Source organism: Acipenser ruthenus, chromosome 16, assembly GCF_902713425.1.
Source record: "Acipenser ruthenus chromosome 16, fAciRut3.2 maternal haplotype, whole genome shotgun sequence".
Classification (NCBI taxonomy): Eukaryota; Metazoa; Chordata; class Actinopteri; order Acipenseriformes; family Acipenseridae; genus Acipenser; species Acipenser ruthenus.
This window is the reverse complement of record NC_081204.1, coordinates 22,652,464-22,713,411: the sequence shown is the minus strand read 5'-3', so window position 1 is coordinate 22,713,411 and position 60,948 is coordinate 22,652,464. Positions and strand designations below refer to the sequence as shown.

Here is a 60,948-nt window from a genome sequence, read left to right as displayed (position 1 = left end):
ATCGGCAATTGTATGTATTGATCTCGGTCCACCGCTGCAACCCCCGCGCCAACTTTGTGAAAAGGCGGCAGACACACGCGTCCTCAAAATCGTGCCTATTGTGCCGGAGGACAACACAGAATGTGCGGTGAATGCGCGGTGAACCGAGGATTACCCTGCCGATCTGAACCCTCCCTACCAGGGCAGTGCGCGGCCAATTGTGCGCCGCCCCCTGGGGTCTCCCGGTCACGGTCGGCAAATGACATAGCCTGGATACGAACTAGTGATCTCCAGGCTATAGGGCGCATCCTGTACTCCACGTGGAGCGCCTTTACTGGATGTGCCACTCGGGAGCCCCCCTTGGTTTGCTTATATTTTCCAAAGGTATGCATGTAAAGTCACATCGGAAAGCACTATTGAAGATATTTTGGCTTATGATTTTTAGCCTTCACATCCGCAATTGTCACCAGGTAATGAAAACTACTGTATAACCCATCAGAATACGGCTGTGTTCTCAGCTCAGACAGAGCGCTCACTGCTGGTGTGGTGCAAGTTCATATGTGGAGGTGGAGCACCGTGGTGAGCTTTATGTCATATCCTTGTCTGGTCACTTAGATCACAGGATCTCCTTTCTTCACATACAGAGGCTTCAGTTGAGTAGTATGAAATGTAACCACTATGCTCCTTAATGTAGCTTCATTGACTTTTAACCCTTTGAGGTTTGATGCTTTAACATTGATGCGTCCTTGTGTAAAACTCACTGAAAAACATCATGGATTTTATTTTTGCACAACAGTCAACTTATCAGTTTGATATGGGGATAGGTATTGTGAGCTTTTAATGGTATATGTGTGTGGATAACAGAATATTAAAGTATTTTAATTTTTTTTTTTTTTTAAAGCTGCACATCTTTATAACACATCACTTTTAAATCTGTACCAGTGCTTGACTGAGGAATCACCAGGGCTAAGCACACAATCTTTCCTGACCAGTTTCTCTAAGGCCTCTGTTGCAAGGGGAAGATGGTGTTTTCTTTATATTCAGTGCTCTGTTTTATTTTGCATAATCCGCTTCTATCTACCTACTAATTCATATGCAACTGGCCTAAACAATGTTTCATTTATAATCAATACAATCCCATTGATTCCTTTTTGTAATACTTTTGAAAATGCATTTCCTTGTTATTTTTCACTTGTAGTATGAAATACTGGTCAAAGATCTGAGCTAGCACCAACAAATCCTTCAACTGACCAGCTTGTGGATAACCCAAAAACACTACAAGCATTCTGAATATATGAAGTAATCAAGTGGTGTACCTGCAAACGCTTTGAGCTTGTCTGAGCTATTTATTGTTCATAATATAGTCATTCCTACACGTCGTTCTATTTTTTCCTTTGTAGCGGGTATTTGTTGGAAAGGTTTTGTCAAAGGAATGTTTCCGAGAGACTAAACATTTCTGGGGGTGCAGTGCGACAGACATGTGATCTTCAGGCACAGAAAGGGACAGTGGTGCAGCAAGCTTTAATAAGCAGTAAGGAAAGCCAGTGCTGTAAAATGTTCAGATAAAATCCATCCCACTGAGATTGAGGAAACCGATCCCTGGTCACCCATGCATCTTTGAAACAAATGAAATGTGCATCCTAAGAGACTATTTCTTTTTAGAAAAAAACATTTAATGGCAACAATACATTGACTTTTCATGTTACTGATGGCTCTAATTTTGTATTTAGAGCTGTGGACAGAGTTGAATGTCACTTACATAATTAAAACTGAAATCTCTGATACTGAGTTTAACTATGTCTCAGATTGCAGTACTACTGTCAAAAAAAACATGCGAAAAAAAAGGTTACAACTGCTATATGTGCAGATTGGTTACAAACGTATTTTTGATAGTCACTGAACCTCCTATTGGAATTACTGAGTAGTAAACTGTGCTAAAGCACCTTCAGATTTTGAGAGAAATTGTCATCTCTTTATTCTAACACACCGCACAACATCCCCTCCTCCATTGGTTATTTGATGTAGTGTTTGTGTGTGTTTATTGGTTGATGTGGTAGAAAAAATAAAATGTGATATGCCAAGGAACACCGTGTAGTGGATGGGATTAGTATAATCTCCAGGTCACAGGGTAGGTCGCTAGTAAATTCTGTCACCCACCTGCTATCAGTTTAAAGGATTTCACACGTAACTGCAGGATTAGAATCTGATCGAGTTGCTGTCCAGGGTGCTGAATCTTAACTTTAACGGGTTATCCCACCTCCCCACCTATTTTAATACAATTATAACATTTCTTTATTCTGAAAACACGTTTTTTTTAAACCACTGGTACGTTTGAACGTGAAGTGTACACGTTTTGTATTCTTATTTTTGGGAGTTGTATGAGTTCTTTTGGTAACAGCCTTGATTACATTATGAGATTTTCAGGGATTATTTTCTGAAACCCAACACGTCATTAAAGTAAGGAAGAGAAAGCGAATTGCGAGTCTCTCTCGACGCAATATGGTAAGTAAAACATTATATTCGTTTCTTTAGAAATGCTGAAACAAAAACTTATTGAATCATAATGCTTAAATGTATTCACACATGTGTGCTGTATAGGATATCTTGGTATTTCAACGACTATACAAGGCATATTTTTTGTAATAAATTACCTCACAGCTATGGGGAAAAAAGGAACTGACAGCGCGTATTTAAGATGTTAGATAGTACAGCGTTTTGCAAGTGTTGTTTTTAAACAAACAAACAAACAAACAAATGCAAAATACATTTTAAAAAACACCTATATTAAAATATTATTTGGGATATGAACATTAGCCTATACTCCTAAACTTTTAGTACAGAAAGTGTTTAAAATATTATTACATAATTTCAGTAAATATGGTGCTAAATTAGTTTTAAGCACAGTTCATTGCAGTTAAGCCGTTCACAACAGTGCATTAGTAGTTAATAAGGCATTTATTATTATTATTATTATTATTATTATTATTATTATTATTATTAATCCCTTATTCGTAGTATATGTATCTTGATGAACATGCCAATTTTGAGGTTTTGAAGATCCTGCTCACCTGTCTGTTATTTACGACTACAATTGGAACTGGTACGGACAGGCAAATTATGGTGTCTCCAAATTAAAAAAATAAGAAAGAAAAAGAAAAAAAGACCAAGGTCAAAACAGGTAATAGGACACCAAGGCCTGGGTGTTTCCAGGTAAATTCCAGCGTTAGAATGTAAGGAGTTTTAAAATTCTATCCCGAGGCCCTCTGCATTGGTCACAGTCCAGCTCCTTTCGTTTTCAGCATACCTGCTCTTTAAATGATACCACTACTGGGGTCCCCCCATTCACTCGCCCCGTGGCTCACATACAATAATGTGCATTTTAACATCGATTCACTTAGCCTAACCCGTTTTCTTCTTTTTGCCAGGGACTTGGTACAGCCGGGGTATGATAATTTGAAGAACACTGAATTGTGAATACATACACTGTATTACACTGCTGGGCTGCAATGCTACATCAGCTTTGTCCGTTTCATGGCTTTGCACTGAGATGGACGAAGAGCAACCCGCGATGGAGTAAGTCTAAGCACCAGAGGTTCCCAGTCCCGTCATTAAACTCACTGCTGTGCTGGTCTCTATTCGCTGTTCTGTCGCGTCCTTATTTGGTTCATGCTGCAGTTTATAAAGTGGGGGTGGTGGGACCTTGGACGTGTGATCCACTCTTTTCTAAAGCACGCCCGAGAGAGGCGGCCCAGTTAGCTGTTGATCGCATCAACAAAGATCATTCATTAGACCAAGTGGACACTTTTGATTATGTTATACTCAACGAAGACTGCCAAACATCCAAGGCCTTAACGGGATTCCTTGGGTACCACAGACAGGTATCTGGGTTCATCGGACCCACCAATCCCGGGTACTGCGACGCCGCTGCCCTTCTGGGTAAAAACTGGAACAAGGCTGTTTTCTCTTGGGCCTGTATCAATACTGGGCTGGATAATGTGAGGAGCTACCCAACATTCGCAAGGACCTTGCCCTCGCCAGCAAGAGTTCTCCTCAGCGTCATGAAACACTTCCGGTGGGCGCACGTTGGCATTGTCTCCTCTGAGGAGGATGTTTGGGTGGACACGGCTGGCAAAGTGGCCAGTGCTCTTCGGAACCGTGGGCTCCCTGTCAGCATCGTCATCTCCATTGGCCGAGATGATCCAAGCATCAAGGAAGCACTGCGAAAAGTGAAAAAGGTGGAGAACCTGCGCAGTAAGTGCTCCTTGTATTGTTCAATGCATGATAAGACTGCTGCCAGCTGTTTAATATCACGGCTCAAGAAAGATACATATTTCATTGGCCTTAAGTTCGTTGTTTTCGTTGTTTTCTTCTCGCGTTAGGGTTAAAGCAAGTTTAGAAGATTATATTTCTGAGCAAATAGGATTGGTGGAGTCATGGTTTTTACTCTTAATGCTTTAGTCACCCGAGGCGAGTCCTTATTGATTAGACTGTGTTTGGGGCTTGGCTAAGATATTGGGCATTCTCCCCCGAACAACATTTTCCTATGACGAGACACATTATACAAGTTAAGAAGGAAAAACTATTACGTGTAAAACTCCAAGTGTTTTATAGTTTATTCTAAATTTATTTTACATTCCTCAGAAGACATTTCCTTTAGATGCCAGGGTACGTTCTTGGTTGGGGTTCTAAATAGTTTCCGTCTTATATAGGGGATCTTCTAACTAATGTTCTCATATTTCATGCTCGTAGGGATTTTAAATTGAGATGATGTGAAACAATTCCGAATTGTTAGTTTGCTGTGGGTTTTTCCTATATAAGCAGTAACTTGTAATTTGTGCTACCTCCACAAGGGGTCGTCTTTTGCCTACTTTGATTAGAGATCACTAGCCGGAGAATCCCTGTTCTGTTTGATGTCAGTCTGCCTTTGATTGTTGGGTATAGAAATACCGTCGTTCAAGTCTGCATTTGTTCCAGTGGAGGTGTTACTGTGAGATAGGTATCACCAGACCAAGCGTCTCTCTCAGCATGTGACCTTTCTTTATTAGTTAAAGGAATGTAGAGCTCTTTCTTTATTAGTTAAATGAATGTAGAGATGTTAAGTAAATTCCTGCTAAATAAAGCTGTATGTACAGCTTGTAAGAACTTTATTTTGCAGGGGTCTGAAGTCTTGGTTATGATCAATGAGAACTTTATTTTGCAGGGGTCTGAAGTCTTGGTTATGACCAATGAGGGAATGTTGTGCAAAGAAACATGTGACTTGTCTCATTTGTTCCACTGTGTATTTTTTTTAAGTCTTTGAGCAGTTAGCTTTAGGGATACTATACTTTGGTAATTTGTGTATTAACCTATGTGAGTATAGATAGATAGATAGATAGATAGATAGATTCATAGTTAAATTCGTCCGATTATTAATCATCATGGTTTAATTAGGATTTCAGCACTTATGAATATTGCCATAAAATCTCCAGTAAATATTACCTGTCTGTCAGCAAGCTTCAGAAAGGTGGCATTTCTGTAATTAGGACAGTATAAAAATGACCACTAGAGGTGCACTTCTTCTCTTCTGAGCAAGTCTGAGCAGTGTTTACAGTAGCAACAAACACACTGTTACCGGTGCACAACCCCTAGCGCACCTGGTCATTTATACCTTGCTCATGCTTGAGAGTGCATCAGAGGTAAAATATACTGATGGTATTATACCAAATAGCCACGTGTGCAGAAATAGTAATAAATAATGATCAATAACTCATATCATGGCATATAAAACAATACAAATATCATGCAAATTCAGGGGGTATAAAATATTCTTTAAATTGTTTCCTGAGTAGACACAACATCCGGACACCCTTATAAATGTTTACCATGATTAATACCCTTATAAAAGTTTCCCATAGTAAAAGCATAGCAAAGTGTAATAAAGCATGATAAAGCATAGGTGGGTAAAGCATATTAATAAACATGGAAAACCAAGGTAAACTATGGTAAATGCATAGTATAGCCATGGAGAAAGCATGGTAAAGCTGCAAAAGTACAATGCAAAAATAGCATGGTAAACTTTTATAAGGGTATGCACAGTAAGTTTGCAGTTTTCCCATGCTTTTCATAGTTTACCATGATTATTATTAATATACCTCCCTGGGCTTTTATAATACCTACCTTTGCATTAGCATGCTTTGACTATGCTTTATTTCCCATTGCTCTGGTACACTCTTCCCAGGGCAATGCGCAGTAACGCAGTGTGCTTGTTGTGTTGCCTGTGTTCAGTGGTGATCATGTGCATGCACTCGGTGCTGATCGGGGGACAGGCGCAGGGCAGACTCCTGGAGGCGGCCCACGACCTGCAGATGATAGACGGCTCCTTGGTGTTCGTCCCCTACGACACCCTCCTGTACAGCCTCCCCTATGAGCACGTCCTCTACCCGGCCCTGAGGACCAGCAGCAAACTGCGCGAGGCCTACGACGCAGTGCTCACCATCACAGTGGAGTCCGAGGAGGCCACCTTCCACCAGGCCTACCAGGAGGCTGTGGACAGAGGGGAGCTGGCAGACCCAGCCAAGCCAGAGCAGGTACAATTAGAGCACAACACCAGCATTGGAAAGAGCTTTGACAGAGGTCTGGGAATACAGTTAAAACGTTTAAACCCTGTGTTACACCTTAAGAGTTCTGCCTGAACCTTTCACCATTGTCAGAAATAGGCAAGCCAAATAGGTGGTAGTCTTACAGCGTTTTATTTCAGTATTTCTTATGAGTCTTTTCCATATACTGTTAAATGCTGTAGACACAGTCTATGCAGAGATGAAGTGTAAACAGAAACTAATACCCCTACCTTAAAACAATACCTAGTTTATAAAGACAAATAATAATAAAGTAATAAAGATAAATAATAATGAAATAATACAAAGAGGTGATTTTAAAGAGGGCTACAGTGTGACAATAATAAAAGAGAACTGTGTTTATACAGTTATCACACTTCCATGTTTACATTTATCCAGAGAGGCGCTTATCCAAGTGTGATGAAGCTTGATCTTGGCATACTTTAGCACAGGCTATTGAGGGTATCAGAATCAGGAATTATATAAGGGCATCTGTCTGTATGTCAAACTTACATTTTGACATGGGAATATAGGTCATGATTTTTCTTGTAACTGATAGCTAGAGCGGCACAAAAGCATTATTCGATTATGAAACACCTGAATAAACAGCTGCTTGGATTTGGGATGATCGCTGCCTTTCCTAGACTCTCTGGAGAACAGTACAATATCTCTATCTCTTCATTTGTCTGTCTATCTATCGGTCTGTCTGTGTGTCTGTCTGTCTCTATTAGCTTTTGTTTGATATTTGTATGAACTGGTTGCTTGACAGGTATCCCCCTTATTTGGAACCATATACAATTCTATCTACTTCCTTGCTCATGCCCTGAATATCAACAGAAGGAATGGAGGCTGGGTGTCAGGCACCCACATAGCAGAGTCCTCCCGGAACATGGAGTTCCCCGGCTTCAACCACAAGATAAAGACGAATGGCAGCGGGGCTGGCTTTGTGGACTACGTCATCCTGGACACTGATGGGAGGTCCCGGGAGATCTACCGCACGCACACGGTCAACATGGAAACCGACATGGTGCGTTTCCTGGCCCGAAGCATTCATTTCCCCCGGGGCGTGTCACCAAAGTCAGATTCGAGATGCTGGTTCACTCACGGAAAAATTTGTACCGGAGGTAAAGGCATACTGCAGATATCGTAATATTAGATATTATTTACAGGTAAAGGCATACTACAGATATCGTATTATTAGATATTATTTACAGGTAAATGCATACTACAGATATCGTATTATTAGATATTATTTACAGGTAAAGGCATACTACAGATATCGTATTAGATATTACCTGCAGGTGAAGGCACACAGATATCGTATTATTAGATATTATTTACAGGTAAAGGCATACTACAGATATCGTATTATTAGATATTATTTACAGGTAAAGGCATACTACAGATATCGTATTAGATATTACCTGCAGGTGAAGGCACACAGATATCGTATTATTAGATATTATTTACAGGTAAAGGCATACTACAGATATCGTATTATTAGATATTATTTACAGGTAAAGGCATACTACAGATATCGTATTAGATATTACCTGCAGGTAAAGGCACACAGATATCGTATTATTAGATAGTATTTACAGGGCTCTAACACTGTAATAAACACAACGCTTTGGGAATATCTGTTTTGCTCAGCCTCAGGTTCCCCGTTCCCCTGTGCATTGTCAGGTTTTGACACTTACAGGTGTATCCATGTAAGCAATAGGAAAGTGAATGAGCTGGATGGAAATATCTTATCAATTTTCAAATATAACCCTTGAGTAATAATTCCATTATATATTTATCTTTTACAGAAAATCTAAAAATAAGTTACAAATGTTACAAATACAGAACCGTTTTAATTTTCTTTGGTGTCCCTCACACAATTTTCCAATAAGGAATGGGGAGTGGTTCCTACACGTCTTTCTGATTCGCTGCAAGCCTGAGGGGGCGGGGGACATGATTGACAGTTTCTTCAAAATTCTAAATGTTACAATAACTACCGTAATTTTTACACTATAACCAGCACCCCTTGTAAAACACTCACACCATGTATTGACGCATATTCGTTTAACTTCCTTTTTCCTTGCATCTTGAAGAAAAATAGGTTATTATTCAAGTAGGTTTTGACTTATGATACACATGTAAACTGCACTTAAGTATACTGCACACCTGGTCTATAACCTTTGTCTAGCGCGCCACTGTGCTTCTGAAAAATATAAAATGCTGTGCGTTCTATTAAAAAAATTCCGGTATAAGCCACGCCCAGCCATGTGACCTAATATCTCGATCTAAGCCTCGAATGCGATGTCATTCTGTATGCACACATTTGTTGTTGTGATCATTGTATTGCTTTGTTGTATTTTTCCTTTTTTTTGTTTGTTTTAGGTGTTGATCCCTTCTTTGCTCTAATGGTTTGTCTCTCTGTCTTCTTCGCCATTATCTGCTTTGTGGGGCTTTCTTATTTAATAAGGTATAACAAATGGTACTGCTTCATTGCAAGGTTTCAATAGAAATTGTACTAATAGTGTGATAAATGCAATTAGAAACTAGAGAAAAAGTCACATTCTTTCCTGCATGTGGTAAGGTATCCATAAACGCTTTATTTCTGGCACTTAGATTTGCAGCCACTTTCATATTAATATAAGAGACCGTGGGTTAGGGAGGCAAAACTGGCAGGGACTGTTTCTCCTCATGGCGCTACAGTGAACCCTGCTGGCCAGGCGCTCAGTGAGCTCAAAAGCAGATACCTGCAGGGCTGGCCTTTGTCCTCCAGAGGTCGGTAGCTCGCTGACATCCGCTGTCGAGTTCCTGGGTGTAAAAGAGGAAGCTGGCTTGGTCATGGGATTGGAGGACACCCACTGAACTTTTAGTTCTCCTGAGCTATGTGGGGAATTGCTGTGGTGAGGGGAATTTTTTTTGGACATTCCAAATTGGGGGGAAAATTGGGGGTAAAATAATTGGGCACACTAAATTATTTAAAAAATGTGCATGCAGGGAGGGCGGTCATTGGAACAGCACTCTGCTTTACTACCCATTCTCCACACTGGGACCTGAATAAACCTGCTTGCAGAGAGAGGGGAGGGAAGTCATTAGAACAGCACAGGACTTTACTACACATTCTCCACACTGAGACCTGAATGAACCTGCTTGCAGAGGGAGGAGAGGACAGTCATTGGAACAGCACAGGGTTTTACTACACATTCTCCACACTGAGACCTGAATGAACCTGCTTGCAGAGGGAGGAGAGGACAGTCATTGGAACAGCACAGGGTTTTACTACACATTCTCCACACTGAGACCTGAATAAACCTGCTTGCAGAGGGAGGAGAGGGCAGTCATTGGAACAGCACAGGGCTTTACTACACATTCTCCACACTAAGACCTAAATGAACCTGCTTGCAGAGGGAGGGGAGGGCAGTCATTTGTTTTTTAAAAGGAAAAAAAACGTACACTGAAACCTTAAAATGAAGTATGGAAACCATAAAATAAAGTGGAGATGTATTTATTTCTCACTTTATTTTTCTTTTTGTTCATGTCTTCCTTCTTTTTTTTTTTTTACCAGTCCTTGCTTCCTTTTTAAAGAGCAAGTGACACAAACATGACATTTGCTTGTTTTTTAAACAGTATTCTCTCTGTTTTCACAATTTCGCTTGTGTTTGCTTTACAAACATTCCAACCCCCAGTCATCTCAATAACTCCTTAAATCAGGATGGCAAGAAAAATATTAATTTGGAATTACACAACTCAAAACACCCTGACCAACATCACTAAAAAGGAATGATGGTTAAAAAAAAAGTTACTTTCTTTTAAATTAAAACAATGCTTACTTCTCTTTAGCAAGAATTCTTAGAAATCACTTTTCGGGTTGTTGATAATCGTTTTTGTTCTTTTCTGGTATCACAAGCAATGGGACCCCCTACCTCAGTCTTACACTTGAGGTCCATGTTTCACAGAGTGTCCTATTGCCTGTAACACAGGACATGAATGGGAAGAGGACTTCCACCAAACTTGTATAGTTGCGGCAGGATATAGTAAATAGGTTTCACCTGAGTGACAAACAGTCTGGAAAACCAAAAGGTGAACAGCACAGCAACCAGGGAATGACGTTACTCTGAAAGGCAAGAAGCATTTTCTTAGTTATTCCATCTTTGGAATCAATGGCAGCCATGGATTTGCTTTAAAAACTTTTGAGTGTGTCGACAACTGCCTATATACACATGCCTAACATTCTCATCTTTTGTTGAACTAAAAACAGTTTACAATCCAAACTATTCCTACAGGCCCTAACTGGGCCTTGCAGCTTTTTATATCCACCCGGATTAATTTGCCAAAATTAATATTTGATTGGCTGATTAGCCAACCAATCATGGTTTCCAGTTTCCCCCATTCCAGCTACATTCTCACGTTGCCAGAATGGAGGGAGCCAGCAACCATTTTTAACCCTCTCCTGGCCAAACAATAAAATAAAACAACAAATCAATAAAACTGCCACAGCAGGCCCCTCGCCTTGTCACGGCGTCTATGAGCAGCAGTCCACATACACACTGGGTAATATAACTTTTGTTTTCTTTTTTTCCATTCAAGGCGTCGAATAAACCTAATTAAACTACTTAGAGGGCCTAACAAAATTCTGCTTACCTTGGCTGATGTGACATTTATCAATCCCCAGCTAAGCATGAAGGTAAGAATCATAAATCCCCTTCCTGAAGTATGAGATTATAAATTTAATATAGCAATATAATTAATGTGACCCACACAAAACAAAATCCTACACTAAAGCCAGTGAATCGTTTATTGGTGAACAAGCCAACCAAAACTGCCACTGATATCTGAAACTGGTAGGCTGGATATTTTTGATGCTTTTTCTATGTTAAAAACACTATTCATTTTTGAACAAGAGATGTTCCAGTGATAGGAATTGGAACTTTTCAGTCTTCTAACGAGTGTCCAAAATGCCATAAAACGTCATTTCCCTTTTAGAGGAATGTATTTGAGTTGGTTTTTCATTGAAACATCATGATATGCCTACATTGCATCACAATTTTCACTGACTTTGCCACCTAATGTGAGATCTTAAAATGTCTGCTTGTTTTCCAATCCTCTGCATTGAACACCGTGGCTGACTGAGTGGTCAGAGGAAATGAGCCCCCGATGTCATTATTGGAGAATTGTGCGGGCATTCGTAGCATATGATCTCAGCTTGGTTAACCCCTGCCCTCGCAGTCAGGCACAATGTTTTATGCAGCTGATCTTTAAGTGGGAAAGCTTCTGAAACTCGTTGCACGGTTTCATAATGTTTCAACGAAGAGTCAGCTTAAAACAAATATGTTTCTTTAAAACATTTTATTACGGTATGTTGAGCATCAAAAATGAACCAGATTTCAAACCCTAGTTATAATTGTCATCTGGTGACAGGTACCCTATCCACACTGCCTAAAAGATTCTTGATTAACACATGTTAAAACCAAGTGAATACCATTCATTCGTTTCCAAAAAGTGATGATCACACATTATGAATAGGGTAAAAATTATAAAGCATGTCGGCTCCACTGCTGAGAACCTTGTAATTCACTATCTAGATACGTATTTGAAATACAAATAAGATGTTTCTCTGTTAACCATTTTGCAGAAACTGAGTACTGATACTAGTGATGGTGCAAAGAGCCTCTCGGAGACATATCAAAGCCAGAAGTCCCACGTGAGGTCCAACGCATCCAGCATGACTCCCGCCACTTACGAGAACTCAAACGTGGCCATTTACGAGGTGAGAGACGGGAGACCACAGCCACCCACCTACTTATCAGAAGGACTGAAGATCAACGCATGAGCTCCATTCCTGCTGTCAAGCCAATCGCTTTTTCACCTGCAGAACCAAAGCAATGGATGTTCCCTAGCTTCAGAACCCTTGAGGCAAGGACCCAGCCTGGAAAGTCTCTTCCTGGACTCTTGGGGTTTCTGACCAGTTGGGGTTGTTGAAGCACAATGAGGTGAACTATCCCCAGACAAGTCCCACAAAGGCCAATGCAGTGCTCCTTGTGGGCCCCCAGCCAAGATCGGCAACTCCACTCAACCTGGATTTGAGCCGCTGGTCATGTGACTCACACTGCACTCCATCTATTCAAGATTGAGGGGCCTTGTCTTGATGGTGTGAATTGGAACTACTAGAAATGATTCTGTATTCAACTCGTGAAGTGCAAGATAAACTATGCTGGGAGTACTTTCATACACTGGTGTTCTTTGATATAATCTGTTGTGATATGATGCAGTAATATACCGTGTTTTCATTTGAATTTCTCAGGGAGATTGGGTTTGGATGAAGAAATTACCCAGTGGAGATTTTGGAAAAATATCACCGGGCACCAGTGTTGTTTTTCAGATGGTAAGTGTGTCTTCTACAATTTATAGTCTACATATAACTGGCCGAGTCATCCCCAGGTTACAGATCTGAGCTGGAACCCACATCAATTGATGCAGTAGCACAGGGCATCGGGCGGGGCACTACAGTTGTCTGGCACCAAAGACTATTCAGACATGAACTGACAAAGCCATTAGCCTAAAGGTTTGCCTTCCTGACTTACGGGTTGAGTTTGTCGACCTCTGTCCCCACAGGATAAGCCAGAGCTGGATTTTTAGAGCATATTACAGTCCCAGAGAATCTACTTGGATTACATCAGCCACTTATCTTTATGGTTAATCTCAGGATGACCACTGAAAAGTATTTGATGCAATCCAGGATGATGTCCAGTGCTGTAAAATGCTCTGGTAAAATCCAGCTGTGGTTTATACCTGTGGGGTATCGCTAAATCAAATCACCTCCTCAATCTTAGTTTTGCTGGTATTTTTATAATTCCAATTTATATTATATTTTATAATTCCAACTTTTGTTTTATAAATCATCATTAGCCAGTGTCATTGTGCAAGCTTTATCTCAACATTGTACAAAACCACACAGGTCCTCCAGATTGAAATTTGTTTTTTAGTTTCAACTCAAAATTCCAAAACAACATCAACATAAACCTAAATTTAGATGCAGATTTATTTTAGCTTTCCACATGCTTTTTCAAAAACTATATTTTGCATTGTTGCAGTTCTGCCAGGTTTCAGTTGCTGAAGCCAGAGGTATAAACTTCTATTTTGAAGTGCTTGATAAGGCTGTCTGAGTTGAAGATGTTGTTTTCATTGCTGTTGTCATCAGATGAAGGACATGCGCCATGAGAATGTGAATCTTTTCCTGGGTTTTTTCCTCGACTGTGGAGTGTTTGCCATCGTGACGGAGTTCTGTTCCCGAGGGAGCCTAGAAGACCTTCTCCGGAACGATGATGTAAAGCTGGACTGGATGTTTAAGTCTTCCCTGCTTCTCGACCTCATCAAGGTAGGGTCACCTGGTAAAAGCTCCACCTTCTGGATGTCCAGGGCCAGCTTTGTGAATGCGATTCCAATCCTCATTTTGCCAGGTGGATTATCTTGTCTGCGGAACCACAGGTAGTGCTGCTTTGGTCTTTTGAGCTTGTGCTTGGTTACATTGAAAAATCAGCTGGGAATAGTTTTCTTGTGTGCCTCCTGCTTGTCAGACTACCAACAAGGCCAGGTTCAGCAGCTTGGTAGCATTCACTGCTTAGGTGTAAGAGATTAAATTGAAAGCTGATTGATCTCCAGTTCTACTGATTGGAAAGTGGGTGGCAGCGGTGAGGAAATTCCAATTTGGGTAGAAAAACAAGGGGAAAAATTCAAGGTAGGGGGAGTCCGCGATACAATAATATGCAGTTTAGACTGGTACAACATTTAGATGTTTTTTAGTTTGGAGTTGTGGGGTCTCAAGACGTAACTGTAAAATGATTTAAATGTACCGTATATTTTAGCCAATCAATAAAAAAAAAAACATTGATAGACACTAGCAGGGAATCTAGTGGGATTCCTCTGAGTATTGCTGTTGTTCCAATTCAGTGAAGGTGGAAATGTGAGCAGATAAAACACATACGCTGACAGAAATATAGAAGTGGCAAACATGTAGATTATCCTCAATAACACGTGTGTTTGGGCAAAGCCACACATGTAAACCGGGGGAGTATTACCTTTGTACTGTATATATAAACAAAATGCTTTTCTGTCTACAGGGTATGAAGTATTTTCACCATCGGGACTTCATCCACGGGAGGCTGAAATCCCGGAACTGTGTGGTAGACGGGCGATTTGTACTGAAAATAACTGACTATGGATACAATGAGGTGCTGGAGTCTCAGAAGTTCCCATATAAAGAACCTGCTGCAGAAGGTAGTGCTTTTCTTTTTTCTTTTGGTTTTAATGGCACTGCTTAGCCACATGTAACCTCAATACCATGATAATAGTTGTATTAATAAGCATCCCTGTGAGGAGGGCTGCTATCATTGCAAATCCACTGCCAGTATTATACCTGCTTTTTTAGCTGGCAACTTCATTTTTTCAGTGTTATGAAAATGTAAAGGCACCCTTAACTTTGATCTGTGAGTTAAAATGGCTGCCATAATGTCTTCCTTATATAACTGAATAACATGTACACAATCTATTTCTAAGTTGCCCTTGCCTCCATTTCAGAGTTATTTTGGACAGCCCCAGAAATCCTTCGGCTGCCTCATGCAACGCTGAACAGCTCTTCCAAGGGGGATGTGTACAGTTTTGCCATCATTATGCAGGAAGTGGTGATGAGGGGCCCACCATACTGCATGCTGGAGCAGTCAACAGAGGGTACAGTATGTCTTCTACCTTCTGGGAAAAAACCTGGAAACTGTTATAAGCACTCAGGAACATTGTGTGGTGTGTTTATAAGCACTCAGGGACATCGTGTGGGTGTGTTTATAAGCACTAAGGAACATCGTGTGGGTGTGTTTATAAGCATTCGGACATCGTGTGGGTGTGTTTATAAGCACTCAGGAACATTGTGTGGATGTGTTTATAAGCACTCAGGAACATCGCGTGGGTGTGTTTATAAGCACTCAGGAACATCGTGTGGGTGAGTTTATAAGCACAGGAACATCGTGGGGTGTGTTTATAAGCACTCAGGAACATTGTGGGGGTGTGTTTATAAGCACAGGAACATCGTGTAGGTGTGTTTATATGCACTCAGGAACATCGTGTGGGTGTGTTTATAAGCACTAAGGAACATCGTGTGGGTGCGTTTATAAGCACTCAGGAACATCGTGTGGGTGTGTTTATAAGCACTCAGGAACATCGTGTGGGTGTGTTTATAAGCACTCAGGAACATCGTGTGGGTGTGTTTATAAGCACAGGAACATTGTGTGGGTGTGTTTATAAGCACAGGAACATCGTGTGGATGTGTTTATATGCACTCAGGAACATTGTGTGGGTGCGTTTATAAGCACTCAGGAACATCGTGTGGGTGTGTTTATAAGCACTCAGGAACATCGTGTGGGTGTGTTTATAAGCATTCATCTTTTTCTTTTCTTAGTTCATGGGATGTGCTCTTTGCCCAGTGTTGCTACCTGCTGTGTTCGGGCAGTTTTCTAATTGCTTTTCTTTTGTTTTCTCATGTTGTTTGGGCCTCTTCAGATATCATTGTGAGGCTGAAGAAGCCCCCTCCTTTGTGCCGGCCCCTCGTGTCTCCAGACCACGCCCCCATGGAGTGCATCCAGCTGATGAAACAGTGCTGGAACGAGCAGCCAGACAGACGACCCACCTTCGAAGAGATATTCAACCAGGTGTCTGCTCAGGGGCATTCATAAAGAAGCACTGTTGTCCAGGGCCTGTTTTGATATATGAAAATGACTTTATTTTGACAGTGTTCATTTATTCCTACAGTGTACAGTACTTTATTGTATATACCATGTGCGAAAAACAATTTTAATGAGAACGGCTTGACTGTAATTTAGTCCTTCAGCCAACAAATGTCAGATGACTTTGGTGAGGTGGTCTTTTTACTGATAAAGGTTGTTGAACACCATAAATAACTTTGCCCTCGTAGTTTAGGGTAAATAATATTCACATTCTTATTTTACTGGTACTATATGGGAGTATTCCGTTAATGTACTTATTCCTAATACAGTCCTTTAGAAACAAGTACCTAAATCAAAAGTTGCTCCCGCTCCTAGTTGATATTCGTTTGAAGCACTGAAATTGTGATTGACTAAAATTCAACTGGTTTGGACAAAATTGGACAACATTTTTTTTTTAAATGTATTATAAACACGCAACACTAACACGTGACATTCTGAATTTACCTTATTCCATAACCTCCCTAGACTTGTTTTCCATACTTTGGGCTTACCTTTTCCACTTTTATTTTAGTTTAAGAACATTAACAAGGGAAAGAAGACGAACATCATCGACTCGATGCTGCGAATGCTGGAGCAGTACTCTAGCAACCTGGAGGACCTGATACGAGAGCGGACAGAGGAGCTGGAGATAGAGAAGCAGAAGACAGAGAAGCTGCTCACACAGATGCTACCTCCGTGAGTAGGAGTCTGGTCAAAGTCTGCTTCCTTCATAGATTATTCATCATTTTATTACTTTTTGTTTTTGTAACAAAGCACCATGCTTTGCTTTTTCAGCGATAAAACATAAAATACCTTCCCCTTACAAATAATTCCCAACCTGTGCTGGCTTGTGGCACTAGCTTGAGGGGCAGTTATTGCCCATTTTACCCCGCAGAGTGTTTGATTAATGACTGAACCACTGAATAGGTTGTCATTTTTTTCATGAAGAATTTATTTTAACATACCGGTAATATTTTCAGATACATACAAACAGATGACAAAACTATGTGCAAAGATACCAGAATTATAATACTATAAAGTCTGCTTTTTAAATGGTTGATTGTAATAATCAATCAAGTTCTTTCACTGTTGTACCATACCCCAATTATTGTCCATTTACCGTTGAAAGACATCAGTGGGATAGACTTATACAAAGACTATTATTACATGTCGCTACTGGTAGACTCCAGTTTTTTGGGTTTATAAAGATCCAATACACATGGCAGCAATAGATAACTTTAGAATTATAAACTAACTACTTTGATAACCTTAATTTACTTGATGAATAAAAAAAATAATACAACCATGGCTGTAATCACAATACAAATTGTGCAGTGACTTACTTTGTCTCTCCTACACTGAGTTTAGATAAACCCCTGATTTCTGTTCCAGGTCTGTGGCAGAAGCCCTGAAGATGGGCTGCACTGTAGAACCAGAGCATTTCGAAGAGGTCACCTTGTATTTCAGCGACATCGTCGGGTTCACCACGATATCGGCGATGAGCGAGCCCATTGAGGTGGTGGACCTTCTGAACGACCTCTACACAATATTTGATGCTATAATAGAGAACCATGATGTTTATAAGGTGAGGTTCCCTTCCACATACCTTTTCAGTAACGCTGTAATGGTTTAAATGAAAATAAAAATGCTAAACAAATTCCCTGCTGTGACAGTCTTGTGGGTACAGCTCCATGTTCCAATTCTTCAGCCATTCCTGTAACAATGAACTCGTCATCCAGACTTCACCAGAGTTCCTGTAGATCACACGCAGCTTCGAATGATCTTTGGGGAAACAGCAAGGGCTCTTGCTCTTTCTGATCATGTTTGCACAACAGAACACTGTAATGCGCTCCATAGAGCTTTTGCCTCCTCAAACCCTTTCCTCAGAAAACCAAAGCCTCTGCACGGAAATCCCCGGCAGAAGAGAGCACTGAAGATATCACACGGCTGGAGCTCGACCTTTTCCTTACTCTGAACCACATTGTGACAGGCTTTCCCGCGCCTGAGCTAGCCATCTGAAGGGTGAAAAACGTTCTATTAAAAAAACACTTTTCCCGACGCAGGTGGAGACTATAGGAGATGCCTACATGGTGGCGTCCGGCCTGCCCAAGTGCAATGGGAACCGTCACACAGCAGAGATCGCCAACATGTCTCTGGACATCCTCAGCGCCGTGGGGACCTTCAAGATGAGACACATGCCAGACGTACCGGTCCGGATCCGAATCGGACTGCACTCGGGTAAGAAACACAGCAGTCCAGACAGGAGTGGCATCTGAAACAGCCTGAAAACATGCAACATGTTGACTTTGCCCATTATTAATTGTTAGTGAAACCAATGAACAGATGTTTAAACTAGTGATTCTTTATAGTGTTCCAGTAATCAGGTTTCGTTTTACATAACTGTATAGTATAATTCAAGGTCTCTTTGTCAGTCTTGGCACTGGGGATATTATATGTTGGTCCCTGGGCACAGTATTTCTCTGCTGTTTTTCAGGGCCTGTGGTTGCAGGAGTGGTAGGCCTCACTATGCCACGGTACTGTCTGTTTGGAGGCACAGTGAATACAGCCTCACGCATGGAGGCCACGGGGATGCGTGAGTAACCCGGGGTGTAGCTACGGGCTGTGGACTTCCATGTGTAGATATGTAGATCTCAAATGTGCACTTAAAAAAAAAAATGATATCTGGTACCACACAAGCTTACAGAAATCTATTTACTATCTTGCTATGTGGTACACTTGGGAGGGATTAAGCTGTTTTGCACACAGATACCCAAACTGTTCAATTAAAATGGGTATGACACTGGAAAGCATCCACAAATATTCCTGCACTGTGAAAACTGCTTAGTAAAATTGTATCAACTGCTTTCCAGTTTCCAGTTTTCCCATTTTTTCAGGGCTATAAACAGTACATATGAATGTATAACCAACACAATGTTCCTGTCCACCTCCTTCTGTTTTACAGCCTACCGCATTCATGTCAGTAGCAGTACTGTTAAAATTCTAGTGGGCTTAAAAGAAGGATATAAGGTAGAGCTAAGAGGAAGAACAGAACTGGAGGTATGTGTCACTTTCTGCCGTTTCTTTAGACAGCGTTCATTAGAAACACACCAGCTCCATGAGAAGTAAATCTTCTAATAGGTGGAACCACACTTACAGGCCACACACAGTCCCTGGCGCGCATGGGTTAGAGTGATAATGCTATTCTTAATGTCTGAAGGATCCCTAAAGTCTCACTATATGATTTCACTGGTTCTGTCCTGAGACATCATAATCTGGATTTGTGTTGCCATGCTAATGATATTTCACTTATGCAGAGGTTACTCCCTGGAATCTTAATTGTGAAATCTAACTAGATTAACTAGTGTGGAGTAGTGGTTAGGGCTCTGAACTCTTGACCAGAGAGTCATGGGTTCAATCCCCAGTGGGGACACTGCTGCTGTATCCTTGAGCAAGGTACTTTACCTAGATTGCTCCAGTAAAAACCCAACTGTATAAATGGTTAATTGTATGTAAAAATAATGTGATATCTTGTAAGTCGCCCTGGATAAGGGCGTCTGCTAAGAAATAAATTATTATAGAATCATTCAGTGTGAGTAACATAACTAATTGAGCACAGGATTCCAGGTAGTGACATGCCAAATCACTACCACGTGGTTTTCTTAGAATGTATAATTGTGTTATGCATTACAGTGACACCTTGATTAACGATCACCGTGGTACACTCTGCAATTAAGACCATATTTGTACAGTCCTAATTTGCTTCCATTGACTTTTATGCTAATAGATCTTAATTTTTAAGGTCATCCTGCTATTGCAGATTACAGCTACCATGTGCAGCCCCAAACTATAAATTGGTGGTCCTTCTAAAAAGGTGTTTTTTAATAATGATTTGACTGTTTTTTATATGGCCAGTAGGGTGTCCTCTTTGTACAGACATAGGCTCTGTTGCACACATACTACCAGTCCTATGGTTATCTTAAAGTGTTCCGCTTGAGCTTAGCCTGAAAATATGACCAGTATTTTGCAGGTATTTTTTATTAAGTTATTTGGATGTGTTTGTGTTCTAAAGACAACGTTCATTTAAAAACAAAAAACGTGTTCCGTTCATTCTTACAATTTTGTTTTCTTAGGGTCACATAAGTACTTTATGGTTAGTTTTTTCCACTGTTTAAAATGGCGGTTAAGGATAGCGATTGACTCGGGACATTCTAAGGATTTGTAGCTGTTCAAATTTTCTATAATTTCCTGGTGAATTTAAACGGCTGTGATTACCACTAATCTGGGCCTACCTTACCTTAAAGAGTAAGTAGCGGGGTTCTGAAAAATATAGTGTTACACGTCCCCACGTGTTGCTACAAGTGCTTAAATAAGGTAGCTGTCATTTTTCACTTCATTGTTAACATACTTTTTGCACTTATAACTTTCAAGTCTGTTTCAAAGCTCTTTTCAAAATGTCTGCTCTAGTGCACTGATAGTGTAAGGATTATCGCCCACTTTGGTAGGCGATAGCACAGGTAGCACAGCAATAACGATCCATGATGGGGTACACAACAGAAAAGCCAGAGAACTTGTTTTTTGTTTGTTTTTAAATCGCTCTTCCTGCAGTGATTTAGAGGACAGATTTCAAACCCCAGTGCACTAGAGCAGCCGTTTTGAAAAGAGCTTTGAAACAAACTTTAAAGTTATACGTGTAAAAAGGTTGTCAGGATGTTAACAATGGAAAGAAAAATTACTGGTGCATTATTCAAACAGTTGTAGCCACAGGTGGGGACGTGTAACACTATATTTTTCAGAACCCCGCTACTTACTCTTTAAGGTGCAGTGCAGGATACAGTTTTAAAAAATGTTGTCAGAATTCTTACCGTTTAACACCAGGCTAATATTTTATACATTTCAACTATTCAACTATTAACACTCCTGATGTCTGGTTTGTGTTATTCTAAAGGGCAAAGGCGTGGAGGAGACTTACTGGCTGATTGGGAAGGAGGGGTTCAGCAAACCACTGCCCATTCCTCCAGTGATCAAATCAAAGTAAGGAGACTGATGAACACATCTTTAGATGCCACTTGTGACTACCTCTATGTATTTTCTTTGTTTACCGTGTTTCTTTTTTTGTGATCAATTGTTTTTATTTGAGCACACCCAGAACACATTCGGAATCATACAGATGTACAAAACTATATACAGAGAAATCAGAACTTGCACACAGTGACTACATACATAAATAATAAAAGAGGAAATGATATAAACCAGTCATGCCATGATAAGGTCAGCCAGGGCAGCAGAGACTAAACTCCACACCTCTACCCTAGCTAGTCTCGCTCCATTCAGCCTGGCTGTGGTCCCCTCTGAATGAATCATATCCCTAAACATGCAGAGCCAAGAGCAGGCCAGAGTTTTATCTGGTGATATCCAAAGGTGCAAAATTGACTTTTTATAAGCTGTTAGCTCTACACTGAATCAAAGAGATTAACCAGTGAATCATCAGTAAGTAAAAATAAGCAAGGTTCAGCTATTAACTGCGAACCAGTCAATTTAGAAACACTGAAGCTACATAGCTCCAAAAAGTGGCAATGATGGGACAGTCCCAGACCATATGCATACTGGTGCCAGATGTGCCAAGTTTACAGATGTTACATGCATTTTCATATGGAAATGTCTGTATGGGAAGGGAGCAGGGAAGGGAGTAGGTCTCCTCAAGGTCCTCCATCACCAAAGATGCCACCAAAAGTAAAAATGCCTGTAGATGACCAGGCTGGATAAACAGAGGGTTAAAAATGTGTTCCAAATTGAAAAGGTTTTATAAAACTTATAAGGGCCACCCATGGATTTGTCAATGCTATTCTATGTCCTTAATGAGTTAGCTGTAATAGGGCCCCATTTTAAAGCAATATTGCCAGTGAAAAGGAGGTCTTGTAGCCCATGAGGCAGCACCAACGCCTCCTTCACATACCGCCAAGGAACCTGAGAATCATGTTCTAGCCCCGTTCTCAAAGTTGGAATGCCCATTTGTAGAATATTATGGTGCTTCTTTAATGTTGTTTGCAGGCAAATGGCTCATGGCTTGCAGATGGAGGAAATAACTGCATCAAAGCGACGGAAAGCAGAAATGCAGCTTGCACAGAAGAATAACTGAGGTAATGTTATGCATGGAAAATGTATAACATTACGTGTTTGGGTCTAGTGATGTCATGGTTTTGTCGGTCCCCCTCCCTGCATTTCTAGTTCGCGTGTACCTTTGTAATCATGGAAAGGAATTATTTTACCATTGCACTGCCAGTCACACAACTACTGTGCATGAACATAGTCCAGTTGTTCCTATAGAAATGTGTAGGTATACTGGGGAAATAACAAAACACATTTTTATTTTGAAAGTGCAGCCAGCTGTCGTTGACAGGAATTTCAAAGGACCCGCAATAATCAGGAATTCTTATTTTCAGGAGTCTACAGCAATGCCTTACAGTAAACCAGCAAACTGAATGTATGTTGCTATTGTATGCCCAATTCTATTAACCAAATAATCTGTCATTATTTCCTACATATTGGGGCTCCTAGAATAATTTGCTCGCTAAGCAGATGCGGAGATTGATATTCGGGAAGCAATTCTCTGTATTCGGCCGTTTAAATGAAGTTTATTGCATCATAACAGACTTTAAAAGCTTTGTGAGGAGGTGTTGGTGTCACTAGTCCTCTGCTGTATAACCGGTGGGGGTGACTATCCTGTGACATCTCTTTTCACCAATTCTTCTCTTTAGTTAGTGAAAAATGGGAAAAGGACCTCTGTAACTGACACGTTTTCACTGGACAGTCACTCCTGTGTCGCTGCTCTTTCTTAGCCTGGAAAGCAGGCAGTGAACAGAGACGTCACTCAAGAGAATATGTTTCATAGAACCCTTCCACCAATCAGAGCTGTGGATACAGTTATGCCTTTAATTTGACCAGGAGACCTGCATTTAACCAGAGCAATGTTTTTGACAGATACTCAGTTTTGCTCCAGTTAAAAAAAAACATATAATACAATGTATAAAAGTTTACAGTGGTCTTTTTGCATTTTTACCATGCTGATGTGCTTAGCTTGCTTTCACCATGATTTAGTACACCTTGCTATGCTTTTACTATGGGATACCCCAGTCAAATTGTATAATAGAGAGATGCAGGGTTCAGCTTTGGAAATGGGTGGCATCACATTTTTTAAAAAATAGGTGGAAAAACATGAGTGGGCGTGAACACAACAAAAGAGGGCGGGGACAACAAAACAGAAGTTGTGTATTCACAATGTGACCACACCCACTTCAGGTAGGCAATCCCAACTTCCAATTTAAGAGGTAACTGCTCAGAACTATTAATATATATACTTACACTTAAGGGGTCTAACATCCATGGTAAATTTGCAGTTCCCTTTGCTTATGCTTTTGCCAAGATCGTTAAGATGCTTGCCATTTCTCTGTGCTTTACCATGCTTTCACAATGCTTATAGTAAGGTACACACGAACTACACATAGTTACTTAAGAAAACTTTTATAAGGGGTAAATGTTTAGCTACTAACTTGTAAACATGCAAGGTTTCAAACTATTTTCCACTGAAAAAGCACGTTTTTCAAAAAGCTTTATGTTTAGTATATTGGATTTAGTCATATGAACCACTTTTGGAGACTTAACGTTTTATGAGTGGCATGAAATGTCTGTTTTCATAATTTCACCTACATTCAATAGAAAAAGACCACGCAACACAAATGAGTTTGCCACTGAAAACTGTTAGAGTGTGTCATTCATAAGAGGTCAGCCTCACTTCATTACATCACCTGGCTTCTGAACGAAACCACCAAAACCTAGCACGATGGAGCGAGACAGGCGCTGACTAGCCAGAGACGCTGTTAAATGAAAGATAGTTTCTTTAAAACATGTTTATTAACAGCAAGGCAACATAACTGTAAAGAAGCATGTTTTCCCCTCCACTGTACTAACTTTGGTAATATAAAACGAGGAGTATCAGACTGTCAGAGTTCATGCACTGTAACATGTTACTGCAACCTTGTGTCAGGTCAGAATATTCCTGCATGTATATGGGTTTTTGTCAGATTTTAAAATATTGCAGTGGCCACATGTCCTGCACATTTAAAATATAAAATGGAACTTGCCTGTACAGTAAAAAGCAACAGGCCGACAGAAGTACAGAGAGTGGATGGTACTCTTATCCACAGTCTTGCTTGTGGAGGCATAAGTAAGGCTGCAGGTAAGACACACACACACCACCGGGTTTGACTGTTTGGACTGCAGTTTAGTAATGGGATACCGAATGTTTTTCTACTACAGTAAAAACAGAATTCTGTAGATTAAAAAAAAAAAAACTGCAACAGCTGAAAGTAGTTTTGGTTAGTTTATAATGCCATTTCCATCATTGACTATCAAGATTTATTTATGATGGAGCTGTGTAATTTCTCAGTTGTGCTGTAGAACAGGTGAACTGGTTTACAGCACCTGGATTAAAGATCGTATCCAGTCCTTCAACCAGCATGAAGTCCCTTGAGCCAGTATAACCTGTTGAGACCCAGTAAGTTTCTGATAGGGCATGCAGTTTCCATGTTGACATTTGTTTTCATTTATTTCAGACCTGAGATGGCGAAGGACTACAAACAGTTGCTTAAAAATGCAGTAAAGAAAATAAGTCACGTTCGCCAAGTAGCTCCTACAATCTAAAGAGGGCCCCGTCAGCATGTGCCACCACTGAGGACTGTTGCACTGTAACAAACTGTCACACGCCCAGCCTGGTGAGGGATGGACGATCTCCAACCGCCCAGTAACATTAAAGAGGACTGTCTGGAGGGGACCAGGGTTAGCAGCAGCATCTTGATTTTAGCTGCCTTTGATTCTGAATGCTGTTCTGCTATGCAAAGCCTACCAAGGAAGACAACCGCATTTACAACAAGCCTTCGACTGCTTTCATAGCTTGAACATCACTTCCCTGTCGCTGATTTGCATGTGTCGTGGCAATACACTGACTTTACCAAAGAATTATAGAATGTAAGTAAAATGAGAATAAGGAAGCATTGACAATTCAACATCTCAAGTGAAGAATGGTCTCTATTACTCCATCAGGGGTCTACAGTAAAGAGACAGTACACCCCCTACTGAGACTACCATCACTTTCTGCAACACCTTATTTTCCATGGAGTCCTCCCATCCAAGTACAATACTAACCAGGCCCAACCTTGCTTAGTCTCAGATCTAACGGGTATATCTTTTTATTTAAGGGGTAGCAAGACCCTAAAGGATGAGCAAGAAGATTACAGGTCTACCCCCACCTCACTCATAGTGGGTGCTGTAGTGTAGTGCATTAATGGCAACACATTGTAAAAACAGGAGGAACAAGCATTGTAAGACAGGTACAGAACACGCAACGTGACCAATGTCATCCTCCGCTTCACTTTTAAAATGTTTTATCCGCAGCAGTACTATGTGTGACTTGTAAATATAGAGACACTTTGTGTGTTGGAGTTGTCCATTCCCCAGTTCATATCTGCTCTTCTCTCTTGTAATGAGCTGAGGTATTGTCGGCCGTTAGGGGCTTACAGGTTTTTTTTAGACAGCACCTTGATAAATACAGTCGAATGTGGTATTAAAAATAGCCCATGCTAAGCGCAACGAGGATCAAACCTGTCATTCAGAATCTGCTGGGGGGGGGGGGCTTCTGTTTTTTCTTCCCAACAAACTGCCCTTGAAAGCAAACAGACCTGCTTCAGAGTGTGAACATTCGGGAGGCACAGTTCCATTGCTAAACCTCAGGACACTATTAATTCAAGTGACTGTTACATTGTATATAGCCCACTGTTTATCAATAGATCCTGTATCATTTGTGATGCACTGTGAACACTGTAAAATCACTTATAGTGTAGAATTAATGTAAGTTTGATTTATATGAAGGTGTTTAAATGAATTAGGCATATGATATGTGCCTAATATCAGACACTATGTCACATACATTTATTTCACAGTGTGTTGCGTGTTACATTGTAATATATGTTAATCGATAATATACATGAATAAAATGGGCCATTGCAAAGTATATAAAGCAGAATTTAAAAAAATGAAAGTGGTCTGTGGCACGTAGATTGCATTTGGTGATATATAAAAGTGAATCTCTCTGTTACCCTTTATAAAAGTTTGTCACAGTAAAGTTGCATATTACTGGTTATACTATGAATTTACCATAGTTTTCTTGCTTTGCCATGTTTTCTAATATGCTTTACCATACCTCTCTGGTCTTTACAATGCTTACCTCTGCTTTACCATGCTTTCACTTAGCTATGCTTTTACTATCAGAAACTTTTATAAGGGGCAGAAGTAGTGGAGGGCTGACAGTAGGTGTTCGGTTGGCAGGCGCTTCCATATCCAAGACAATACAAATGATGCTTCACTAGGAACAAAAGAGATGACTGTCTCTCTACAGGCCGATCTAGAGTCTTTGCTGAAGATTTCCACCCTAATATTGCTTCTCTGGAGAATGAGAGGCAGTAATAATTGAGTAAATGGCACATTTCCTTCCAGAACAATACTGGAAGACTCATCATGTAGAAAACAAAACATCCTTGCAGCCCATGATTGCCCTGCATTATATAAAGCAACTTTTACATGCATGTTTTCAAGGAACCCCTTTCATACAGGCACATAAGTTATACAAAGGAATATCCACCGTTTCTCGTCCAGTACAGAATATCAGAAGACAACAGCAGCCCCTGGAGGAGAGGTGACGTACACGGTGACCCCAATACTCCCTGGATTATCTGTTCCGTGCATCACTTAAGAAGGACACGGACAGGGAGGTCACCCTTAACAAGATTAAAATTATCCCAAACTGATCCGGCAACAGAGATGGATTAATATGAACCGTGGAAAGATGCTGTGATGCAACTTACAATGCTGTCTGGGATGACTGGGATATCCATGCGATGACATGCACTTCATTTCACCTGCACTACTAAATCATGTGCAGTAGGTCATAATTAGTACAACTGAAACACACTCTGTTTTGATTAATTTTTTGTCATTTTTCCAACTTGCTGGAAAATGATTAATTATGCCAAGGATTTGGATCACATAATAAAGAAATTTAGGGTTTTTCCAATACAATGCAAGTTTTTCTTATTGAATCTTGGTATACTTTGTGAAAATGGTTACAGTGGTATAAATGTGTGCAGGTTCATCTAATGATCTAGGATTCAATTGTAATTATTGCATTGATTTCTTTGTATCAGCTTTTAAAACGTACCAAATACAATACAATTCAACGTCATTGTTATATAGCTCCCTTCACACCATGGCATCCCAGAGCGCTGTACAGAGTTAAAAACTAAACAAACAACTCATATGTACAATACACCAGCTACAACCAAATAGGTATGGAGTCAGAATGGCCCTAATCCATGAAGGACCTTATAAGTTAATACAGCAACTTTAAAATCAATTCTGTAACTCACTGGTAATCAATGTAAGGACCTAAGCACTGGAGTAACACAACTATGCTGTCTGCAGTTATTTGGTACTTTTCAAAAGCTGCTAAATGGTTGCAGCACCAATGTAATCACTGGGTAAACCTGAGCAGGGTTAGCGGCTTGTATCCCTTCATGTGCACAGTGAGGCTTTATATATATATATATATATTAAACAAACACAAATCTTTATTAAATGTAACATTTATCAAGGTCTTTATGCCATTGTGCAATGTGTGTCATTTTGGTGAGAGGGTAAATATAGCGGTAATTGGCCCTATTCAAAGAACTGTAACTCATAAGATAAAGTTTGATATTGATGAAACTGTTCTAGCCAGCAACAGTGTAAACCATTATGATAAAAATGTGCTTTATTAATAGAAAGTGTTACAGTCCACCCTGCAGCGTCACACAAATTGTGTTTCTTTACCTTTGCTGTATGTTTGTATGGCAGCAATATAGTTCTCAACTTAATCCCAATTGTTCTGATATTTTTATTCCCACGTCGTGGGATATAAATCACCTGGGGCACACATTTCTCAACTTTCACTCTGGAGCGTTCCCCAGGAGAAAGATAAATACAGTGTTTAGCTGCAATACAGGGTACAGGATACAGCAAAGGTACAGTAATGCATTTCCTACACTGCAGGGCATTCTGTAACAGTTCCAAACTTTGTGAACACAAAACCAATGACAAACTGCTCAGAAGATTCAAAGTGGTGCCCAGAGTGGCTTGTAACTAGTATCATTAAAAGATTAAAAGAGTACTGATCAATGATTTCAAAATCATTTTCTTACTTCTAATTTGTTATATTGTTACTGCCCCACTTTTTATTGTGTAGAGAGATGTTTGGTTCTTGGTTTATTTACGTTCATTCAGGAAATGCAAATGTTTAAAATACGCTATAGATAAACTGCTGCATCCTGACACCTTTGCTGTAGATCACATGATCTGATTGCAGCTAGACCATTGGAGTGACATTAAACCACACAGGAAGTGATAAGGTAGCAGGAAGCAGCAGCAGCGTTATATTTGAAATATCTGCATATTCCATATTGAAGAGTGAAATGCAAGCAAAGAATCAAAAGATATTTGGAGTAAAAGGGGGTCAGTGACAATGTTGTTAATGCCCCTTATGGTTGTTTTGCAGTTATATTATGCATTTACCATAGTTTACCATAGTTTGCCATGTTTTCAATATGCTTTACCATACCTCTCTGTGTGTTACAATGCTTACTTATGCTTTCCAATGAGTTCACTATGCTTTATTACACTTTGCTATGCTTTTACTATGAGAAAATTAATGCAAGGCAAAGGGAGATTTTCTGAGACAATTGAAACAAACAGTATGAAACTTGCTGGAATTTATGTTCTGGGTATAAGTTTTTTTTTTTTTACTGCAAACATGTTAAAATTCCTCTGAAAATATACATTTTTCTTTTTCTTTCACAAAAATGGTTCCATTTGCTCTGCAGGGCAAATGTCTTGTTGAATCTGGATTAATGATTGCTCACTTTTAAATGTGCAAGGGGTCAGCCTTGTTCTTTGCAAACAGTACCCTCCACTAAACGTGTCTCCAGTAAACATGTGGGAAAGATGTAGCTGATTATTAGCGACACCCTCATGTGAGGAACGGTTTTTAGCATGCCCTGTGTTAGTCTGGAATTTGAAACACGCATTGGACACACACACTGCATTCACAGTAAAATTTACTGATGCCTGTATTAGCTTCAAGACCTATAAAGGAAAATCACAAAAGGTGGGGGAATTGTTACACATCTATCAAAATGTCATTTTTCTGCTTCGTGCTGTTTAATGTGTTAAATGTGTCTGTCAATGGTATGTTTATATTCAGCCTGACGTGAAATATGTATGTATGCAACTGGAAATCTATATAATGTTGTATCCTAATAAAACAGAGAAATAAAATAAAGAAAACAAGATGTCAGTATTTTCATTTTTCTGCCTTTTCAGAGCTGTTCACGTTTTGTATGTTGTGAAAACTCAATATTATCATAAATGATTTAATTGTTATCCTATCAGGGTATAGTTTTAATAAAGAGCCCATTGACAGCATAGCAACAGCAGCCTGTTGCCAAGTAGAATGTTGAACATCAGAAGCAACACCTGACTGATTCTTAAACTAGGACCTAAAAACAAGGCCATAGACTTATAAGAGCCAGGACTAGAGCACCCATCGAGTGTGCTTGGAGACCACAGCTTCCATCGCTACTATGCTACGCTCCTTGGTTAGCACTCCTTCAAGAAGCAATAGGCATTAACAGACAGCTTGATGATTGATTGAATAGCTCACTACACAGACAGGCCCTGACACAAGAGGGCTCCATTTCGACATACTAGTAGATAATAGTAGATGGTTTTGTCAGAATAGTGTGGTCTATCGCAGCTGCAAATTCACCTTGGAGAAATGCACATTTTGGAATTTGACAAAATAAAAGAAAGTGTTATCATGCAGCTTTGAGGATGCAGGGGTAATATATTGTAACAACAACCTAATAAAAATCATTTCCTTAGTAGCATAATCATATTTCTACAGTAGTTCGGTAGTTCTGCTCTTAATATTTTTGTTTTCATATTAAGTTCTGGCAGAAAGAAAAAGGTGAAAATAAAGTCTGGAAAACAAAAAGATTGACAGCAATACATGTGGGACTGTGGGATGAGAGTAAGGAATGGTGCGTTATTAAAATTCACTGTTTTAATAGACAGTGCTTCCATGTTACTATCAGACAAATAATACAGAAACAATATACAGATGTATTTTTGATACACAATATATTAAGAGATTTATATAATATGTATTTATTTAATTAGTTGTGCCAATACTTTTGACAGCTTTACCTTATATATAATCACTTTGTATTTATACAGCGAAATATAGTGGAATACATGGGACAAAATAATACAGAATTTGCCATTTTGTAATATATTTATATTCTGTACTGTTCTGAAATATATTGACATACATATATTGCACAATATTTGTGGTGATCCACAATATAGTGAATATGCTATTAATGTAACCAAAAAGATATCTGCCTAAAGAAATGAGCAATGATCAATAAAGCAGATTTTAAAAAGTTGCATCAAACACCTATAATTGGTTTAGAAATGATCAATGATTTTAACGACACAGCTGCGATGGACCTGGATTATAGCCTCTAATTTCAATGGCAAGGTAACTGAATGTTTTAGGCACAATATTGCTATCATTCCAGGTGATATGGGGCTGATACGATGTGTGATTAATCATGTTATCATTCACAGGCTCTGATTGATTGAGCATAATATCAAGGACTGCTTGAATCCACCTGCTCTCACAGCAGATTGTAATATCCATATACACCACTAGAGGGCACCAGTCAATCAATTATTGGGTTCTCAAGACATACGAAACAATACTTTCAAAATGTCACACAATATCAGAGAATGTAGGATTTGGTTGTGTTACAGTAATACAGTGAATGTAGTCATAATAGGAAATCCTGGTAAAGTACACAAGCGCGCACACACACACACAGGTTCATGATATTTGCTCCAGTGCTAAAGCAAGTAAATACATTGCTGACAAGTGTCTTGTTATCTGAAACAAAGACACATTAGAGATGTGAAAAAAACCGCCACGTTATCAAAAGTGCCCAGCCATTTAAAGTAGAGATATCAAAAACACAAGCCAGGTTTCAAGAAACCATTGGGACAACCCTGGCCAGCACCAAGCAAATAGGCACAACTGTCAAAGCGGTGTGGGCCAAGGTTTCCCCAATTGTTTCTACTAACTTGGCTTGTGTTTTTCATGCGTTTGATCTGCTTTTATTGTGCCTGAAAAACACAAGCCAAGTTAGTAGAAACAATATACATATGCGTGGATAAAAGTGCTTGGGGTCTGCACAAAAATACGTTGAGAGAAAAAAGAGAAGCACATTTTTTACCAAACTTTGGCGATTTATTTATCTTACTGTATGACAGGTATTTACTTTTTTTCTACATTTCAACTAAGAGTGTTGGGAACTACACATTTAACGTGGAATGGTGCTTTTGGCTGATTTAGTTTCGCTGCGCCAGTACTCTGAAAACACGTAAAGTATCCATGCTGTACAGAGAGTCACTGGCAGTTTTTGCGCTTCGCTGTAAACTTGGCGAGGAACTACCGTTCCTCTCGGTGAGTTGTGGCACTACTTAATACTGTAGTCCCACATCTGTCCAACAGATGTCACTGTTAAGCAAGAAATTGATCTTAACCAAGCAAGTGTGATCAAAGCACTGCAGAGATTTTAAAAAGCTGTTTTAGGCACATTGTTTTAGTTCAATAACGTTGTTTACATTGGTTTCAATGTACCAGACAATACAGTGTGTACTCCATTCTTTAATAACTCTTAGGAAGAATTATACTAGTTTGTTCTTTTGTTTATATAAAATAGGTCTCAGGTGATGTCACAGTAAAACTATTTTAATGACCTCAATTCCCCTCATCTGCTGCCTTCACCTTCTGATCCCCTGTGCCTGAAGACTGCTGGCTCTTCTCTTCCAATCAGCAAGGCTGCCTCTACATGATATATCACCCCCTAAGAAAAGAGAAGGCTGGCCATGTTGCCAGTAGGGTTTTACAATATATGCCACACAAAAGGCAGGAAGGAAAATAAAGAGAGACTTTGTCACTGCAGTGAAAAGGCAGATAATTGCATCATTAGATTCCAGTTGTGGGGGGTTGTATTTTACATTTCTGATATGCAGGGGATTGGATAACAAATAATACACAGAATAAAACATATAGCACACACGTAGTGTATCTACCTGTACACTGTCCTTCGCATGACTGATTCATTTGTTTTACAAACAGGATTCCTGACATGTATTCTGCACAACAGAAAAGCTGCATCTCTTGCAGCTTCACTCATGATAGGGAAAACCCCAGTTGTGATAAATTTGATAGACTCTTCTAAAGGTTTACAGCGATATATTTGCATGGTCATTTTGCAGTTCTCTCGTTCCCATTGTTATACTATGCATTTACCATACGTGCTGTACCTCTCTGTGCTGTATAATGCTTACCTATGTTACCATGCTTTTGCTTCACTTTATTACACTTTTCTATGGTCAGGTTTTAATATTAATATTACGAAAGGAACAGGGTCAATGTGATACTCAACTGGCCATTCTGGAGAACAGACTGCAGCTGCAGAGGGATGGTCACGTATCCCTCCGGTCCAATTTAAACACCTTGCAGACTGGCGGTGTCCAATCTGTGCAGCTCTACAACCAGTCAGAGGGTAGTGGCATTCTGCTGCAGCTTCAGCAGAAAACTCTTTTTATTAAATGAGTATTGATTTCCGACAAGAATAAACAGAAAACATGACGGGTTTGCTTGGGTAATGAAGCAGTAGAGAGGGAAGACAAGACCATCATGCTTTCTGTTTATTTTAATTAAAAAATCAATAGTCATTTTAAAACGTTCCCATAGTAAAGCATGGTCAAGTGCAGTAACATGTGTTATAAAACATGGTTACCCATGGTAACGGCATAGTATAACAAATGGCAAAACTGCAAACTCTACCATGCACATTTACTGTGGTAACTTGTGTGGGTAGCTACAGATCAGAACTTTACATACTTTATGCCCCCTGGGTCCAGCTCAGATTATCCAGTGCTTGGACTTACCATCGCAGCAGCTAGGGGGCACTCTACTCTGAGAGGCTGCTCTATTACCCCCATCCCTCAAAATACAGGCATGTTAATTACCCTGTATTTGCACTGTACTTACACAGTAATTACCCTGCAGTTACAGTTTACAATACATGGAATTACAGCAGAATAAAATAATGTAGTCCTAGGATTTTGTGGTAATTACATGTATGGGAATCTGTGTCATTGCTTTGTATTTACTTTGTAATTAATAATTTCCATTACACAAGAGTAGATGTTAAAACTTCATGCTGATTTGAACTCTCGCCAAGATAAGCACCAACTAAGACGTAGCTTTACAGTAAACTAATGTGATCCATTTGTGTCTCCATCCATTTGCGTTTCCTTCCATATGATGATGTAGATATCCTTCTGCCTGGTGTTGATGGCTGAAGTGTAATGCTGGCTCCAGGGATCAGCTTATTTTGCCTCCCTAGCGCTTCAGCACACACTACAGCTGCGATGCTGGCTCCAGGGATCAACCACAGTGCGGTCTCCCCAGCCGTCTGGATTGAGCTAAGTAGGGTACATCTCTGGGGTCTTCAAGTGAGCACCTTCCATCCTTGGTGTTTCGTCGACTAGCCCACAACACCTCAAGAGGGCTCGACAGTGATTCTGGCGTCCCAGCATCACCCCCCTCCGTCCCCCACTCAACTCAGTCCAGCTTACTTACCCGTACATCAGCGTTTCTTTCTTTCTATTGTGCTTGAGATCCCCAACCAGAATCTTTCTGTCTCAACCACAGCCAGTTGCTGCTCCTCTCTGCTGCTTCAGATAAGTTCTTCACTGTGCGATGCAACTCTTGGCCACTGAATCCGACGTTTAGTGAAAGTTTAGTGAAATGAATGTATTTTGAAGTGAAAGATTTTCAAGACTAAATGAAAGACTTTACCTTCCCCGCCTCTTATTTTTTAGCAAGGTTTCATTTCAGTTATAATACTGGAAGGGCTGTGCACCGTCTATCCTCCTCACACACACACTCTCCCTACCTAATGATTGTTTTCTCCAAACAAGGCTCATTTGTAAGTAGGTTATAAAGTGGATGATCTGTGACTTTGTAACTTAACTTGTGTATTTCTGTCTGGAAAGCTGAGATGTCCAATCATTTAGTCACGGCAGTACTTCTTTTAGGTTTGGTATTCTGCTGTAAGGTTCCTTGGCATATCTTGACATGTTATAGCCCACGATAAGTTTAAACGATATTGTAATTGCCTTGTAAGTATGTTACAGCCAAACGCCCCAGTGTCTCTGAGCTCACAAAGTAAGCTGAAGCTAGAAGCAACCCTAACATGCTGCTTCCTGTTGAGCAGACCAGGGCCTTGGTAAACACTGGCCAGATGAACAGCCCCAGGCTATATTAACCCCATCGCCTCCCACAGGAATATCCACAGAGCAGAGAAACGTGTTCATAGTTAGGAAACGCCTGATGAATATAACCAGGCCGCGTTGGCTCATTCTCTTTTATTGGAAACAAATGAGTCTTTTTTCTATTGAGCGATCTGCTTGCATTCACTAACATCGATTTACATTGGATCCTGTCTTTCCATTGATAAATACGAGTATTTAAACAGTGAAATCATTCAAGTAATTTAAACATTCAAATCGTTACAAGCCTAAGACAACCAGAAAGAAGCAAAGCTGTCATGCATTTAAACAAATGGCTATTCAGGCCAGTTTTAAAACACACACAAACATGATCAATTATTATATTGAGGATACAGTAGCACCAACAATAATTCACTTTCCCTAGGTTTCAGTACAAGATATAGTATAGTTGGGTTAAATTGTGTAAAAAAGGTTGCTAGTACCTCATTAGTACATAATTATAGTATTATGGTAAATTATATCCAATTATAATTATAGTAAAACATAGTTTTCCACACCTTTGATTTTGGGTCAGCCCTAATAAAAGTTTTCCCATAGTAAAAGCATAGCAAGTAATAAAGCATAGTGGAAGCATGTTAAAGTATTATAAAGCCCAGAGAGGTAGAGTAACGCATATTAAAACACATTGCAAACCATGGTAAACTATGATAAATGTATAGTATAACCATGGGGAAAGCAGGTAGTAGTAGTACATACCATCCTATACTCAAAGTGCATTGAGAAAGGCTTCAGGGCCATTCCTGACTCCAGTGTCTGCATGTAACCTGAACCACCCCAGGGTTCTGTCACTGATGTGAGCCTGTAATAGCACAGGGGGCAACGCCCTGGACTCCCACTAACAGAACAGGCTTCACGTCTGGATTGGGAAGATGCAATCTTGTATTTCTTTATTTAAAAGCAGTAAAACGACACAATTCCTTGTCCAGAACCAAAGCTGTCCTGCACTGACAGTATGACTCACCCTGTGGCCGTGCTTTTTACAAGGCCAGCCACTCTGGAGCCCTAAACATTCAGATGTTTGGTTAGTTTAGAGAAAGGGAAACATGTAGGTTAATGAAATACTTCAATGGAACACCCTGTACGTGTGTTACAACTACTTTGCTTAAAAGGAATATACTCCAGGAGTAAAGAGCACTCAGCTTGTCTGAAGATACTCCTGGAGCTGCAGGTGATGACTTGCATTTCAGATCCTCTCCCTGGGTTCAAATTATAAACATGCTGCCGTCATCCTTATAGCATCTTTTAAAAAGCACCAAATACTAATAAATACAACTGTGATAAAGTTGAGTGAAGGTTTTGTATGCCATGTTAGAGTTTGCAAACATTTATTATAGTTTATGAACTTTTTCTATAAGGATTGTGCTGCCATAATTAAGACTTCATCTCAGGATATAAATACCATAATATCATAAAGTTTATGATGGTTTGCCATGTTTTTAATATGCTTTCTGGGCTCTCCAATGCTTATCTATGCTACGTCAGGCTTTTACTATGCTTTATTACAATTTGTCATGCTTTTACTGTGGGAAACCTTGATAAGGGACACAAAGAGCCCTTATTTTAATTGTCTAAACTGTGTTCATATTTAGATCTGTCACTACTTATATTAAGTGAATAGGCTTCAGTACCGAGATGAAAATAAGATTGCTTAGCAGTTTCCTCCATTCCAGGTTTTACTACCAGCTTGATTAACCACAGTGTGTATAGGTAACAAGCTCATGTGTGTCTTTTTAAACTCTTAGTAAAACCAGGAATGGATCAAACCGCTAGGCAATGGGAGTCTTATTTCCATCCCTGAAGTATAGGGTATATTGCTAAGACTCAAATACAGCCAATCAGACATACTGACCAACGATTCAAATGGGAGTTCATTACGGACTGATGAACAACATGCTTTCCATGCCAAGATATATGCTGCAGTGAAATCAATAGGCCTTTTTTTCTGATGCATTAAGTACCAAATGATGATAAATGGTGCTTTCCAACTGCTGTTACTTGCTGTTCTGTAATTTTCGTCTTCTGCGAGGTGGCATTACGAATTTCTAGGTTCGCAAGAAATCTGACACTCCCAAAAAAAAGTTGAAATCCACGTTTTGATAAAGAATATTCTTCCCAAACCATGTGACTTCATTCTAAACAGAACAGGGCGCCTGGGGGAACTGTCTCCTACATGAACACGCAAAGGGTACAAATTTGAAACCAAATAGTCATTAAATGGAAAGGTTACCTAATGCAGGTGTATAGGTTGCTGTCGGGATCGTCTTATCAAAATGAATTGTTAACATGAATGCAATTTCAAAGCAGCGAGATGAACGGGGGGTTGTAGCTGTTTAATGAGGAGAGCCCTTGTCAAGCAGTTTCAAAGCACTGCAGCCGAACAGATAATTGGGGTTTTGTAATCACGCACTACTTGAAATTGCAACGCCAAAGCAACTCATTCATTAAGCATACTGCTCATGAATATCGCATAACCTTACATTTCCCTGTAATGCTGTACGTATTTCTATTCCCATATGACAACAACCCTGTATGTTAAATAGTGACTCGCTTCCAATTATATTGTCATGGTTTGTGTTCTGTCCCTTTTACTTTTTATGATGAGTGGTTCTTATTTTTATAAGTGTGTTTAAGGTGATTTTTTTCAGAAGAAGTTCTTCAGTTCTAGTTGACAGCCCTACCCTTTCCCACAGTAAAAGCCAAGTGTAATAAAGCATAGTGAGAGAATGGAAAAGCACAGGTAATGATAACGCACCTTAAAAACAGACAATAAGAGCCACTCACAGAGGTTATGAAGGGACAGTACTTTGAAACTACTGACTCTTTAAATATGGTTGAACTCATAAGCAGGATATACATGTGATTACATTCTGTTTAGACACCAGAGCATTGAGCTAAACTGCTTTCTTCGTTTGATACATGCCATGTCTGCACTGTTTTACTATTTATAAAACTGGTGAAGAATGGCAGCCCACAGAAGTACAATCAGATGCAGTATTCAAGGCCACACATCAATTGTGAACTGGCACCTGTTGCCATGGACAGGTGTAGTTTCCATGGCGACTGCAATACCTCCTTCAGACGCTGAACAGCGGCAAAGGTAACCATTGAGAACTGCTACAACTTCCACTCACTCAACGGGAAACAGATCAACAATGCCGTTTTATCATCTAAATATTTCACTTCCTAATGAGTCCTGGTGGCTGGCACACATCTTCTTATCTGCTTTCATACATTGAGGACTTGAAGGTCACTTAAAGTTCACAGTGTACATTTCATCCAGTATGCATAGCTATTGGATTTGTATAATAAACATTAGCTGGTCAGACAAAAACTGTGAAAAATAAACACACGCTTTCTTTGAATCGATTAATCAGAACTTGCGGAACAACCAATTCTTTAAATTCTCACAGTCCTGTACGATATGTAATATTAACCAGTATGTCAGTACCATACACCCCGGCCACGGCTGTAAATTTAAAATTAGAGCCCCCGATATGATGAAGAAAGGTGATGACGGTGACATTTGTCATCAGTATGTACAGAATGATAAGCAGGTTTTCAGATATATTCATATATGTGCCATACAGAAGGGTGGCTGAAAGGACAGACAGACACCTACAATATCCCCAGAATAGGATACTTTCAATAACGTCTGCTAATGTTAATACCATGTTTCATGATAATTGGAAAAACTCCATATGTATGCACAAATGCAATTATGACATACATACAGAGAGATGAATACACAGACAGACACCTCCTTGCTGGATTTTAACTCAGGGTAGGTTCATAAATATTGCATTCATATTTTAAAACTGATTTAAGGTGTTTGGAGCAATAATGACACTGCTGCAACTAAGTTATCTCTTTCTACCATTGCAATATTGTTCTGTGATAATTTGCCTAACACAAGGGCTGACTCACAGTTTCTATTACAACATCCACACTACCTAAAAAATGCACAAGCAACTTGAGCTGAAAACATTTCCAGGACTGCTTTTATGGTTCAGATGGAAACATGTCATTCTGTTTCAGTAAGAAAGCCATGCGGTAGATTACAGATAGTTATTAAACAGATTAGACAACACCACGACAATGCACATGATTTATGCTACATTCTTCAGGCTTTGGCCTCACCTTTCCAGGTACCTCTGCCCATGAATTAGTGAGAGGCTGGCCGTAGGGAGTCATGGGCAGGGAGGCAAGATAGTTTCCCACGCCTGTTAGACAAAGCCAAAAAAGCAGGTGGAGGCTGGGGTGGAGCAGGAGGCAAACTCTGGCACACAGCAGGGACGTAGTGGATTGAGGTATGATATAAATCCCTTCTTTGCCCATCATTGGACATGTTGTTTATTGAAGGACGAATAAGGAACCAGCTATCTGAATGACAATTTAGTCTGGTATTGGAAGCACCTAACATATCCTTGATATCTGCGTGCTTGGAACTAAGGTTAAAGTGAGTTTTCTGCCAGAACCATGACTTTGCTTGGTTCTATCCTAGCGCAGTGTGGAGTTTCTAAGAGAAGAGGATGCAGCGGCTGTTGAATCTTTGCCCTGGCTGAGGACCAGTTCTAACACAAGGCAGCAGCAGAGTAACAATACCCTCGCGTTCTGTCAATTGCACGGCTTCCGCTGCTTCCTGGATTAGTGCAGCAGGCTCCCCCAGGGGCTATTTGTTTTCTCACATTTTCGAGATATATCACAAAGTATTTTCCTGAGCCAAGGGAAGAGGAAGAGCAGGAGCCACGGAATACTTCCTCTAAAGGGGGGCCTCTGGAGAGCAGTCGCTCAAGAGCCAGACAGAAATACAGACTCTGAGGCAGCAGAGCAGATCACTAACACACTCACTCACACACTCACACACACACTCACACTCACTCACTCACTCACTCACACTCACTCACACACACACTCACTCACACACACACTCACTCACACTCACTAACACACTCACTCACTCACTCACTAACTCACTCACTAACACACTCACTCACACACTCACTCACACTCACTAACACACTCACTCACACACTCACTCACACTCACTCACACACACACTCACTCACACTCACTAACACACTCACTCACTCACTCACTAACACACTCACTCACACACTCACACTCACTCACACACTCACTCACTCACTCTCACTCACTCACTCACCTCACTCACTCACTAACACACTCACTCACACTCACTAACACACTCACACACTAACACACTCACTCACTCACTCACTCACCTCACTCACTCACTAACACACTCACACACTCACTCACTCTCACTCACTCACTCACCTCACTCACTCACTAACACACTCACTCACACACTCACTCACACTCACTCACACACTCACTCACTCACTCTCACTCACTCACTCACCTCACTCACTCACTAACACAATCACTCACACACTCACTCACACTCACTAACACACACTCACACTCACTAACACACTCACTAACACACACTGAACTCACACACTCACATACTGAACTCACACTCACTCACACTGAACTCACACACTCACACACTCACTCACATACTCACTCACACACTCACTCACAGACACACTCACACTCACTCACTCACTTACCTCACTTACTCACTCACCTCACTCACTCACTCACTCACACACTCACTCACACACTCAACTCACACTCTTTCAAATGCATTTGAAAAACCAAAAAGGTAACACTTTACATAAAGTGCCTCTAATTACTATGTATTTCCATAGTAGTTACTTAGTAGATGCATGTGTTCTTACATATTACAATATTAATCCTTTTCTGATACAATTGCATACGAGTTCTTTTGCCCATTGCCTGACACTCACTGCAAAGGGCCGCCCTGCTGCTCAGTCAATAAAGTTAATCCCCAGTTGCATCCTCAATCTCCAATCCCTTTGATTCCTAGCTAATCCCAGTGTAGGGAGTCAGTCAATAGACACAGGAAACCTCTGTTGTACTGCCGGCTGCTGTGGGGAACGATGGATCAGAATTACCTCCCTGTGGAGCTGGAAAAGGGCAGTAGGGAGGGGGGATGGTGCTTTCTGATCTCTGCCATCTTGATCCATTGAAGGGCTGCCATTTACTTAAAGGTTGGATTGCCCTGGTTTTGAAATAGATTTTCTCACTTCACATTAGCATGTCACAATATATTGTAATTGTGGAGGTTTGAGAGGGGTAAAAAAGGCAGTAAATGCCCCAGTCCAGTCTTTGTCCCAAAACTTGTTGGGGGTAGTGTATGTTTGAGGTGATCTTACACCAATGCTGTTTAACTTCACTAGAACATGTTCCAGGCTACAGCGTGATACAAACTGGCATCCGCTTCATGAGGTCAGAGCCGCTCTGCTTTATGAGGTTGCAAGCCAGTTCTGCCGCCAAGAGGCATTGTTCCCAAGCAATGTGTCTTGTCCAGTGTTGAAGGTTTCTGTGGTGTGGGCCACAGTGGCACGTCTGTTGCTTGACACAGTATGCTGTATTCATCTTGATCTGGTGGAGGTTTTATCCTAACAATGCCATTCCAGCAGACTGCCTTGATGGGCACGGTGAGAGACGAGACCGCAGATATTCACTATGATGAGCCTTGTGGAGTTACTGAGAGCCTTCTTCTTTTCTGTGATCGTTGATGAATAGTTGCACACATTTTACATTCTCTTCCTTTTTTCACTTCATGTTTTTGACTGCTTTATAAACAAGAGAAAATGATACATTTTTATAAGACCCCACTTTTAAAAAGGTCTTTCAGTGTCTATATGCAAATACATGTGTTATTTCATTATATTCCCAAAGGGATTCCTACCAGTTTTACATAAGGGATGGGGGGAACAAAGGATGTGTTTTCCTGGCTGTTTAAAGTAACCTACACTTTTAAGCTATCTTTGTCGCCTCTATCTCTTTCTAACCCCTGCATTGATGCCGTCAAGAACCTCAAACTGCTCAGTAACATACACCCCCCACATGGCAGTCAACAAAGTTAGAGCTATCCGTGTGATGAAGGCAGAACAGCAACCTTATGTACAGGTAACAATGTGACAAACAGGTGCCACCTTATATCCACAGATTCTGATAATAAATAGTAGCTAAATAATGTCTTAACTGAGGTTCATCCCAATTGGACATAAGTCACCAACCATGACAGTAAACGCTTTGGTGTGACGGACAGACAGACAAACCTGGATGCCCCATATAACCCAAAATTCATTGCAGTGCTCTAGATAAAAATGGAAAGGTACGTATAAGCATCCTTATAAAAGTGTCTCAGAGAAAAGCAAAGTGTAATGAAGAACAGTATGGGAAAAAGGAAAACATTCAGTGCAAAAATTTTGTGGTAAACTTTTATAAAGATGCTCCTCCACTACATCCCTGTTGCCATTCATCTGCATCCCAAGAGACTGACAAGTATGCCTTCCCAGAGATATGGGTATTTTAACTGGACGATTTGACATGCTCAGCAGGATGCAAGGAAGTAATGTCAGATTCCATAATACAATAATTCACCGGACAACAATCCTGTACAGCTGGTTTAAGTCTGTATCCTTTGTAGTTAAATTATATTTCATTCTATTTTATCGTCTTTAATATTGGCCAAATGTTTATTTTCCTTAAGAATTAAAGTTACTTTTTAAACTTTTTTTATACGTAATATATACACTGTAATATATACATTGTATAGGGTAATATATACATTGTATAGGGTAATATATACACTGTAATATAAACATTGTATAGGGTAATATATACACTGTAATATATACATTGTATAGGGTAATATATACACTGTAATATATACATTGTATAGGGTAATATATACACTGTAATATATACATTGTATAGGGTAATATATACACTGTAATATATACATTGTATTGGGTAATATATACACTGTAATATATACATTGTATAGGGTAATATATACACTGTAATATATACATTGTATAGGGTAATATATACACTGTAATATATACATTGTATAGGGTAATATACACTGTAATATATACATTGTATTGGGTAATATATACACTGTAATATATACATTGTATAGGGTAATATATACACTGTAATATATACTTTGTATAGGGTAATATATACACTGTAATATATACATTGTATAGGGTAATATATACGGTATATCCACTCCACAGGAGGAGGTGAAAATCATTTTGTATCTTATATTAGATATTCTTTAAAGAAAACAGTTAAATTAAATGAATTAAACAGTTTAGCCATATTTAACATGACATCATTTCTATCTGATATAAATGATCTGATACAAGTCACCTCATACTTTCCAAAGCAATTTCAGATAGCTATATCACATCGATATCAGGGTCTACTTTATATTATCAAAAAATGTGGATTATTGAAACTTCAATAACTTGAATAGTTAATCAATAAACTGACCATATGAACTCAGTGTGTATGCAGTTACTGTAATGTTAGTGTCCTTTTTAATCTTCATAATGACAGCATTGTAACTGAAGGAAAACAGCAGAGAGAGAGAGAGAGAGAGAGAGAGAGAGAGAGAGAGAGAGAGAGAGAGAGAGAGAGAGAGAGAGAGAGATCCGGCTGTTTCACAATATCTAATTACTATTCTCCGGAAATAATAACACATTAATAAAAGCTTGTGCACTCGTAACAGTAAGGTCACTGGGGCTTTATCATTTAAATACACAAGTGCCCGTCTCCTTTAATGAGCTGTTTCCTCAGTTTCACAACACAAAAATGAGGCACCTTTTTATTGGAACAGATTTTGAATGGAACACTAGTACATATAGTACTTATGAAATACATCTAATAAAAACATGAAAGTGATGTTGTTTTCCTCGTAATCTAAGCAGTGGAATGATTCACTTTTCCATCTGCAGTTTTGTATTTAAAGTTCTGCAATGTTTTGGCACTGACATGGTGAGGGACAATGGCACAGGATACACCACAGTCTGCCATTTTGTGCTGGGCCTACGTTTTGTATCATTAACTGGAATGAAACAGTTTGTGTCATTATATAAAAAAAGCATGAATTGTCGACTGATGAGAACTATCAATTAGGCGTTGCACTGGGTGTTTTTTTGTGTGCATTTGTATAAGACTGACTGTGTTAAAGAAGAAACATACGTTGACGTTGTTGTTTTGTAAAATTGTAACTGAACTGTATCCCATTAAGACCCACACAGCATTTGACAGGCTGCACAAAATGTCAGTTTATCAACCGAGATGATTATTGGCTGTTAGTTGCGTTGCAAATTAATTATATCCTGTGGTTACTTAGTAAAGCCCTGCCACACAGCATTTGACAGGCTGCACACAACGTGACAATAAGCAGGTTTGTGAGATTAGGTAATTTTTCAAAGATCCTGTGGTGCATGGCGAGTGGTGTCATACAGGGAACCCGCCATGACAGCCCCCTTGCAGAAATATGAAAATGAAGTTCCACTCTCGCCCAGCCCTTGATACACCCTGCCAAGGAGGCTTCCATGGGCCAGACACATGTCCGCGTGCCGGATTTGGCCCGCGGGCCGCCATTTGCCGACCACTGATTTAGACCAATGTATGAACCAAGTTTAATCACAATTAAATCAGTGCTTCTGTAGATATATTAAAAATGAAAGACAGACATTCCCCTCTACCAGATTATGATACACTCAATGACCTTAGCGAGTTTTATCAGAATTGTACAAGGGGTTCTCTAGATAAATTAAAAGCATGCTAGTGTAACGTACAGACAGACATGCAGCCTTCATACACCCTCAGCTTATCTTTGTTGTTTGTTGTTAGTTTCATACGCTTCCTTTGTGAAATAGAGTTTATAATGTTGTACAGCCTGGTAAACAAATTCAACACTTCAACAATGGGAATGCTGATGGACTGTTGAAATGTTAATGGGGTCAGAGAACTCAGCTTGGGTTTAGTATGTACTTCTATAATGAGTGACAGAATACACAGCCATTATTCTTTTTCAAACAATTTGCAAGTGTCTTAAAACCAGGTAGTGAAGGTAATTACATGAACAGAGATATTACGTGTGTAACGCAATACTGGGCAGTGCTGTCAGTGGGACAATGCGTTGCCGTGGGTACCTGCCTGCTACTTTGTGTACCTCAGAATCTAAGGTTTGCCCTGAGGGTTTGACCTCCATTTTGTAAAGGGGTACAAAACCAGCATAGCCTTTTCCCAGCACAACACAGCAAATCACATTTACTGCCTTTCAATAAATAGAACTGATAGATGTGACCCAGCATCTCAGCTTTCAGCATGAAAGGAGCCCTCCTTCTTAAGAGATGAGCCTCCTGACAACCACCAAAGCTCCACCACCAGGCCCAGAGATGGTGCAGCTGTGGAGAGGAGGAGGAGGCAGGAAACACACGTCACAATCACAACAGAGTGAAATGTAGGTAGGTCCCAATTTGAGTCTATTGAGGCAGACCAGAAGTAAAGAGTAGCTTTTTTTATAGAATAGCAGCAAATCTATAAAACTAAATTCTGTTCCGAGAAGCAGGCTAAATAGTAAAGACACAGATTATCAACGCAAGTGGTTATAAGAGTCATTTTTTTCCTGCAAGGAAAATGCACCACGATTTTTACCACGGTAAATTTGCACAATCATTTTGCAGATTTTATATGCATTTCCCTTGCTTTCACTTTGCTTTATTACACATTGCTGCCCTTTTACTATAGGAAACTTTTATAGGGGAAAACCCTATAAGAAAAAACTTTTTTTTACTGGTTTTGCTTTTTTAGGTGTATTTTTACTATCTGGAAAATTTGGAGTAAATAGCTGTGAGAACCTACAGTAGTTTCTGCAAGAATAATGCACAGCATAAATATGCATTACCTTGCTTCTCAGGCCTTTGATCTCTTGAGGTCCAGGTACAGATGAATTACTGTACTTGGTCTCAGTGCACACACCAGTCCACTTCCCAACACCATCACACAATCGGTCTCTGGTTGGCAGGTTGTTCTGGTCTGGATTGAGGTGTGCTTGCTGAATGGAAGCTCTCATGCTTCTCAAGCTGAGAGTAATTGAAAGTCCTATTGATCTGCAATGGCGACACAGTTATCTTATGTACAGTATGGCAAAAACGAAATGGACTGGGGCCATCTTTTTCAATGACTACGTTTTTTTTCTCCCCAATTTAGAATGCCCAGTTATGTTTCCTGACTGCAGAAACTCCGATCTCACTGCCAAGCCAATGGCTTGTTTACACCCAGTGTGTGAGGTGTCTGCACAAGCATACTGGATACCTGGCCAGTAGGGGGCGCTATAGCACGGGGAGCTGATTGTGGCTCCCCAGCTCACAGGAGTGCCACATCTAATATCTGTAGGATCCCCAGTGAAGATCGGCAACTTTGCACAGCCAGGAAACAAACATGCGCTTGCCTGACTGTATGACCCGCATCCACCCCGCATATATATATATAGATATTGCAAATGGCTGTATCACATCAATATCAGGGTCAAATCTTCAGTTTTCACAGCCATAGACTGATTATTTAGGGCAGAGAGGTGAAAGTGTGACACATTTTTTAATCGTCTGACTCCACCACAAGCCCGTGTCTGAGGCATTTTAAGCTGTAACCAAGGGAATCGCTGCACTCCTCCAGTTTCCCTCGACAAAATAATTAATTTGTGTGGCGACAGTAATGAGTGCGCTCTGCCTGTACGTTCTGTTCTTTGAGACAGCACCATTGTCTGGCAGCTGACTCACACAAACACTTACACCGTCACTCTCAGCCCTATTATTGGAGCTCTGATTGCAGGAACACGCTGTACCTGAAAAAGGTCAGTGAGGCCGGGGAAGAAACAGAGGAAAACAAGAAGAAAAGCAGGTCATATGCAATCAAAAGGCCAAGTATCACCTTCAGTGCAGCTGTGTATAAAGGCAGCACCTGTGAAATTGCTGAAGACACTGGTATCTTGCAACAGGATATATAGCATTGAGAAACACCTGCCATATGTAGCACACACTTTGTGTTATTGGGATGTCCTTCATATAATGACTGTTAATTTGACAGGAAAATAGAAACCCGGATATCTATTCAGTAATATTTAAAAATTTTTATCATCCCATTGAAAGTCCTATTCAGTTACCGGGGGTAAAATCTGAAAGATACATATAGAGGTGCTTGGTTGGCAGGTGCTTCCATATTCAAGAGGCTCAAATTGTTTCACAAGGATCAACCATGATGCAATGGACCATGTTTGATAAGTTTAGTGAATTGGCCCGCTGTGCCACGTAGCCTACAGCGCTGTCATTAACTACAATTTAATTAGGCAGCTGCTACTGCTTCGTGAATATTTTGGTCCCTTTCCGATGTCCATTAACCCCCGCTAATTACTGGGATAATTGAGGGAAAAAATAACCTGGTTACATTCCAGATAATTTGTATGTAAAAATAAATAAATAAACACCTATGGCAGTAACCATGATGAGCAAGACTTATATCAACAGTACATGTAACATAATATAGAACAGGAAATGTAAATGAATGAAAATGGGATAAGTGGTATTTAAGACTTCATAAGAAAATGAGGAGTTAGTATTGTGGTAAAGCATATCAAGCTGCTGTTTAAATTTTCTCGTAGCTTAAACGGTTCTTTGAAAAATGTGAATACACTATTGAACCCTCTAAAACAGTTAAACTTCATTAATCAAAGTGGGCATAAAAAAACCTCCTTAATGAAAGAGGCCTGCTTCACAACCCATATCCAGTCAATTCTCATTGATATAAATAAGGTCCCTATCTGAATATAATAGCATGTTATTGTAGTTCTCTGACAGTAGCACAGATGTCATTTTAGTTTGAATTATTACTGGGGTAATTGAATTATATTTGGACAAGAGGAAGTACCATAGCTTTTAGCTAGAGAACAATAAATATGGTGTTTTGGAAGCGATATGCAATCACAGTATTTATTTTAAAATACAGTGCATGTAATATAATCAGGTTTGTTTTTTGTGACCTTCTGGTAATACATATTCTGTACATGTAAGTATCAGTTCAATGGATGTGGTATGCACAGTAATGTCAATGTACAATATGGTTTCAATGTACAGTAATCAGCAGGACTGTTGAAATTAGTACTAACGAGAATTAAGTATTTGAATGGAAAAACTAAATCTATGTATAGGAAGCTTTGTCCTCCAAAAAAAGGCTCCCCGCCTCTATTTGAGTTTTTCACAGCTCCAGACCTGATAAGAGACTCTAGGCCTTGTGCTTGGCAACCAGGCACACGCTGACACAGTTCATCTTTAGTAATACTGAACTCCTGGCTGCGGTATTAGTTCCTCAATGGCACAGGAAACCCCTCCACAGAACAATGAATAACATACAGTCGAGGGCTGCTTTCAGTCCCTTTTTTATCTGCTGCTTTTCACAAAGGTGTTTGTGCTGCTTTTTGTTGCCATAACAACTACTATCAAGGATTTCTGACTCTGTAATGAACTCAGAGAAAGGTCCAGCAGCAGTGCCTTGTTATGTTCTATCTTGCTGCCTTTTTAAACTTCTAATTAACATCCATTATTACCATTAACAGGCTAGCTGAATCGCGCAATATATTTTAAATGTACTTTTTTGTGTGTAAAAACATTGAAACAAACCCATTTAAAAATTATTATAAAATATACATATAGAGAATGATAGATTGCAGGCAGTGTATTATAGTAGCGTAATTCCATTGAGGAAACCAGTGGAGAAATTTTTTTAAAAAATAGAGCGGAAATTACTTCATTTGTTTGTTTTATTTTATGCATTTCTTGTGGTGGGTACAAATACCTGTTACATAGACAGAAAGATAATATAATATACAGCAATATCATACAGGGCAGCAGTGTGGAGCAGTGGTTAGGGCTCCGAACTCTTGACCGGAGGGTCGTGGGTTCAATCCCAGGTGGGGGACACTGCCGCTGTACCCTTGAGCAAGGTACTTTACCTAGATTGCTCCAGTAAAAACCCAACTGTATAAATGGTAATTGTATGTAAAAATAATGTGATATCTTCTAAGTCGCCTTGAAACAGTTGCGTTTGGTTTTTAAAACCTTGGGTAGCACTCCTAAGGGGACAGGTGATAATAAAGATAATGCTAATAAAGATTGATTTAACCCTTCATTTCGTCCAGTGGACTGGACAATCAAGTAAGTCTCAAGCCGGTGTTTTTGTATTTTTTATTTCAGAACAAGCCACAGTGCTCCCTGTCTAAAAGCAACCCTTTTATACTGAAGAAGCCGCATGGTTGTGGCTCTTATTTGCTCATCATGCCATTCCTCCAGCATTATAAAAGAGCAGTAGCAATATGTGATATTTTTCATGCTAATCACATTATTGTAAGTATCTCTTTTTTAAAAAAAATATATTTTATGCATTTATAGGCAAAAGATGGAGGGCAATATTATTTTTGTTTCACAGTTTTAGGGGCAGTGTGTTATGAAGCTACTTTAAGTGACCTGTGAATTAATACCTATAATTGATAGCGTCCATTTATATCTGTGCAAACTGAAAAACAAAAAATGATGAATACATGATGGATGACACAGTTACTTTTGTCACTTTAAATGGTAAAGGAAAAATAAATAGATACCACCTAAACTGGAATACGAAGGGTGATTTCTTTGACAGTTCCACTAAAGTGTAGTCATATTTATTAGGTTTGCAGAGTCTATTGTTGACAAGGGCCCGAGGGGCTCAGCACAGCATGACACTGTTTGTGATTCCAGAGAGGCACCGCTCTTAGCCCTGTGTGAACCCTCACCAGGTGTCCTGCATTTTCTTTTCCAAAAACTCTCAACTGCGGCTCTTCACAATTTATTTCCGCTTCAAAGCACCAAGGCTTTTTCTAAGAACAGGCCTCTGAGCTGTCTCCACTCGGTGGGGTCTGGGAGTTTGCTGTATACAGTTCCCTGACAAGGTTTTTTCCACTAGAGCTGCTAAATCACTTACTGTAAATCAGCCTTTCTGCAAAAAGTAAAAAAGAACATGAGCAGCCCTAACTAGTCTCCATCGACCCTGTTCACCATGTCATTGAGACCCAGGTTTTCAGCTTGAAAGACTGAGTGTTCTTCCATAATTCTTTTGGGACATAACGGCTCAAAAGCCTATCCAGTTGTGAGCTGGAGTGTTAGATGGCTTTGCTTCTTGCTGTTGGTGCTCACTCCACTGTAATGAAGATAAAAGCCAGTCTCTAGTAATTTATCTATTCATATTTAACTGGCCTTATGTTTCGAGAACTTGAAAAAGTTAAATGAATGATTTTAAAAAATCAGTTTTGGAAATATTCAAAGGGGAAGACCCTTCAGGATCATTCTGAGAGTTATTAGAGCAGACATGAGGTGATCATTTTGGTTGGATCATCAGTAAAATATATTGCATCTCTGCAAATAAGTTCAGTAAAGCCTAATGAAGCTTAATAGAAAATGTTCTTCACTTGAGAGTCCTGAAACGAACCTGCTAAAAATGAGAACTCAAAAGAAAATCAAACTTCTTACCTCAAATACTCGACCCAGATGATAACACTGTTCCACACAGTGGAAGCCTAGGACACTCTCCTGTGCATTCAGATGCACGGCAATAACAAAACAGCAATCTAAAGTTTAAAGCTATTTACCTGACACGGTAACACTTTACATTAAGTGTCTCTAATTACTGTGTATTTACATAGTAGTTGCATAGTAAATACAAGTGTACTTACACAAAATTACACTGTTATTAAGGATAGTTACAATGCACTTTCTGTATAAATCTTTTTGTATGATATATGTAAGTACACAGTTGTAACAGAAAAGGGAGAAAAGGGTTAGAGTTATATTGTGGAAACAGATTTACACATTAAGTACATGGTAGTAACTATGCTTAATAACATTGTATTTATGTGTAAATACACATGTATTTACTAAGTGACTGCTATTTAAATACATAGTAATTAGAGACACCATGTAAAGTGTTAGACACTCCTGAAGTCGTTGTCATTTTCACTGAACAAAACAACAGCCTGAGCATTAAACCCCCAGAGCTCCAGGGATATAGTGGTGGCCGTCATATATCTGGAATAGAGAGTATTCCATTCTGTGGATATATGGGGGTGTCTGTCTGTCACACTTACATGTTTATATATATCTAGAAACCGCTATTAAATTGTGATTAAACTTGGTATTAACATTATTAGGCATATTGGGAGTGTCAGATTGGGGGGAGTATATAGGAAGGTGTGTCTTTGTCTGTACATCCGTCCGTCTGTATGTCTGTGACAGGGTGCCAGCCCCTTCATATGTAGATATATTATTTTGTTTAAATTCCTCCCTGCCAGAAATATATGTGAGAATGTGGCTGGAGCCTTAATTAGGTAGGGTGGGATTCTGTTTAATATAGAGAGAGGGAGGGGGTATTCTGTTTACTTCAGGGAGGGGGGATTCTGTTTAATAGAGGGAGGGAGGGGGGATTCTGTTTAATAGAGGGAGGGAGGGGGGATTCTGTTTAATAGAGGGAGGGAGGGGGGATTCTGTTTAATAGAGGGAGGGAGGGGGATTCTGTTTAATATAGAGAGAGGGAGGGGGTATTCTGTTTAATTGAGGGAGGGGGGATTCTGTTTAATAGAGGGATGGAGGGGGATTCTGTTTAATATAGAGGGGGGAAGGGGGTACTGTTTGATATAGAGGGGAAGGGAGGGATTCTGTTTACTGTATTAATATAGAGGGAGGAGGGATACTGTTAGTATTAAAAAAAAAAAAAATCTTTGTCTGTATATTTGAGTTGGTTATGCCATGTATGTGCTTTGGCAACACAATTCTTTTTATTGTCATGCCAATAAAGCCAATTTGAATTTGAATTTGAATTTGAATTTGAGAGAGAGAGAGAGAGAGAGAGAGAGAGAGAGAGAGAGAGAGAGAGAGAGAGAGAGAGAGAGAGAGAGGAAAATGAATGCTACCTATTTGTCCACAATGGTACTGGTTATGTTTATTTTTAATTTATATTTTGTGGAGACCTTTACTTTGGCCCTCGTGCCTTTTAGTTTGTGTTTGAGAAGTGTATTTATTATTTTTGTTACTTTCTGAATAAATATTAGCACAGTTTTGCCCCGCAAAACCTTTTTGTTTGTGTACTTCTTTCTGGTCTGACGTCACCCTACAAGCCAGCCTGTCACAATGTCACACTTACATTTCATATATCTTGAAAACCAGTTATTCCACATACTGTAAATCAGTCATTTTAATATATTTTACCATGATACTAAAACCTAATTTGCTTACCTAATGTAAATGTACCACTTACCCAATTTTCATGAAACTATTCCTTGTCATTTCTTATTTTATAATATTCTGTACATACCAGTGATATACGTCTTGGCCCTGCACATCCTACTGATGGCTGTAACTCTGAATTCCTAGCGGTGGCGGGGGATCTGTGTTTCTGACATAGTTGTTTATAATGAGGTTGTATATGAAAGCAGCTGTCACAGGGCCAGTCCAAGCTCCCTGGAATGTTTCCTCTTGTGTGCTGAATGATTTCCTTTGTTTGTGTTAGAAGGCAGTCAGAAGCAAGGATATTGCTGAGAGGTTCCTTCCGATTTTAGTTATGTTTTGGCAGTTATTATTATTAGGTTTTATATCTGCTGGAGGGTGTGAATACTACTCTTTGACAATGTAGAGTGCAGGCAGCTGACGTGGGAGCACTGATTATTCTTCAGCTCCACAGCCACTCATAGCAGTTCCAATTAACAGATGTCATGGCCAGAGAAGTGAAAACATGGCACTTGTGTACAGAGCTGTGTAGCCTCGTAGCCTTGTCAGCTTCCAGGATTTATTACAAGAGTATGTGAGGGGGGTTGGACAAAACACCATAAGACACACCTTTCAATAGGATTCCTCTGTGTCATGTGAATAAAACCCCTGAGATTCTGTACTGAATAAAAGCTGCATCTCCCTGTTGCAAGTAAGTTGGATGGAAGGTTGATTCCCAGCATCCTCTTCTCTGAAGGAATTGTGTTTTTCCAGAACAATCTGAGCACCTTTCAGACCTGCTGAATCTGTGTAATTAGACACTTTTGCTACGTGTGAAGAAAAAAAAAACATTTAAAATGTTCAGCATCAGTCACCACAACAGTTTAAAATGGCAATAATAATTCTAAAACCACTAATAATTACAAGCCCACATATCCAATGTCTGAGCTGTTTATTTCTGCTTCGGCAGCTTGATCCAATGCGTTTTTTCTTTTCTTGGGAATGAATGCGGATGGCAATGACAATTTGAACTATAAAGCTTTAAGCTCAATGTGTAATACAATAAAACCTCTATAAATCATAATACTGTATAATGCAGCATCAATTTTGGGTCCCAACCAAATCCCTATTGAAACTAATGGTGTGATACGCACTACAGTCCGGAACCTCATGATTTGTAAGCCTTGTCTGCCTAAAATCAATAGAGCTCTGACTGTATAGCCGGGCAGTGCTCCTCCTGTGTGTACTGTAATAGAGTTTTTTATAGTGTTCAAATAGTTTGTCTTTATTTTTGTAGGCACAGTATTAGACTTTACAGTGCCTCTGTAAATGAACCAGCATGCTGTATAATCCGGCATCATTTTCCAGTCCATGCCGTATTGTAATAGGTTTTACTGTAATGTTTGTTGTGCTAGTGTTGAGGAGTAGGGATTAGTTTAGGGGATTTTAATCCCACCTCAGTATATATTGTCAAGGAGAGGGTTCCTAGAGTGGGACCTGCCTTTAGTGGGAGCAGTGCTCATGTTTGCATGTATTACTGTCAGAGCAGTAAGTATATGTTTTGTATCCCTAAAACTACATTTCAATATATGAAGTATTTCCCTATGAGGACTAATGGTCTGCTTGTTACCCCAGATTCCTGTGATGCCACATTTCGGTAAACAGGACAATATTGAGGGCAATGCTGTACTGGCACTGTATGCAGTAGAGAGAGCATTGCTGACCTCTTACCAAGTGTAGCCTTTTGCATAACACTGAAGAGGCGTCTGGAGCTGTCAGCTGACCACTTTGATGACAGGATTAACTTTGGAATTACCGATTCAAATAGAAGGGCTAATGCCCTGTCTATTATTTAAGATCAGCGTTTAATAACCCAAATATGAGAATGACAGCACCACGCTCTTATTAATTACACCATCATTCTTCTTTAATTAATGCCCAGGTAATAAACACAAGTATGATTAGGCCTCGCAAATGCATAATTTTTTATTTACTGTGTGAATGTCAAATTTCTGATAATTCAGATTTGAATAATCATAAAAACAGATTAATGTGAGGCTGTTTGGGAAAAGGAGCACATCAATCTGTAAAAGTTGGATGGATTGTATTGAGTGTGTACCTGACCTTGTTGCCCTCTTGTTCCATATAAGAGATTACTTCGGATTGGTTTGTGAGGCCTGTTTAACTCTTCTTCTTTTATAGCTTCATTTAAACATTATTAGATGAAATTGAAATGCATGTTTTTTTTTCAAAGTCTGTTTTGATTAATAAAATTCAGTTTTGATAATTATAAAACTTTTCTAACTGTTGTTGGCTTTAAAAAAAACAGTGTTAAATAGTTTCAGGAATAGCAAATGTAACGGTGTTGTGTGATGCACTGTCATTTCGGATTCTGTCGGTGAGATGAGATGAGGTTAAAAGCTCCATGAACCATGAATGCAGATGAGCCTGGCTCTTTTGCATAGTTATTAAGAAGCTCACTTGCAGTGTTCATGCCCAGCCTGCTCCCTGGTACACAGACTTTATTTAAACAGAATTAGACAACTTGTGAGTTAAAAAAAGAGTTAGGGTTAGGATTTTTTTTTTTAAACAAATACATTTTATTTTAAACTACTTGCAAGCCCTTAATACAATTAATTAATACAATGTTTTGGTTGTTTTATTGGGTGCATTTTTCCTCTCTGAAAAAAATCGTGGTAATGGTGATTTGAAGGGAAGAGCTTTGAGAGTTCATTAAGTAGACCAATGAGCGTTCAGAAAAGGTTTTCTACAGCCATCGCTAAAGTGCAAAAGAACACGGACCTCACAAGATAATTCCTAATACCTAACATATTGCTATTACTACACACAGGGCATCTCACGTTTCCATTAGAAAAGATGCACACAGTAAGCGTGTATTTTATTTCTTGTACCGCCCAGCCCTTGAAGATATCTGCTCTGCTGCACTTCCGGCTCGTCCCTGCATCCATCGGTTAATGAGAACTTCCTTCTGGGAGTTTTAAAAGAACTCAAACTCCCAGAAGCCTCGTGCTCCGGCTCCCCTTCTCCCTTAACCGCAGTTACTGCTGCTTTTCCTATGATGACTCCGGTGTTTGTAACGTCTCTACATTCCTTTATGAGACCTTCTGAACTGGAATGCAGGAACACGCTGGAGGGAACAATCTGTACATGTTGTTCATTAATAGCTTAAAAAAAATACCATTCAAATAAAACGCACATTTACCATAACGTGTGTATAGAGTTTAAAGAGGAACGTCTTACCATTCAACTAAAGAGAAAGCTCTGTAGTCCTGCAGTCTAGAGGCAAGTGCGTGTCCATTGAATTGAATGAAAAGGCCAGGGCTGGATGTAAATCGCAGGCCACACAGTTTAAATACGATTGTCTTAAAACTAAATTATAGAACTAGCTCTGTAGAGTGCCCCAGTTATTACATCTTTACAGGTCTTTTTTGTGTTTTTTGTATACTGCCTGACCCCTTTTGCAGATATCACAACGTTAATGGCTGCTCCCCTGATTCTAAGTTAATTCTAACTTTTTGGACAGATAAGATTTGCTGAGCTGTATTTACTATAATACTCCACATCTCTTTCATGTATTCATGTGTAGTTCAGAAGTTTTAATAATGTTCTGTCTCTTTTTGCAACAGCAAGTTGAATCTATAGCCCCCCCGCCAACCTGACAACATTTCTCAGCTCACAAACTTGAAGCAGGGACAGTCTGAGAGAGCCACAGAGACAGAACAAGCTGTGCTAGGCAGCTTGCCAAGAAAACCAGCACATCCCTGGTTCACGTCCACCTCGGTTCATGAGCACCTCCACAACATCGCTCTGTCATTCTTTAACAATGTGACACCACAATGCTGGATTGATAATGGCCGTGTTGACAGCTGCTTACTCACAGGGCTGGCTTTCAAAACAAGCATCAGACAAGCTTTTTATAGACCCTTCCTTTGGCTCCCAATATTTTCATGTTCTGATATATTGTGTACTACAAGAGACAAAAGACCCGGTAAAGAGTAGCTTCAATTACATTTCTTTTTGTTTTAATGCTATGGTGTTGCAAATATTCTGAGTGGTCCTGGGTGGTGTTGCTCCCATACTGAGTTATTACCATTGAATCAAGACCCAAAAGATCTCCAGCACAAGAAGGGGGAGGGGGCAGTGACAGGGGTGCGAACGGGGCGCTATCTAGTACCAGGGTACCTCATGTAGCGCAAGCAACATTACATTCTGGAGCAGTAGACATGTTTATTTATTTGGTTTAATTCCTTAGCAACCATAGATGCTGATAGTTTCTCACTGAGTCTGAAATACTCACATGAGCCACCCACAGTCCTCCACACACACAGGAGAGAAGGTTTGTGTGGGAAGTTGTGAGGCTGGCTTGATTAGGGCAGGGTTTAGAAGTTGTGAGGCTGGCTTGATTAGGGCAGGGTTTAGTAGGTTTTTAAATGATTTGAGTGATAACTTTTCTGGTGTTAATAAGATTTAAGAAAATGGTTGTTAAAGCTTCAGCCTGGACTGGGCTGATTAAAGCTGCAGTGTGCACTCTGACTGGATATGGTTGGCTTACCAGTTTGTGTACATTACCTAAGGTAGATATTTAGCTGCAGTGACACAAGATGTCTCCCTCTTTTAAACAATCTGGACCACTCTGTAAGCCACCCTCCTGCTACTACCTGAGCAGAGAAGTATAAATCATATACTGTATATATATATATATATATATATAAATGTGTGTGTGTGTGTGTAAGATTTGTTTTAGCTCAGTGAAGCAAAACCAAAGGTTTCTTTCTCATTTTTTCATTTTGCACATAGACACGTGATGAAGCTGCTTTATTAAATGTAAAAACATATTTTTAAAACCGTATGAGGTGCTGCACCTTTACATTAAAAATGGCAATAATAAATACATTTAATAACATAGTATATTCAGTGAGGGTTTTAGAGCTTGTCATATCAAACAGCAGTGTCTACAGGTTTCCATAGAAACCAGTCTATACTCTGCTGGGCTAGAGAACACACACACACACACACACACACACACACACACACACACACACACACATACACATGCACGCACGCACATACCTCCCTCAGGGATTGTATTCAGTTTCTCAGGAAAGAATCATAGCGGTCTAAAGGTTAACAGTAAGACAGCATCGGGGGGGGGGGGGGGGGGGGGGGGGTTGTTAATGTATATGAGACCCTTGGGATTACACAGTTGACAATAACTGCTGCCATGAGACAGCTTATACATTAACATTATAGGATATAAATCCACAGTGAAGGAGGTAGTGTCTGCACATTAATACCTGCTGAAAGCTTCCTGAGTCCTATACACTATTATCAAACCTGTTGGAGAAATCAACCAATAACCATTGAGTATCTGTCAGAAATCAACCAATAACTGTTGAGTATCTGTCAAAATTCCAGTATCATATCCTGTGTGCAGATATCATCCCATGCATAGAACACACGGCACAGCTCTGAAGTTAAAGAAACAGCAACACATCTGATTTGATTTGATTTTTTACAATAAGAGGCTCCATGTGGTAATTGGATCTTCTAAACTGGGAAGAAAAAGGGGGTAAAATAATATAATTTGAAGCTGCTTACTCTTTCTAGTTTTACCAGTAATAATTTATGAACAGTATTTTATTTCCTTCATGCCCTCCTCACTAGTGTCCCATATTTATAGAAAGAACAACGTCAAGGGGAAAGCTCCCAAATGTTGCTTCAGGCACTGGCACAACCAGTTCCAATCAAACTAGCTACATCCAGCACTCCAAAATCAATAGCGGCAGCACACTGATAGCAGCTCCAACAGCCCTCTAAACTGTTGCAGGCAGGGCAGAGAGCTGGATCAATACTCTGGGCCAACTTGTGCTGAAGGCAGTATCACACAGAGCTGCAGCTACAATACCACAATGCCATCAAGCATGCTGGGTTCAGTGTTATAGATCGATATATAACACATCTTTACAATGCATTCACTGCTTTACAGGAATGCTTTATGCATATTATTTCATATCTGCTTCATATTCCATGACATACGTTCTTATTCTTCATGTATTACTGTTTCAGCACACGTGGGTTTTTGGCATGTTTAATAACCTGTCATGCTTTACTATCTCTGAGCAAGCCTAAGCAAAGTGTAACAAGGCCAGTATAAAGACCATTAAGGGGGCACCAGAAATGTGCACCAGTGATTTCTTCCCCCCTCAAAGACTGTGTTTCCAATGGAGGCTGTGTGGTCCAGTGGTAAAGAACCGGGCTTGTAACCAGGAGGTCCCGAGTTCAAATCCCACCTCAGCCACTAACTCATTGTGTGACCCTAAGCAAGTCACTTAACCTCCTTGTGCTCCGTCTTTCGGGTGAGAAGTAATTGTAAGTGACTCTGCAGCTGATGCATAGTTCACACACCCTAGTCTCTGTAAGTCGCCTTGGATGAAGGCGTCTGCTAAATAAACTAATAATAATTATAATCGGCAGTGCCCATTGGAGGGCCTAGGCAGAAACTCTTCCCCATCACAATTTATAAACTCCTTAAAAGCCCATTAAAAATACTATAGTTTTTTTTGTTTTGTTTTTTTTACTTCAATCAAAAACATACACAGAGTATTAAAATAACACTTCATAGTTCAGTTTTAAATAACATTGTTATTTTTAACAGGATCAAAATAGTCTACAACCTCTCCATGGCAACATACTTGTTCAACTGCACTAGTGTTTGTGTGTAAGATGCTGTAAATAGGCCTAGAAAACATTGGACCACGGGGCCTTCTTAAGATGCTGGGGCCCCAAGCAACTGGTTTTTTTTTTTTTTTTTTTTGCTGGGGCCACTACTGAGATTCCGAGCCACTTCCAAGGGTGTTGTTGGCTGCATTTGACCTTCCAGAGGCCTGATTGATAAGTGCAGAGCGCTCTTGTTTTTTGTCAAAAAAGACTAATTGCCACCCACAGTTCATAAAGATTGAGAATATGAAGACTTCAAAAAAGAAAACACTGATTAAAAATATGACTCAGCCCCAATAATTGCTTATTATCAGACATGATGACATTACAGTGGGACTATGTGAATCACCACCTCTCTTAACAGACCCAACACATCAGATTTAGTCAGCATTTATGTTCATATTAGACTTCTGTTTATTAGCTGTCTTAGCCCTGTATAAATAGCTTGTTTTTTGTCCCCTCTTAGTAGCGCAAGAGTTTTCAGATATCATCCTCATGACTCAGACCTCACTATCCCATGGGGCAAAGTGTAATGTTAATGATGGTTAATGATGGAGGCTGGTCAGTATTCCAATGCTTCTCTTTTTTCTGATGGGTTAGATTTGAAATTAATTATGGAATTACGATTCTATTTGCTTTATATATTTTGGCTATTTTTTTTACTGATTAATATAACAACTGAAGAAAGAGTAGAACCATTCTATTGACCATAAATCAACTTGGTAGGGGTATGAAAAATCGGACCTCATTTATTTTTCTTGTTGTTTAGATTCACTTTTTTTTTTAAACGTTTTTTGTTTCAGTCATCACAACCTGGTGACTTTTTAAAAGTCACTGTGGTCTCAAAAGCTCCCAATTATGTATCTCTAAGTATAGCTGGTACACCACAGTGTAACCATTAAACTGTCCCCCTGGAACACTCTACCCTTATTGGACATAAAAGAAACATTAGTAAGAAATACTACATGGAACAAATCTGGTATATTCTTACATCACATGGGGTCACAGTGCTGCATGGGACAGGTTACTAGTTACACTCTGGGGTTCAATCAGAAATGCTTAAGAATCTTTTTGAGTCCACAGGGGTGTTTAAACTTCTACAAAAAAGCATTAGCTATGAAAACATATTTCAGATCTTTACCAAGTTATTCTCTACATTTACTGAAAAAGTTCAGAAAGAAAAAAATGCACCCAAGAAATGCATCAAGTAACCAAGTCAGAAATCTTTTGTTGGGGCCTGTAGATATGTTACCCTTCGTTTTTTTATTCATAATTATTTTTTATTTGTTTTAGAAAAAAACTGCACTCATGACCATTTAGAGTATATAGCTTTGGGAATCCAGCTCAAGCATTTAACTTTAACATTACTTGAGATTTCCAGCTTGGCCCTCTCTCAATGTCTACATTTTGCTCGCTTGGTCCCACACCTTGGATGAGGTGACTGGTCAAGAGAACCATCACAACAAGGGACAGGCAGACAGATTTGGTCGGAGGTCAATGTGAAGGCCATAGGGAGATGCAGCATATATATATATATATATATATATATATACTGTATATATATATATATATATATAAAAAAGTGATATCTTGTAACAATTGTAAGTCGCCCTGGATAAGGGCGTCTGCTAAGAAATAAATAATAATGTTTTTCTAGCAAGGGGGACTGTTGTCTCCTGGCACACTACATGCACCCTGAGCTACTGGATGGCAGGTGGGTTGGTGTTTCCATTTTAAAGGTCCTAGACTTTAATTTTGTTTTAAAGTAATTTATATCTCAGTGCAATCGAATCAGTCATTCAGCTTGACGACAGGTTGCTGTCAGTATGGACCCTTTAATGACTTTAATAAAACTAAACCATGTAATTTTACAACAGGTTAATCCCAATGAAAGGCAATGGCAAAGAGATTCCTCAAGTCATATGGAGGATACAGCATAAACACTCATGGACTGCTGTAGTTATTTAACAGATATTGGTTGTTGGTTGGATAAAGTTACTTGATGCTAGAACTATACATGCAATCTACTTACATAGAACTGTGTGCTATATGTCACCTTGTCTTCCAATGATTTCAACAGCTGGTTATTTCAGCTAAGAAGTGATAAAGAGT

General features: G+C 39.7%; 1 protein-coding gene across 2 annotated transcripts; it reads left to right on the top strand.

Moving 5' to 3' along the window:
* Positions 1-2,102: 2,102 nt before the first annotated feature.
* On the top strand, positions 2,103-29,725 carry LOC117412587 (retinal guanylyl cyclase 2). 2 transcript variants are annotated; one of them, XM_058989069.1, is made up of 20 exons: positions 2,103-2,481; positions 3,405-4,230; positions 6,244-6,545; positions 7,342-7,696; positions 8,958-9,042; positions 11,157-11,253; positions 12,202-12,336; positions 12,871-12,951; positions 13,768-13,944; positions 14,687-14,843; positions 15,144-15,293; positions 16,116-16,264; positions 16,851-17,014; positions 17,711-17,903; positions 18,382-18,556; positions 18,813-18,911; positions 19,281-19,375; positions 21,264-21,349; positions 22,367-22,455; positions 24,928-29,725. In XM_058989069.1, exons 2-19 carry the CDS (start codon positions 3,486-3,488, stop codon positions 22,452-22,454), a joined length of 3,333 nt encoding a protein of 1,110 aa, XP_058845052.1. In that variant the 5' UTR covers positions 2,103-2,481; positions 3,405-3,485; the 3' UTR covers position 22,455; positions 24,928-29,725. The 2 variants fall into 2 exon arrangements, with proteins under 2 accessions (XP_058845052.1, XP_058845054.1); XM_058989071.1 differs by lacking the exon at positions 22,367-22,455.
* The last annotated feature ends 31,223 nt before the right edge of the window (positions 29,726-60,948 follow it).

Bases quoted from the DNA above. Each gene is read 5' to 3' on its own strand.
- LOC117412587 (XM_058989071.1), top strand. From the start codon at position 3,486: ATGCTACATCAGCTTTGTCCGTTTCATGGCTTTGCACTGAGATGGACG. The intron at 12,952-13,767 runs GTAAGTGTGTCT...TGTTGTCATCAG, and splicing joins CCAGTGTTGTTTTTCAGATG to ATGAAGGACATGCGCCATGA. The intron at 15,294-16,115 runs GTACAGTATGTC...GGGCCTCTTCAG, and splicing joins GCTGGAGCAGTCAACAGAGG to ATATCATTGTGAGGCTGAAG.